Source organism: Magnolia sinica, chromosome 2 (assembly GCF_029962835.1).
Source record: "Magnolia sinica isolate HGM2019 chromosome 2, MsV1, whole genome shotgun sequence".
NCBI classification, from domain to species: domain Eukaryota; kingdom Viridiplantae; phylum Streptophyta; class Magnoliopsida; order Magnoliales; family Magnoliaceae; genus Magnolia; species Magnolia sinica.
This window is the reverse complement of record NC_080574.1, coordinates 69,406,514-69,478,602: the sequence shown is the minus strand read 5'-3', so window position 1 is coordinate 69,478,602 and position 72,089 is coordinate 69,406,514. Positions and strand designations below refer to the sequence as shown.

Sequence of the window (72,089 nt, the reverse complement as noted above, 5' to 3'; positions counted from 1 at the left end):
ATTATGTTTTTACATCGTATAGCTGGATAAGGCTGATGGTATTTATGAACTTGCCAGCATGTTTTCGCATTAGTGTGATATTGTAAGATTTATGGATTGCCAGTATTTCCACTTGCTCTGATAATTATATGCTTGGCACGTGCATCGCACACACTTACACCACCCCCTAAGCTTTTTATAAGCTTATGCACGATAAATGCATGCAGGTGGCGTTAGGTTGCAGCAGTGTTGAGCTTGGACCAAGCAGCTATCTTCTGAAGCTTTGATTATTGATATATGTATTTTCCTTTCAGCACTGTATTCAACTGTTTATATTAGTAGATATGTGATGACGATGTTGCCTTCATGGTTTGGGTAAACTTATGGTTATGCTTCTTACGAGATAAATGTACGTTGGAAAATCCTCCTTGTAGGATCCCAGGATCAGAATCTGGCGTATGTGCGCTAAGAGCCGAGAATAGGGTACTACGGAGGCTGTCGGCACCAAATTCAGCGATAAGGAATTTTGTGAGCTCGGTTTCCGAGTTTGGGGCGTGACATCAAGCGATTAAGATTTTTGTAATCTTTACATATTCTTCATTTATTTCAATTATTTGGCATTTTCCTATTCGCAGCCCCCCCCCCCCCCCCTCTAGAACATCTCTAGCTCTCCATTTCACTTTTCAATTTTCCAAAAACACCAGCATCGATCACGACCGTCAACTTATGATCTGATAGACTAGATTTCAATAAAAACCAACATCAATCATGACCATTGATTTGCGATTTGATGGACTAGATCCTTCTAAAAAATCTCAAAAACACCAGCATCGATCGCGACCGTCAACTCACGATTTGGTGGACTGGATTCCAATAAAAATCTACATTCGCGATCCACCGGGACTGGATCCTTCTAACAAATCTTGAAACCACCAGCATCAATCGCAAATGTCAACTCATAATCCAATGGACTGGATTCAAATAAAAACCATCATCGATCACGATTGTTGATTCGTGATCTAATGAACTAGATCCTTCTTAAAGTCTCCAAAAATAATACACTTCCCCAAAGAGTAAAAAAACAGTTGGATGATAGATCCGATCAATTATAGATCAGAATCTTGACCACAAAATAGTGGACGACAGATCTGATCAATCATGGATTAGAATCTTGACCATAAAATAGTGGGACAACAGATCTAATCAATCATGAATCAGAATCTTGACCACAAACCCGCAGGATGATGGAATCGATCATGGATCGAAATCGTGACCACAGACCCACGGGACGACGGATTTGAATGGTCGCAAATCGAAATCTTGACCGTCGTCCATGGGAAAATATGCATCATTTAAGTCGGAGTTAATCACAATCAACCTTCCAGATCAGCTCAAAAACAATCAAGTCTGATTACCCTATGAGACAATATAACCGATCAACCATTAGATTCTTAATCATGATCACTAATGAGACTTGCATCAAATGAACCATCCCCAGTAGATCTCAGTCCCAATCGCGATAGCTAAAATCCAAACAATAAAATATAACATCTTCAAAATCCATAATCCTAAGCTAAGTCAATCCCCATCACGACTAACATGCACACTAACCCCTCATATATTTTCAATAAAAACCAGCTTACTCGAAGCCCTATAGGCATCCCCTGTGGAGATGACCAATAAACTGGGCATATTTCATCATGTAATAAAAACCATCACAGAGTATCACTCTCTAAAGTGGGGAGACTTTCAAAATCACAAAACATTTTCAAAATAAAGCATCAGACTCCAAGGGCATTAAGAGATCTTCCATATCTCTGGTTAGGAGTCAATGCAAAATTAAATAAGATCCTATATCTCGTAATTTCCCCAGAGATTATTAGATCTGAATGTACATCAAAATATGATCGGACTGAACTCCAGTGTCAGCTCCATTGTATTAAATGTTAATACTCTGAAAAGATGATAGGCCAAGACTGGTTAGAATAAATCATCAAAACGATGAAAAAGACAAATTGTAACCTAAATGTCGAAACCAAAATATTGCCCGAAAAAATGTCATCTGCACATAGCTAGGCGTTAATGCTTGTAGAATTTGATTGAGTCCAAGCCGGCATAGTGAATTCCCCATAAGGTCATAGAAAGCTCAAGGCAATTAATCACTTTGATGATCAAATAAAATAAGTACTCCCAGGTTAATCTAGGAACCAACGGACAATCTAGTACCGGGTCAGTATCCCCGTAAGGCTGCAGAAAGTGCAAGGGCTCTACTGTACCTTTCCAATGTTAGTACTAATCAGGAGTGAAAGGGATGCGATTGATAGCCCACGCAAGGACAATCACAACATTTTTTTCAAACTCTCGTGATATGTGTGAGTTATCTATTTCCAGGCAACCAACTGACACAGACATAAAGGCATGCAACAAATTCATATCGCAATTCATGACTAACTAGCAAAGGCAGGGTGTTCGCTCACTTTGGCATTTGGTTGCACTTAACCTCTTCCAAAGAGGGACGTATATAAACACCCCAGCACAGACTAAAAAGTTGATTGAGTTTGAACTGATGGATGGACAACCGAACCCCAATCCTAAACCCTGAACCCAAGGAACCCAAAACCTCAAAGCCTTAAGTCGGCTCAATGAGCCAACTCACCCAGTCAACTCATTGAGTCAACTCACCCAGTCAACCTACCCAACTATAACAGCCCGAAATTCTGAGGCTTGAGTCTTTGCTCATCCTAGGAATTCTAGGCGTTAATCTCATTCGCACATCATTTTGATTATGTGATTTCAATTGATTTCATGCACTTTGTGCATGCAAGTGCAATTCATAAGGAAATTTACTGCATTTATTATTCCATTTAAAAGGAGAAAAAAGTTCAATGAATCATCAAATGCTCTCTCAATGGGAGCTTTTTACAGTATACTATGTAAGCATCATAAAAATAAATAAAAATCAAACTGTAGTGCCCTTCTCTTTCCCTATTCGTTCGCATCCTCCTCAGAGCGGTTATCATCCCATTTGTCACTCTGTATGTCACCTGCAAGGTCTATGCGGTTGGAGAGGGTCAATGCCCTACTCATAGTGGTGGTTGTCCTTTAAGGTTTACAATAATTTCAGTAATTCATAATAATAACAAAAAGGTATCGATGCATCTCATACTCCACAACTACAAGAGGTATCGATATGGGTAACATTCTATATGAAATGTATGCCTAACAAAATATGTGTAGTCCATCACACTCAACGATCAGGGTCATAATGTGGAATATAGTTTTAAGATATCCAGCTCGCCCTGCATTCTCACACTACAGAGATTCGCCAGCGTGTCCAACGTTAATGTGGATTTATGCAAACATCTTAAGGCGACACAACAGCGTGATTGAGGGATTTACGTGACACAATTGTTCATGAAGCGACTATTTGAGACATCTAATCCCGAGAAGTGATGTAACACGCATGACGGTTTACTTACATCGATTGTACACTACTCACCAACCCACGAGATTATGTGCCGACCAAGAGGGCCGCTACCTGAAACACATTACATCCACGATATTATATTGATCACTAGAAGTGGGATTTCCAGCATAATACTTGTGTGCAAAGTAGTAATAAAGGGAGGGAAAGTACGTTATAAGAGTTCAAAATAAATAACAATAACATGAAGCAGGTAATAATAAGATAAAATTTATCTCATTACAAAATTTAAAGGAAAACCCTCACCTTAATTTGTTTAGATGTTTTATGGTTGAGTGTCTCGAGGTGTATTATAAGACCAACCTGTAAGTGCTATAGTTTATATCCCTGTCTGTTGTCAAATTTGTGGTGCCAAAATCATTGTTATGTTATATATAACTTGCATAAGTGAAGCTCTCTCAAGGATCAACATTCATGAACAAGCTAAGCTCACAAGACAAGACTCAAGCTAAAGAGTACAAGGCAGTTGGTAAAGAACTGAAGACCCTTTCAAGATTGAGCTACATCAAGATTTCAAGATTGATCTACATCAAGACTTCAAGGCTCATACTTCAAGGTCACTAGTTCCGAATGTTTCAATGTCCTTTACTTCCTGGTTGAGGTTTGACTGACCATAGGTTGACCTTAGAAGTAGGCCATTTCGGATACATAAACCGAATGTTTATTTTACATGAGTTTGGCCTATTCTTCGACTAGTCCTAGGCCTTCTTCGACTAGTCCTAGACTTGCTTCGACCAGTCTAAGAAATTCCTCGATCAGTCGTGAGTTTGTTATAAATTCCGGATGAAATCTGTTAGGCTTCGACTAGTCCTGGAATCTGTTCGACCAGTCGTAGGAACAGTGTCGACTGCATCTACGACCGGTCAAAAATCTTCGACTCGAATTCCAGCAATGGTTTATAGTTTCTTCGACTAGTCGAAGGAGACCTACGACCAGTCATAGGTGACCTACGACCAGTCGTAGGAGAGCTTCGACCAGTCGTAGAACGGTCAAAGCATATCCCGCCGGACTTGTCAAATATCTGTTGTTGCTTCGACTAGTCGAAGAGCTCTCTAGACCAGTTGAAGACCCGATCTTCTCACTTATAAATAGTGTACGAATCTCAGAAGAAATCATCGATTTAATTAATTCATTCAAGCCAATCTTCGTCGAACTTCTGAGAGATAATTCTGTGCTCCATCTAAGCTAAGTGTGCTTATTTAATATTCTCTTTCCTTAGCTTTATTTAATTGATTTTGTTTCTGCTATTCCAATCTGATTTGATAAGAGGAATTGTTATTCCCTTTCTTTGGAATCAAAATCAATTAAGGCAAGCCCTATTTGGTTTAATTTAAAATCTATTAGAATTAGAACCATTATAATCGAGTACTGGACATTGAACTTGGACATTCAATCATCTACTTTGATTTAGTTCTACCGGGCTGCTACAACGAAGGAGATAATCAGGTATTTTACATTTAATTGTAAATCCCTTTCTATTTTGGTTTCTTTTAAGATTTGCCAGAAAAATCTTGTTGTATTGGTTTTCTAAGGAGAGCCAGGAAAACTCAGAAGTGGGGTTTTTTTAATTGTGTAAGCCCACAGACAAAGACACAATTGTAAAGGTTTTGGGTGAACCTGGGAAAACCTATTTTTAGTGAACGCTAATATCCCCTGTGTGAGGATATTAGGAGTGGAGTAGCATTTTGTGTGGCTGTTGTTTAACAGTTGGTGAACACACAGGCGAACCACTATAATCCCTTGTGTTGTGGTTGATTGATTTATTCTTCTAATCTTTAATTAATTTTTGTGGGATGTATGTATGGTGGTGAATGTTGTAATCATTTAATTCAAGCATTGTGAGAATGTTGTAATTGTTTAGAATTTATTTTCTGCTATTCCTTTATCGCTTGATATTCTATTTCTTTTGAAAGTTGTTCCAGCAAGGTTGCCCTGCCATTTTTATGGTGTATGGCTGTCCCTAGAACAATACATCTTTGATTACAATTTATTTCAATTCAGTTTATATTTATTTTTGTATTCCTCTTCGATTTGAGATTTGATACAAAGATCTTTCTAAAAATAAGGTTGTCCTACCATAAACTCTGGTTTTTGGTGTAAGGTTGTCCTTAGAACAACGTTTGTATCAACCTCTCAAGATCTGAATTTGAGGTTATTTTAATTTACTGCATTGTGATTTACTTTGGCTATCATATTCTTTTTAATTCTGCTGTTCTAAGTTTTATTTGGCATTGTCCTATTCACCCCCCCTCTAGGACATATAGCTTGGCCTTTTCACAACCTTTATTCTAATCTTCTTGGTTCGAGTTTTGTTGGGATAAAGATTAAATTTTTATGAGTATAAGAGATTGATTTATATGGTGTACCACCTAAATTCTAATTTAGAAGGTTTAGATATATCCCTCCATTTAGTCAACCTAGTTTGAAAGGTGGGATTCTCCACCACCTTCATTGGAAGGGATTTGGAAAGAAAAAGAAAAGAGCATGAGGGTAAGAACGAGAGTCGGTCTGGTTATGCTCAGCAGCAACTTTGTGAGTTGTCACCAGCATCAACCTTTCCTACCTCTTTCTTCCCGATCGGTGGTGCACTGGGTTCCTTCCTATTTGGTCTAAGTTGTTGCTACCGGTGGTGGACTTCCACACCGAGGTTTCCTTCTTCTCCTTCTTTCTTTCACTCTTTCTCCCTCCCTGTTTCTTTCTTGTTTGCTTGCATCCTTCGAATAGGTGGTGGGAGGCTTTTATAATGCGTCTAGGCTTCTGGAGCCTTCGTGTGCATCTCTTACATAGCGTGGTGTGCAGAATGAATGGCGTAACTCGTTCAGCGTGAAGTACGGAGCGAGCAACGCATCTGTTTTCGGTCTTCGATTTCTCGAGGTTTTTTTTTGTTCTTCTTAATTGTCTTGATTTTCTTTCTTTCTATCGTAGTCTTTACATGGGCCATCGGACAGTGGTTTTGATCGTTAGGACCAGTGCCTACCATCCAGTATTCACTCGGGCAGGTGGGCTTAATGGTAAATTTCTCTGTCCAATCGGTTCCCCTGGATGGCCTGGATTTGTTGTCCAACGATCTCCAGCCCTTGGAATCGATGGTCTGGATGGGTTTTATTGGAAGGTTTTTGAGAAGCGTCTTTCCGCATGGCGAAATTGTGTTGGAGTGAAAGACGGCAACATGCCTCTTCTTCCTTTTTCGGCCCGACTTTTCTCTTGTTAGCGAGGATTGAAATTGCCATCTTTAGAGGTTTGACGGTCCAAATCATCTCTAATTAGCAGCGTGCGACGGTTGGAAGTCCCCACCTTTGCCACTCTATTTGGTGTGAAGCTCCGTTCGTTCGAAGTGGTGGGAACATCCCTAATTCTCTTTGGGTGTGGTTTATTGGGTTTTGTTCAGAGGTGGGAGATGTTTCTGATGGACGGTTCAGATTCAGTCACTTCCTCTTGGTGGTGGGTCCCATCTACATCTATGGCTGATGTTGCTTTGAATTCCCTAAGGTAAGAGCGAGAAAGGATGATGAGGACCTTTCTCTTCGGGAGCAGTGAGTTTGACCGGGCTTTAGTTCGAGTGGTTTGCGACTGCAACTAACAGATGCACCTTCTATTGCGGGTCCTTCAGTCATGTACTTGATGGATCCCCTTTGTCTGTCTGATGTGTAAGGCCCTCGAGTTCGTGGGGCTGGTCTGAGTTTCAAGTGGTTATGCTTTATCACGTTTGGGCTTTAATTGTGGACTTTCTTGTTAATCTGTCAGTCGGATTCTTCTGAATATGGCTGTCAGCATGCTTAAATGGTTTGTAATTCATTTTAAAGTAATATTGACGGCCGCTTGTATCCTTTGATGGTTAGGAAAACCAATCTATGGTTGAGGGTTGCCTTGAACGGCTAGATGCATGAGAGAATTAAATTGTGTGTTTGTGCTTCCTTAGGTCTTTATGAAGGTGTTCAGGTATTGATTGAAAATATTTCAAGGTGTTACACCAGCCCCACAACCTAATCAACTCACCTAATTAAGCCCAAACCCAAGCCCAAAAGGAAGCTTAATTGGAGAAATGGTCGAAACCTCAAAGCAACAACCTTCACAACAGAGCCTTCACATGCTTGGAGGATGTTGTCTGCCAAAGCATGGAGTCCAAGTGGGGATCAACAACGGTCAAGCTGCCACCGGCCATGTGGCACTCCCTTACTTTGGGGTAGCGTCCCTCAAGCATGTGGAACTATCCTTTCAAACCTTAAGTGTGTAGTTGAATTGTATTTACTTTGATGTCCATCTCCTTACCCAAAATTACCCTTTTTACCATCTCATCCAATTCATGAGATGATACCATATGGCAATCTCCAATCCCAGCCTTTTAACCACTTTTTACCTGTATGATCATCAAGAATTACCAGAAAACTAGGTTAGAGGCTATAAGTAGCCCCCTCCCCTTCTCATTTTAAGCATCTATTCTCATTTGGATCCACTACCATTTTCGACGATCCCTTCTCACCCTTAGCCGTCTAGTCATCCGTCCACCAAGGAGAGTGAGAGTGTGTGTGTGTGTGTGTGTGTGAGAGAGAGAGAGAGAACCTAGCCCGGGTCTACATAATCTAGCCAGAGTCCAAGCCTCCTGAGCCACCTGTTTACAACCCTAAGTGTAGGTTCGCGATGTAGTAATAACTCGATAAGACCGAGGTCGAATCCACAGGGACTAAACTTGTACGTATTTTAAAAATAACTAAAACTGGAACTAGAAAATTATCTAAATTGAAATCTGAATGATTGAGAGTAATTGTGAATAATGTTGATTAAAACTTATAAATTTAAAGGTGGGAACTAGCCAACCATAGACATGATTGAAATCAAATCTCTTAAACAAGCATGAAAAATAAACTAAGGAAGAAGAAAAACTCTTTGACGGCTGCTCCACCCTTATGCTATACTCCTTGAGATTTTTTTCAAACCCTATAAGATGCTTTAAAGCATCTTATGGGAGTCCTATTTATAGTTGTGGAACTCCAACTTTCGCATCGAGTTGGAAAAATCTAGAAACCGCCTCAAATTTATGCACTCTACGTAGTTTCCCAAAATAGACTTCTATAACTTTCATTTTTTAGACTCGGAGTTTCAGAATATGTTTTTTAATGAAATTTTCAATAATATAATTTTAAGGATAAATTTCAAGATTCTTTTTCATTTTCTTCACTTCAAATCTTCGATTCTCTTCATTTCACTTGGTGTCCTTAGATCTTTGGCATGTGAATTCTTCATTAATGACTTTTAATTCTCTAAATTTTCATTTAGTAATCTTTTGAGCATAAATCTTCCTTTTGGCATCAATTTCACCTTATGCTCTCGAAATCACCTCGTACATGAAAACATGCTTAATTAGATCGATTAAGCATTATCATGTTTATAAAATCAAGGTATAAATAAAAGAAAATATGTAATATTTCACACTCAACACACACCCCCAACAAGCATTTTGCTAGTCCCGAGCAAAACATGCGTGAAGTAATCATCAATCTTCAATGTTCAAATCACTTTCAGAAAACAATCTTTTGTGTAATCAAGTATGAATGAGTATAGTATAAAGAAGCAAGAATGCAATTTTAAAAACCTAAAGCTGAATCACATGAGCAATCAATCAAAAAGTTTCTTTATCAATCATTTAAGAGCATAAGTTCATATATCAAAAATTTCCAATGTGTCTTGTGAATTATATTTACTTTCTATAACATATTACTATTTCATAATGTTAGCCATACTCATTAACTCAACTTTTATTGAATAATCAAGTATTGATTCCGAACTTATCATATTTTCCTTCTTTTTTAAGTTTTTGATTTTATATCGACAGACCCTTTTATTTATTCATTCTTTCAGACTTTTCATTCCTTTTCAGTCTTTTTATCATACATGATCTTTTAGTCGATCTCTCTGTTTTTTAACTGGTTCTTTTCAATCTTTTTAAGGTAGATAAAATTCTTCAGACTTAATTCTCAATATTTATTAATGATACACATACTAACAATGAGAAATTCTAGTGCAATTCACAGAAAGCAATTTGAATGTGGCTTGTGACTTAGATTAATATGATATTCAAACTTCCTCTTAATCGATTAAATAAAAGAACTTAAGCGATAGTCTTACTCAGTTGATCAAATCCAACAATTTTAAATTCAATCTCTTATCTTATCATCATACTCAAAGCATTCTTAATTCCACAAATTTTCATTTTCCAAACATGTTTTTAGCTTGAAAATTTAAAAAATTTCACAATTTTCGCTCAAAACTAAAAAAACACTAATTAGTTTACCTAATCCACCAACTTAAAACCTACATTGTTCTCAATGTAAAAGATATGAGCATGTAATGCATATGAGACAATGAAAAGAAATGGAAAGCGATGGGAGGATAATACCTGAAGAAGGAGAATTGAAGCTTTTCCAAAGTTCTTAGCATGTAAATGGGTTAGCACGAAGAGTAAACAAACTGAAATCAAATTATCTTAATCTTAAATCCTATGAAAGCAATAAACCTAACTACACCTCCGTTAGAATGGGAGGTCAATCCTGATACACCAGATCAGTTAGAGGCATGGACATGTCCTCTGAATCAAAATTCTCAACAAATGGCTTAAGATGATGTCCATTCACCTTAAAAACATTGTCATTCATCGAATTCTTCATCTTGACGGCCCCATGAGGATGGACATTAGTAACAATAAAGGAACCAGTCCAGCATGATCGAAGTTTACCCAAAAAAATATGTAACCGAGAATTGTACAAAAGGACCTTTTGATTGGTTAGGAATGATTTTTGAAGGAAATTGCTGTCATGGAATACCTTCTCATGTCCTTGTAAATTATCGAGTTCTCATAAGCGTTGTTTCGGATTTCTTCGAATTCATTCAATTGAAGTTTGCGCAACGAGCCAGCATTGTCCAAATTAAAGTTCATATTTTTGATAGCGCAGTAGGCTCTATGCTCTAGCTCCGCAGGTAGGTGGCAAGCTTTACCATAGACGAGTTTAAATGGAGACATTCCAATGGGGGTCTCAAAAGCTGTATGGTAAGCCCATAAGGCATCAGTCAAGGAAATTGACCAGTCCTTACAGTCAGGGTTAACCGTTTTTTTCAGAATTTGTTTAATTTTTCTGTTGAAAATCTCGGCTTGCTCGCTTGTCTGCGGGTAGTATGGAGTGCTCACTTTATGAAAGATGTTATAGTTCTTTATTAAGTTCTCAAATGGCCTATTACAAAAGTGTGAACCTCTATCACTAATGATGGCCCGAGGCGTTCCGAACCGGGAAATGATATTTTCTTATAAGAATCTAATCATCATTTTATGATCATTGTTTCGGCTTGGATCGCTTCGACTCGTTTACTAACATAGTCTACTGCCAACAATATGTAAATATTTCTAAAGGATTGGGAGAATGGCCCCATGAAATCAATGCCCCAACATTCAAATGCCTTGATGATAAGAATTAGGTTTAGTGGCATCATATTTCGACGGGACAATCCTCCCAATTTCTGACAATGCACACGAGCTTTGCAAAACTCATGAGTGTCCTTGAACAAAGTGGGCCAGTAAAAACCACACTGCATAATTTTAGTTGCGGTCTTTTTAGCAGAAAAGTGACCACCACAAGCCTGCGAGTGACAAAAGGAAATTACATTTTGATGTTCATTGTCTAGCACACATTTCCTTAGAATTTGGTCCGGACAATATTTAAACAGATAAGGATCATCTAAGAAAAACTTACGTACCTTGGCGAAGAATTTTTTCTTATCTTGCGTAGTCCAATGTGTCGGCGTGAAACCTGTGGCAAGATAATTCACAATATCAACAAACCAAGGTAGTTGGGAGAGTTTAAACAATTGTTTGTCAGGGAACATATCGTTTATCACTGTCTTCCCAAGGGAATATGTGCATATTTTAATATGCACATATTAAAATATGTGCATATTTTAATATCAAATTTTCTACTACATTTTCTACTCCTTTTTTGTTGCATATTTTAATATCAAATTCTTAGAGTAAGAAGATCCATCTTATCAAGCGAGGCTTGGCATCCGTCTTAGAAAGAAGATACTTTAGCGCCACATGGTCCGTGTAGATGATGATTTTGGATCCGATCAGGTAGGAACTAAATTTGTCAAAAGTCACACTATGGCTAAGAGTTCCTTCTCCATAATAGGTACTTCACTTGGGCAGAATTTAGAGTTCCACTTGCATAGTGAATGATATAGGGCTTCTTTTCTTTTCTCTGGCTTAATACCGCCCCAATAGCATAGTCAGATGCATCACACATAATCTCAAAAGAGATGCTCCAATCGGGTGGCTACATGATAAGTGCGGTAGTTAACATGCCCTTGAACTTAGTGAAAGCTTCTTGACATTGTTCAGTCCACTCGTATGGTACATCCTTTTGAAGTAGATTACATAAAAGATGAGAGAGATGACTAAAGTCTTTTATGAATCGTCTATAGAATCAGGCCTGTCCTAAGAATGATTGCACATCACGTACGCTCTTGGGTGGAGGTAGGTTAGAGAAAAGATCAATTTTTGCCTTGTCTACCTCAATTCCTTTGGATGAAATTATGTATCCATGCACAATTCTCTTGGGAACCATGAAACGACATTTCTCCCAATTCAGAACCAAATTCTTTTTCCCGCATCGCTTCAGTACACATTTAATATTTTCCAAACACTCGCTGAATGATGGACCAAAGACAGAATCATCCATGAAGACCCATAAATATTCCCTCCCCCCCCCCCCCCCTCATGTAAGAAAAAATACTCAACATGCACGCTGAAAAGTGGCGGGGGCATTACACAGTCCGAATGGCATCCTTCAGTAAGCAAAGGTGTCATAGGGCCATATGAACGTTGTCTTCTCTTGATCTTCAAGGGTTATCTCAATCTAGTTGTAGCCCAAATGACCGTCAAGGAAGCAATAGTAAGAGTGACTAGCTAGCATTTTTAAAATTTGATCAATAAATGGCAAAGGAAAGTGGTCATTCCTTGTGACGGTATTCAATTTTCTGTAATTAATGCACATTCTCCAATCAATAGTAACTCTAGTTGATACGAGTTCATTGTCGGCATTGGCTACGATGGTGATTCCAGACTTCTTAGGAACCACCTAAGTTGGACTCACTCATTGACTGTCAGATATAAGGTATATTATACCCACATCCCACACTTAAGTACATCAGCCTTAACTACTTCTTTCATATTTGGATTGAGTCGACATTGTGGTTGTCAGGAGGTTTTCGCATTCTCCTCAAGATGAATACGGTGAGTACAGATCAAAGGATCAATTCCCTCGAAGTCCGTAATTGACCATATAAGGGCTCATTTATGCTCAATGAGAGTAGAAATAAGCATACTCTCTTGTTCTTTCTCTAGGTGGGAAGAAATCACCACCAGATATGTCTCATCTTGACCTAAGTATACATATTTAAGATCAGCGGGCAAAGGTTTTAGGTCAAGCTTCGGTGCTTTGAGACCAGACAGTAGAGGCACTACATCGGTTTGGGGCAATTTCTCGAATTGTGGCCTCCACCGATTAACTTTAAGTACCGGCGTAGCATCATGTAAGGCATCCATCTCTCTAATCATGTCATCATCTAAATCAGAGAAGTGGGACAAGCATGTCTCTGGAGTGTCAGATTATAGAGTCAAAAGTGCTCTATCTTTCATGAAAGAATTGATCATGTTAATGTCGTGGGTATCGTCATCATCCTCTGACTGTTTGTTCATATTGAAAAAGATGTTGACTTCCAATGTCATATTTTCGAAAGATAAATTCATAATTTCATTCCTACAATTAATGATAACATTTGATGTAGCGAGAAATAGGCGACCAAGAATAACGGGTATTTGAGTGCTCATATCTATGATGGATTGAGTATCCAGGACAATAAAATATACTGGATAATAGAATTTATCAACTTGGACCAACACATTCTCAATCATCCCTCTCGGTACACGAACTGAGCAATCGGTAAGTTGTAATCTGGTCTAGGTGAGTTTCAATTCTCCTTGACCCAATTGTTCGTAAACCAAGTAAAGGATCAAGTTAACACTTGCCCCCAAGTTAAGAAGTGCGTGCTCAATCCAGTGGTTCACAATTACATAAGTGATGGTTGGGCTACCGAGATCTTTGTATTTTTGTGGCACATCTTGCCTGAGGATGTCACTCACTTTTTCTGTTAGAAAGATTTTCTTTTATATGTTTTGTCATCTTGTGGTAGTGCATAGATCATTTAGAAATTTGGCATATGAAGGTATTTGTTTAATGGCATCCAGTTGAGGAATATTGACATTCACTTGCTTAAGCACCTATAGAATATCTTGAGAGTTAAGAGAGGTTTTGGTGCAATTAACCATTAAGGGAATAGTACAATCAGCTTACTTTGAGATTCCAGTTTTGTTGAGGGTCAAATATTGCATATTAGACCCCAGTTATCACATAGTTTTACGAATATGATAATGTTTAACGTCTTATTTTAATCATGTTTTTTGTTATAAAGTGAATTTAGGAGCTTAAACTTAAAAGAGTATTAAAAGCCTAGATTTAACACTAAGAAATCACCAAAGCGAGGGATAGACCCTAGCGGACCGAGATCAAAGAATTTACACGCTAGAGATATGAGAAAATCAAATAATTGAAGTTCAAATGGCCTGAAAGTCGTCCTGAATGCAAGATCACAGGGTTCTCGCCATCCGTTCGGCTCGAAACTTTATATCTGGCCTGAGGACCCTAAATTAACGGTACATGTCGAAATTCAGCCCTTAGATCCCTTTGGAAGTGGCCCAACGGACAGATCAGCCCATAAATCATCGATTTGGGGCCCACCTGATCTCTGGATATGCCTAAATTTCGATCTCAACCCCTTAAATTAGATGAGGAAGTGGATGAACGATGTGGATTTAACCAAACATCACTATGGACCCCACCCTGAGTGGTGCGCGTGTGCACAGCACATGTGCACTCGCGGTGCACCAAACACACTAAGTCGGTCAGCGTGCGCTGACCCGACTATTTTCAAAAATCTGAAATCCCCGCCAGCGTAACAGCGAGCATGGACTTGCAATTGGGTGCAGGTGAGCAGATATGTCCCAAAAGAATGAAGACAACACTCTCTAATCTCAACCTCACCCTCCTAAGACGCATCATCAACACCATGGTGACCCTACTAATCTTCGGACCCCGGATCAGAAATAATTGTAAATAGAATACTATGCAACCTCACAATTTTAACAGTAGGGGGCTATATTAGAAAATCTCTACGTTATTCGAACTCGAGGATCTATCCATTCTAGGTTCTCAACAATCATAGGTGTAGGGTAGCTATCAGTAGATATGTAATGTTATCTTCAGGTATTCCCAAGTTATGCTCTGATACCAACTTCTGTCATTCCCCAAACCCAGAAATTAGATTCACATAAATCCCGATCACCGAATCCAGTGCCGACAGCATCTGTAGTACCCCATTCTCGGCTCTCAGCTCTCATATGCCAGGTTTCGATCCTGGGATCCTACCTACAAGGTGGATTTTTCAACGTATATTCATCTCGTCAGAAGCATAACCACAAGTTTATCCCAATCACAAACGCAACATCATCATCACATATCCACTAATATAAACATTTGAATACAATGCTGAAAGGAAAATACATATGTCAAAATCAAGCTCCAGAAGCCAGCTACATGCTCCAAGGTCTACGCTGCTGCAACCTAACATCACATACACACATCTATCATGCATAAGCTTATAAAAAGCTTAGAGGGTGGTGTAAGTGTGTGCATAAGGCAAGTGTCAAGTATACAATGTCATAATCATACGATTTCGAAAATACTGGTAAGATCACGAATCATATGACATCAGAGGAAACGGAAATACTGACAAGTTCATGAGTAAAACAATATCAGAGTATGCAATACAGATTAGTTATGGAAATGTGGAGTCATAAAGAGCCAAATATCAGATGCTGATGATGCAATGTAATATACAATTCCTTATGAGTTCACGAATACTGTCAGCCATATCTAGACTATATAAATGCAGAAACACAGTAACCCAAAATGTCATATGTTGCGAATGTAATGCAATATACGATGCGAATGGAATGGCCATGCTGGAGTGTGAAGTCGGGATGATAGTACGTAATATCGCAGGCTATGGGGTCCATCACAAGGGACTTCTATCCAAACCAGTCTCATACCTAAATTTGGATAGTCAGACTCAATGTGGTAAACTCCTGATCTCAGGTTTGTCACACGCCCCAACCGAAATCCTAGTCATTGCGAAGGTACACATAACAAATAATTGTGCACCACCAACCCGAGTGGATAGTGAATGAGTGAATGAGTATGCAACTCTTGCTCAACAAGTCCACATATCAGTACGATTCCTCTCTGGGATCATCACCGGGGTCTAGTAGACTTTACACCAGCTTGTCGCCCCATCAAGTGCACAACTGGGTAATTGGAAGAGACCTCACTATCCGTATGGCTAGTAGTCAGCCAATATCTACCCGACACGTCAATAGCGGACCCATTCATAAGTTGATTAAACTCAGCCTAGCTATACCTACTCCCTCAGGCGGGTAAGGCCACACCCCCTCCCAACCGACCACGACACAGTGGAAGACGCGGCCTGCAGGTATACGGCCCTCATGCGCTCATATATACCCACTCGGTCTCGATGTTGGGGCGTCCTCTGATACCAAGAGAGTTTAGGGATTTTCACTCAGGGCCATCTATGGCAGCCTAATGCTCGAACCGAACATTTCGGTGTCCCATCTGGCCATCCACGATATGCCTGTGGAGGCTACATCCCTGATGTCGTTAGGGTGTACAGTAATCACAACACACAATATAAGATGCATGAGTCATACAATCCAGTCATGCATCAATCCTGAGTATACCGTGCACTTATGTGAGATAACCTCCGCCTAGCAGGGAGTCTCATAACAACCTACCCAATGATATATGTAATGGTCAACCACATCTCATAACATGCATGCAGATGATACGTATGGGCATGTATCATGATGTTATGTTGTCACATACTCATAATCGGTATCAATAACTGGCAGCGATAATTATCATCGACAATCGACCTCAACAATGTGGACATTTAACCAACATTGCCCCCAAGGAGTGGCCTACATAGAGCCTAACATATAGTGGACCCATAACCTCATACAAAGGCCTAATATATAACACCATAGGCCTCACTCAAGAACTTAATACACATCATGATGGGCCTCTCACATGGGCCTAATAAACATCACAATGGGCTCCATCGCCTGGCCCTCAAATGCATCACAATGGGCCTTATCACATAGACCTCATGTTCATCACATTAGGCCTTAAACATGGGCTGAATACACATCACAATGGGCCTCAACTACGGGCCGCATATACATCATATTGAGCCTCAAACATGGGCCACATATACATCATATTGGGCCTCAAACACAGGCCAAATACACATCATAATGGGCCTCAACTACGGGTCGTATATACATCATATGGGTTTCGACAATCGGCCTCGGCAATCAGAATCGGCCTCGACAATCAGAATCGGCTTCGATAATCAGAATCAGCCTCGACAATCAGAATCGGAATCGACCTCAACAATCGGCTTCGACAATCGAAATCGGCCTCGTCAATCGGAATCGGCTTCAACAATCAGAATCGACCTAGACAATCGAAATCAGCCTTAACAATTGGCCTCGACAATCGGAATCGGCCTCAATAATCTGACTCGACCTCAATAATCTAACTCAGCCTCAATAATCAGAATCGACCTCGACAATCGGCCTAGACAATCAAAATGGGAATCGGCCTCGATAATCAAAATCGGCCTCAACAATTAGAATTGGCCTCGATAATTGGAATCAGCCTCGACAATCGAAATCGCCTCGATAATTGACCGAACAAGGCCTAAGGGAAGGTCACAATGTAGACATTCAACCATCATTGCCCAACAATATGACCATTAAACCATCATTGCTCCCAAGGCATGGCCCGCCCTAATTATCATTAATACATCATGGAGTAATCACACATCGCAATGGACCTCATATATATTGAGTCGACCATATCACATGGGCCGCACCAGTGGGCCTCATATACATCAAGTGGGCCGCACAAATGGGCCATAAATACGTAATAGGTAGGCCCCGCTCATGAGCCTCAAATACCAAACAGGTGGGCTCTGCACCTGAGCCTCAAATACATCACATGGGTCTTATCACACGGGGCTCGAATACACATCAGGTGGGCTCTGCACCTGGGCCTCAAATATAAATCATGATGGGCTCATGGATGGGCCTCAGATATATCACAGTGGGCCTTACTCATGGGCTTCATGTACATCAAAGTGGGCCGCGTGACATGGACAGCTCGGATCAAACACGTACATCACGTGGGGGCCACATGAATGGACGGTGTGAATATATAACATATAAATCACGGTGGGTCCTACGTCCTGATGGACTGTGGGAGATTGGATTACATCTAAGATCATTTCAATAGTGGCAGGTGCAACATGTGTATCACTGTACACGATCATAGGGGTACATGGCCCACTAATGATGATCAGCACTGTCCAACATTGGACGAGCAAATCAGCACCGTCCAAACATTATCCACATAAACCAGCACCATCCAAACATTAGCTATGTAAATCAGTACCGTCCAAACCTAGTCTAACACCGTCCAGCACAATCTAGATGGTATGGATGAAATAAATACATCATGATGGGTCCCACAGAACCTGCTGACGTCAATACCCAGCTACTACTGTGCAGCCCCAGAAATGGATGAACGGTAAGGATACAATACAAGCATTAGTGGCCCACAGAAGTGTTGACGTTATCACATCAGTTATATTGCTGGTGTGGGGTCCACATGCTGTCAAGCAGCATGGATAGACGGTTCAGGTGTAACACATACATCGGTGTGTAGGTACCACTGTCCAGCTATCTGGACGGTGTAGCTAAAACCCATACATCAAGGTGGTCCTCATGAAAATGGATGGACGGAGGAGATATGGGGACCACAGCATTATATATATATATATATATATATATATATATATTATCATAGCAGGTGGGTTTGGATGAATCAAATGCATCATGTGGGTCCCACGTACGTGAGCCATACACATAGTATTATTAATATAATATAATATTTTATATTATACAATGGCAAAAGGCTGCACAAACTCACCGTCCAGATTCATCTAGATGGTGTAAATAATATATATATTAAAGGTGGGTCCCACGTAGGAGTGGCCCACCATTTCATTGTGTAATATGAATATTATATTATAAAATAATATATCATATAAGTGTATATACAATGTGTGTGGGAGGGTGTAAGTGTCAGCGTCCAGGACAGCCTGTTGAATGGACGGTTTGGATGAAACATCACAGTGGCTACTCAAAGCTCCTGCCCATCCCAGCTCTATCTGGTTGGACGGTTGATATGTAACACAAACATCAAGGTGGGGTCCACAAGCATGGCCAGCACATCACAAGTTATGGATGGTTTAGATATGGCACGTGCCACATGTGCGGCTCATAGAAGTGATGCATCCATGCTGCTAGTGATCAAACCCCAGGATGGCATCGTCAATACAGCAGCACTATAGTTGCTGTATAAACCTCAGCCATTGGTTTTCCAAAGTGGTGGGTCCTATGTGGGGCCCACCAAATAAACAATAATATATATATATATATATATATATATATATATATTATACATATATATATATATATATATATCTATACATATATATTATATTAATATATTTCATATATTTTATAATAATATAATATATTATTTCATATATTTTATTCATCCCCTCCAGCGTCCAGATGGATGGCCTAGACGAAGGATACATTACACATGATTCAAAGGGGCCCACCGTCTAGAGCTCTGGATGGTGTGGATAACATAAACGTCACGGTGGGGTTCACTTAAATGTGACCCATTAGAGGATTAAGCTAATATTTTTGTTTTCCCATCCTTTGGGACTACCCAAAGCCATCCAACTGATGGACAGCAAGGTGGCTACCACTGATGGATGGTGTGGATCTACTCAGTTCATCAAGTTGGGCCACACATAAAAAAAAGGGAAAGAGAGAGAGAGAGACAGTGGTGGAGGGACCCCGCCACTATGGGCCCCTCATGGTTACATCACATACATCAAAATGGGTCCCACCTATAAGTGGGCCCTAAAAATAAGGATCAACGGTGGATCACCCACATGTGGCCTCCTTCTAGCTTCTTGGACTCCTATGCTCCTTGCCTTCAACTTTGATGGAGGTCGATGGAGATTGGAAGGTTGAGATGGGAGATGAGAGGGTGGGAAAGTGGGCCACACTTGTTGTTTTGGGAGAGCTTGGGGAGGCTTGGACGTGTGATATTTTGTTGCTTGGGAATGAAGAGAGAAAATGAGAGGGAGAGAGAAGTGATGGGTGAAAAGGGATGGGATGATGGGTGATGGGTGATAGGTGATGGGTGTTGTAAGAAAGGGATGGGTGACGAGAGAGAGATTTGACTTTAGGAATGGGAAGGGATATGTTGCTTGTACTTGGGGTATGGAGTGTACTTGACTTGTACTTGACATTGATTGATTGATTGATGGGATAGGTTGTAGAGATTCTCTCGGAATTCGCAACGCACGGCGTTTCTTCGGAATGAACGCGGGCCCACATCACCTGGCCTGGGTATCGGATCTATGTGTGAGTTGCGGCATTGAAACCACAGCGACGGCGCGGTCGCAGGGGTACAGGTTTCAAGTCGAGTTGACTCTTATATATGGGACACGACTCAGGCTCGCGCGCAAACGCCGATAACAGATCGCGGGTCGCCAGAATTCGACCGTGAGGACCGCGAGAATCTACGGAACGGTACGGGCCTCACAGGTGTGAACACGTTATATCCCATGTGGAGCATTGGTAAGTTTATCATTCTCAATTTCTTCCGAGTCCTTGAGTTTTTTAGCCCTCGCCGGAGCGGTTTTGTCAATAATTTTCTCTCCTAAGAGTGGTGATCAACTTAGCTTGCACCATCTTATTTGAAAAGCTTGGGTCACTTATTTCATATTGCGGTTTTAGATTGGGAGTGGTTGAGCTAGAAGCATCCCTTTCTCCCCATTCGTTAAGTGTGACTTAATCTTTTGAATTGATGATGCAAACATTCTCATTGTTGTTTTGAGATCATGGAATGCTTGCACCATATTTTGGTTAATAACTCTTGGTTTTGCATGAACTTTAAAACCGTATGCTTTTGAGACTTCTTTTGATTTAAGAATTGCATAAGGGCCTCTCGTGAGTTAATCGTTTGTCCATTCCTCCAACTGAATTTTGGATGGTTCCTCCAGTTGGAGTTGTATGTATTTGAGGTGGGTCCTCTAAAAGGTTTTTGGTAGTTATTTTCGACATTTGATTGCTCATTCAATATCTCTCGAAAAACATGAATTGTTGAATAATTCTCAGTTGTATGTATATTACAAGCACAAATACCACAAATAACTTCCACAGCCTTTTCGGGTTCTACCTTCTTAAGTTCCATAGTCTCGACTTTTCTTGTGAGTTTGGTCATTCATGCATTTATATCATCTTCCTCTTTTAAAACATAAATCCCCCTCATTTCCTTTGATTGAGTAGGCTTAGAAGTGATAGTTTTTGAGGAGGTATCCCATGATTATGCTTATCAAAGTAAGTTTATCAAAATAATCGCACACATCATCAATTACTTGTTCATGAATTCCCCATTACACATCATCTTCACAAATTGGCGCATGGGTGAGGTCAATCCCTTATAGAAAAAGCTTGTTATATACCATGTTTCGTAGCTATGTCGTGGACATGAATTTATGAGATCTTTAAATCGCTCCCAACATTGGAAGAGGGTCTCATCATCTTTTTGCACAAAATTCATGATTGTTTTCCTTAAGGTATTTGTTTTATGATAGAGGAAGAGCTTTTTAAGGAGCTCACTTGTCATCTCAACCTATGTGCCAATGGACCTTAGTCTTAAGGAATGTGACCATGACTTAGCCTTTTCTTTTAAAGAGAAATGAAGCAATTTTAGTCTAACTATGTCCTCAGACATGTTTGAGAAGTGTAATGTTGATATTATCTCATCGAACTCTTTCATATGTAAGTATGGACTTTCAGATTCTAGTTCATGAAACTTAGGGAGGAGTTGAATTACCTTTAGTTTAATATCCACAGTTCTTGCATTCAATTGAAATATCATACAGGAAGGTGTACTCACTCTCGCCAGTTGTAAATAATCTCGTAGAGTACGAGGTGGGGGTGCATTATACACCTCGTTTTCATCTTGAACTTCCTCAACTAGTGGTTAAGGTTGATTTGCAACCATTACTTTAATTAACTGAGAGGATCTCAAGTGGTGTCTAATCCTGCGATAGATAGGCAACTCTTCGACTAATCCTCCTTCACTCAAAAGACAGGATGTTGTCACGAACCCACCTGAGCATGAAACACTCTCAGCCCTCAAGTAACTAAATAATTAAACCTTAAAAAAAAACTAGAAAAACTAAAATAAATAAGAGATCTAAAAAAAAAGATAAGAGAAGGGTTGGAACAAAATTATCGAATAAGAGTTGCTATGTTAGGATCCTACAAAATAGAAAACAATGTTAGTTTCTAAAAATAATTTCAGAAAAAATTCGAATCTAAAAACATAGCAGAAAAATAAATCTTAATCTTGACCTAATTATAATACCAATTAATTCCAGAAAAAATGTAACCGTACTCCCTGGCAATGACGTCAAAAACTTGTTCACAACCCCAAGTGTAGGGTTGTGATGTAGTAATAACTCGGTAAGACCGAGGTCAAATCCACAAGGACTAAACTTGTACGTATTCTGAAAATAACTAGAACTAAAACTAGAAAAAGATGTAAGTTGAAATCTAAATAATTGAGAGTAATTGTAAATAATGTTGATTAAAACTTATGAATTTAAAGGTGGAAACTAGGGTGTCAAGGATCCACTTGTAGCTATCGAGGTGCAACCTTACTTGATTCAAGGAACACAATTGGAATTGGAGTCATATCTTATCCAATTGGAAGATAAAGTAATTTAAATCAAATTTGAACTTTTCATTAACCTAATTCTCAATGGAGGAGAATTGTGATGATCGGAAGGGATTCCATCACCTTACCATTCCCATGAGATGATGGTGAATAATAGGATTTACCAATCTTACAATATCAAAACAAGAAAAGAATATATCCAAAGCTATCACAATATCTATTGTAATTTGAGTCACAATAAATTATAGAAAATTGAAAATATTTCTTTAATATCAAACTAGAAATCAATGAAGTTCAATAAGAATAAGAATCAAAACAAGATAATCATCCAAACATGCTACAAGCTTTACCTCTTAGCCTTATCTAAGATGTTTACCCTAGCATAAACATGATTGAAACCAAATCTCTTAAACAATGCATGAAAAATAAACTAGGGAAGAAGAAGAGCTCTTTGGCGGCTGCTCCACCCTTGTGCTATGCTCCTTAAGACCTTTACAAACCTTATAAAATGTTTTGGAGCATCCTAGGGAGTCTTATTTATATTTGTGGAACCATAACTTTTGCACTGAGTTGGAAAAAATCTAGAAACCGCCTCAAATTTACACACTTTGCGCAGTTTTTCAAAATAAACTTTTAAAATTTTTTTTTTTTAGACTCGGAGTTTCATAATATGTTTTTAAGGACAATTTTTAGGAATATGTTTTTTTAGGACAATTTTCAGGATTCATTTTCATTTTCTTTACTTCAAATCTTCGATTCTCTTCATTCCTCGATTGGTTTCCTTAAATCTTTGGCATGTAAATTCTTCATTAATGACTTTCAAATCTCCAAATCTTCATTTCGTAATCTTTTGAGCATAAATCTTCTTTTTGGCATCAGTTTTACTATAAGCTCTCAAAATCACCTCGCACATGAAAACATGCATAATTAGATCGATTAAGCACTATCATGTTTATAAAACCAAGGTATAAATAGGGAAAATATGCAATATTTCACACTCAACACCACCTAAGTTCAAATTTGAGTCACTCAATCTAACTTTGCGACACTATCGTTCAAGCTTCTATCAATTTCATCAAACTTGTATTAGCATCGTGCAACATTTATTCCATTTTCAAACCCTTTGCTCCTAGTATACATCAGCTTTACAGTGCATTCCATCATTTTCTCGCATCTAATTGGCAAGTTTATGCTCCGAGGCTTGCCGATATAATCGAATCCTGCCGACCAGAAACCTTAGCCAGTTAGACGTTGTCTAAGCATATACATTGCATTCCATTATTTTCTCATATATAAGCTGGCGGACGTATGCTCCGAGGCTTGCCGATACAATCAGAGCAGATCCCCCATGTATACATACATTGCACCCTGCACTCGATCGTTTTGAACGTCTACTCTGTGGCTTATCGATATAGTCATATCCTTCCCATAAGAAATTCTAATCGGTCAACCATCGCTACCATTGCATCATATTATATTTTCTGCATGTGAGAACTAACTTTATTTCTCATTAATTAGTCATATCTTGTGAAGTAAAGACCATGTGTCTGTACGATCAGAGTGGGTGCCTAACACTTTCCCTCTCTATAACCACGGTTCCTTTCTTGAAATTTCTGGAACATAAATTCACAAGCCATCTTGGGGTTAAGGATCTTCGGGTCCTCAATCGTAAGTGTTTCTACGGAGTTTAACCGACTGTAGAATTGTAATAATTGGTTAGTAGCAACTTTGGTCAAATATTACACCCTCTTACCCCTTTTATGAAAGCTCTCGAGTGAGGCAACTAGCGGAAGAAGTGACAATCAATCTCCCATCCCCTTAGGAAATCCGCCCTCCAGCTTTCACAAGCGACGACTTGAAGACGATTTCATTGGTGAATTTTTAGGAAAGACCTTCTAATGCATGTATTAGGTTATTTTGCTAGAAGGTTGGAGAGACAAAGGATGAGGAAGCACCCATTGCTGGTATGAAAGATAGTTAGGGTTTCAGAGCCAAGAAATAAGGAAGAAAGCTTAGGAAATGGGAAAACGTGTTGAAATGATGTATATATCGGTCATAATCAGGTGCATTAATTAAGCTGTAATCACGATCTCGTATGATATGAAGCTTATGCATGCGTCGCCATGGGAATAACTCTGTCTTTAAAAAAAAGCATGACCATTATTCGGAATTGTCTCAATCATGTGTGGTAAATGAGGTGTTGCCATGTGTCCTACAGAATAACCGCATTTATGAGGTGTCACAAGTCGTTTTCACCTTTTACTAAAGGCAAAGCGACGTGGGGGGCAATATTGTACCCTATTTCTGTCTGTTCCTACGAGAGCCAATTAAAAAGAGACACATGTAATTTTGCAAGTGTTACGTAATGTATTTAAAATCTGTGGAGATACTTGAAGAGGATTGTGTGGGTATACAACTGGCGTCTATCAAGTGATGTCACGTCATCCATAAAAAGTAATAGTGGTTGAGTGGAACGTGGCTGATCAGTAAGGAAACTTAGAACGGTTATCTGTACAAGTGGCAAGGTAAGAAGGAAATGCTCCAGGAGGTCAGTAGTGCTGAAACTGTTATAACAACCGTCAGAATATGGGAAGTATCCAAATGTTCAAATCAAGGTTATAAATAGCAAATGAATTCAGCGTAAGAAGTCATCTCATACCAAACCAAATATATTTTTCAATTATCTGTCATTTACATTCCTTATTGTAATATTTTATCGTTATCTGTCATTTACATTCCTTAGTGTAATCCACAATAGTAATCAAATAGTTGTTAACTTTAGCTATAATTTGAGTCTACACTCATATACTGGATTCAGTTCAAGCATTAAGCAAAGTTCTCCATCTAGAGAGGCGTTTTCCAATTGTTCTCCGCAGGCGACGGTAAGAATTTCTTTTTTGTTTCATCTGTACTAAAGAGAAAAAGTCCCCTCATATGGAAGGCAGATGTATGACCCATTTTCAGAAGATGAACCCCACCCTTTGATAATAGCCTGATTATCTTAAGCAACGTTGTGCAAGTGGTTGAATATGTGACTGATCTTATTAGTTGCCGGTCATATATAGTCGATTTCCGATGTATCTGCCTCTTTTGGCACTTAGGCTCGTAGTTGTTCAGTTTAAACTGAGCTGCACATTCAATTCTGGCATACCCACACTAATCACGTGACCGATATTAAAATAATGACATTTATGACTTCTTTTCCTAAACAACTGTCCAAGGTCAAATAAGATTATATAAACAACCTGCTCTTGCTACCTTGACTTACCTACAGTGGCTTCAACAATTTATTTGGTTTAACCTGAGTTAATTCTACATGTCCACCAAGCCTTAGGGAGCGTTCGACATCTCCACGAATAACAACTTGTTAGCTTATTTCTAAAAAAAAGAAGCTTTTAAATTGTTTGGTAAAAGTCTAATTATGGGGCTTGTTTTGTGTTAGAAAGTGGTAAATAATCTTCGATTTTATAAGTTGGGGAATTGTTACTCTTTGAAAAAGAGCTTATTCGGCTTAAGTGGGTAGACATTTTTTGCTAATTTTTTGACAAGTTCATTATCAAAATTTTCAAGTAATTCCTATATTACCCTCTTATTTTCTCCTTACAATCTCTTCAAGGTAGGTGTACATGATGAACGGCTCATATTGAAAGTGGGGCTCCACATGATGAATGGTCCACATTAAAAGTGGGCCCACATAATGCACAATCACATCAAAAGTGAGCGACACATGATGGATGACCCAGATCAAAGTATGGCCCTACACGATGACGATCCACATCAAAGGTGGGGTCCACATGATTGGTGGTGAACATTGAATGTGGGACCACATGATGGGAGGTTGGCATTAAAGGTGGGCCCACATGATGAATAACCTATATTGAAGGTTGGGCCCCACATGATGGATGATCCACAGCAAAGGTGAGACTTACATGATGGATGGTGGACATTAAGGTGGGTCCCACATGATGGATGACTCGGATCAAAATGTAGCCCGGATGATGGACTATCCACATTAAGTGGGCCCCACATGATAGATGATCTACAACCAATGTGGGACCCATACGATGGATGGTGGACATCAAAGGTGTGGCCCTCATGATGAACGGCCTTACATGATGTATGGTTCACATCAAGGTGGGCCCACATAATGAGCGATCCATATCAAAGGTGGGCCCCACGAGATGGATGACTTGCATCAAAGTGTGGCCCAACATGGCAGAATATTTACATCAACTGGGCCCCATTTGATGGTGGTCCATATCAAAAGTGGGACCCACACGATGGATGATGGCCATTGAAGGTGGCCCAAATGATGGTTAGTTGACATCAAATGTGAGCCCACATGATGAACAACCCATATTGTAGGTGGGCCCCCAAACAATTAAACGTCCACATTAAGGTGTTCCTGCATAATGGATGGAGTGAGCTTCACATGGTAGATGACTCACATCAAAGTGTGGCCCTGCGTAATGGATGGTGCACATTGAGTAGGCCTCGCCTAATTGATGGTCTAAATTCAATGTTTCGCATGATGGATAACCCACATCTAAAGTGGGCCACACAATGGATGATCCACATAAAAGGTGCGCCCCACACAATGAATGGTGGATATCAAAAGTTGGCCTCACATGATAGAAAATCCACTTCGAAGGTAAGGCCCACACTACAGACACATCAAATGTGGGCTTCACATGATAGGTGATGGGTACTTCGGTAGTGGAAAGGACAATAAACATTGACAGTGGGCCCTAATGATGAATGGTCCACATTCAAAATGGGTCTTTTATGATGGACGGTCCACTTTGAAGGTTTAGCTTACATGATTCGCGGTCCGCGCTCCATATGATGTATGGTCCACATCCAATATTCAACACAATAGATGATCCAAATATCTTAAAACATAAAGATTGTATGTAACTATTCAATTTTTTACCATTCCGTGTGGTCCATCTGAGGTGATATCCACGGAAACAACCATATGGATTTCAGAGCTTCCATAATATTTAAAAATAAGATCCACTACTCCTATATATATATAAAAAATTTCATATTTAAATGTTTTGCTAAACAAGCTTATTTCATATAGTAATTTTTTATTTTATTATTATTATTTTTTATTTTAATATAAAAACAAGTGTCAGAATATTAAAAAGGAAAAATAAAGAGCTTATTAATAGTTCTTACTGCAAAACTCATTACGACTCCCTTTTAGATTTCTGGTCTCAAATTCAACGAGCTGAATCTCAACTTGCGGTCCCCCAGCCAATAACTTCTAACCTTTCTTGTACGCCTTAAATCCAATCCATCCAATAGGATGGTCCCTGGATGAGAATTTCCTTAGGTAAAAATCAGTCAAATCTACTCGATGAATGGACCACGCTTGTACTTTTACTATCTATCAATGTCTAGAAATTATTCTCTATGATGTGTCACATACGAAGAGTGAATGGGGCTGAATTTTATACCAGGCGATCCTCATGGTCTGTCTAACCTATTGAGGGGTTGGATTTCACATTCACTCGATAACTTCGAAGCTTGTGATACAACCGGTTGGACTTGGCACCATCTCTCTAGATAAAATACGGTCTAGCATTTATTCAGTAAGACGCAATCCCAGCTGTTTTAAGGTTAGGGTTTCTGCTACTCGCGTCCTTGAGGAGCCCGACACAGAACGTCACTGGACAGAAGAAGACTCCCAGAAGAACCGAAGTCGAGAAGAGACTTTGGAAAGATCAGGCCTTACAATTTCTTCTCTCTTCCGAAAGAAAAACGCTTTGATTAGATTCGCGAACTAGGTAACTATGAAAGCCTCAGTTCTTCTCGAAAAAACCCCAATTCCATAATGAGAAATTTCTAGGGTTTTCTTTCTCTTCCATTGAATTTCCTCTATCTAGGTTTCTTTTATTTCATCAGACGCTCTTTCTTTTTTCCTTTCATGTTTTTGCAAATTTTTAGATTTTGATTTTCGAGAGTTTTTATTTCGTGCAGTTTATCACACCGTCTCGATTCGGTAATATCTTTCAAGGTCTTTTACGACCTTGTTGGGGATGGATTTCGACGAGTACGATTACCTAGAGAAGACTGTGGAAAATCCAGAGCCTCCGAAAGAGAAGGAATCTGCAAATGGCGATGCAGTGAAGTCAGAGGAGAGGGACCGGAGCCGCGGTTCGAAGCACAGGAACGAGGACGCTGACCGCGATGCGGACCACCACCGCAGCTCGAAGCGGCCAAGATCGGAGGATGAGCCCAGAGACCGCGATCGCGACCGGCATCGGGAACGGGAGTCGAGGTCGGATCGGAGCGAGAAGGACCGGCATAGGAGCAGCAGGGAACTGAGGGATAAGGATTGGGAGGAGAGGAATGGAAAGGAGAAGGACCGGGAGAGGGATAGGGAGCGGGAACGGGATCGCGACCGGGACCGGGATAGAGAACGAGAGAAGGAGAGAGAGCGGGAGCGGTCCCGTCGAAGCAGGAGCCGCTCTGAGAGGCACCGCAGTGAGCGTGATAAGGATGTGGAGCCTGTGAGGGAACGCGAGAAGAGCAGAGATAGGGAGTTTAGAGAAAAAGAAAGAGAAAGAGAGAGGGAGATACGAGATCGAGACCGGGATTCAAGGTATTTTCTTTTCTCCTCTGCACAGCAGACTATCATGTTTAGATAATGCCTCTTGTTTTATCATGCAATGCAGTTTATTTCAAATGATAAGTTGTTGGTAATGTGGAAATCTCTATATAAGTAATGTATAGATACACCAAAAAAAAGTAGTGCATAGTATTCTTTTGGTGAACAATTCACTGAACAAGGAATTAACTGAACAAGGAATTATTATCATGTATGGATCAAAGACCTGAGAGAATAGAATAGTATTCTTTCACTAATTATTTGATTTATATGGATACACATTTATGGATAGACACCAATCACTCATGTTGTATCCCATGTGCTTTCAGAATGTGTTCAAGAGTGTTTAGTCATTAGGCTACGAAAATGGCATTTTCTTTCCATTCCTTTAGCAATGCGAAAAGAAAATGCAGATTTCATTGAAGTGCTTGTTTCACGTTCAGGATGAGTAGCCAATATGGTTGTGGCATCTTGCGTTTGTGTTTTTATGAAAGATAAAACAATATTAAGAAAAAGGCAGGTGGAAATTACATCCACACTAAATAGCAATGAACAATGAGCTTCTTCTTTTCTCATTTTTCTATGTGTTGTCAGATTCGATGTACTTGAGTGACGATCTGGGCTGGTGATTCCCATTCTGGAGATCCAAAGTTTTTAGACTTGGGCTGCTCAAGGTTGATGCCTAACCATCTAGTGTGCGGAGTTGCCTGTCAGGTGGCCTTTTGCCCCTCCCATGAACACTTTCTTGGTAGAGAAGGATCTTTGGTGGATTCTTGACTCTCATATGATATTGGGTGAGAGATGGTTCCATGGTATTGGCTTGACACATCCATTCATGAAGTTGACTCCATTCGTTGTATTTGACCGAGCCCATTGGACCAACTTGGTGTCACACTACAAGGGATGTCGAGCCGTGCTTGGTGTGGTTGGGGTCTAAAATAATTACAAAGGTTAGAGGGGCTGAAGGTCAGGAGAGGCTGGGGCAGCACAGTTGCAGAGGGATAGTTGGTCCATCACAATGTCACAAGCATGGTCCTACGAAGAACGTTAATGAGCTAAAGTGTCAATTCCATTGTGGTTGTCAAACTCATTTGTGAGGATAGCCCAGGAGATTAAGGAGACTGAGCTACCCAAAGGCTCAATGTCACCCCCCCCCCCCCCCCCAATTGATGGGTTTTCACACTCCTATGAGGCAAAGTTGACCTTTCTCCGTTTCCTTAACTCTTTTCAGTATTGGTTCCACATACAAGGTGTGCAGCATCTTTGAAGCACACCCATCTTTTGGGGTGAAGGGGCCACTACCATTTATTCAAGTGCACAACCTTGCTTCATATTAAGCTTCTTGTGAAGATTTTTTTTTTTTTTTTGCGATTTCCCACCAACACTAACCTCTTTAGTTCTGTTGATGTCTATGTTGGCTTTATAATGCAAGTTAGGACAACCACAAGAAGCGTGTGATGAAGATTTGGGTTCCAAAGGTCTAACCTATGGGTCCTGTGGTTATCTGTAGCTTCCATGTGTGGTACATGTGTTTCTGTTTATAAAAGACATTTTTTTTCTATGAATTGAGTTTTTAAAAGTGTTTTAGGATTTTTAATTTTTTTTATTAACAATCGGTGTTCTTAGTATCGGTAACATTGCATGTTTTGCAACCTTGGGATATGAAAATATATGGTATCTCTCCCTCTCTCTCGGTCTTGAACGGGAAAAGAATGGAAGGGGATTGGCTGGTGTACCACACACTAGCTATATTGCTGATGTAGGTACGTGTTGTGCGAAGACAAGCACTGATGCTCCTCGAGCTCCGAGTTGTACGAACGGTTTAAAGGAAATAAAAGTTACATGGCCCCCACAGTGATGTATTTATAATATCTACACCGTTCATCTATTTTTAGAGTTCATTTTAGAACATTAACCAAAAAATGAATCATATCCAAATATCATCTGGACCATACCATAAATAGTTGCGGAGATAATGATTTTCACCATTAAACAATTTGTAGGGCCCACCATAGCGTTTATTTTACATCCAATCTGTTCATAAGGTCAAAAATACCTAATTAAAAGGGAATTTTTTTTCATATTGATCCAAAACTTCTATGACCCCAAAAAGGGTTTCAATGGTAGACGTTCAATCCCCCACTGCTTTTTGCAATGTGGTCCACTTGATAATTAGATCTGTATTATTTTTCGTGTCAAGCCTTAAGACGAGCTCGTCAAATGAATGGACGGTTTAGATATAACACATACCTCATGATCAGACCCACAAGACTTGTTGACATCAAGCGAATGGACTGCGTACGCGGCACGCTTTTATCGGACGGGTTAATGTACACGCGCCACATGGGCCCCACCATGATGTATGTATTTTATCCATGCCGTCCATTCATTTTGCCACATCATTTTAGGTCACTATCCAAAAAATTAGTAAGATCCAAATCTCAGGTGGACCACAGCATAGGAAACAGTGGTTATAGAATGCTCACCATTAAAAAATTCTTAGGTTCCACTGTAATGTTTATTTTCCATCTAACCTGTTAATTGGGTCACACTGACGTGGATGAAGGGAAAACACACATGTCAGCTTGATCTAAAACTTTTGTAGCCCCCAATTTTTTTTTAATGGTGGACATTTAATTATTGTTGTTTCTTATGGTGCAGTCCACCTGAGCTTTCGCTCTACCTCATTTTTGGGCTCATGCCCTAAAATTATTTGGCAAAATGGATGGACGGTGTGGATATAACAAATTCATCATGGGTGGGGCCCAAAAAACTTTGACACTCGTGTGCTACACTTCACAATCCAAGTCCCGCCTAATTCGAGCCCTTAAAAAATTGTACTCGAGACATGTATTAACTTAAAATTTACCAATTAAATTATGGACTATAATTGCTAACTCACAATGCCAAAATCAAATTGTTTGAATAGTTTTAATTGTTAATTTGTGGATGCTTATTTTTTAAAATAGGGCCTTTTGATTTTTTTTCATGATTCACTATCCAATAAATGTCCACCAATTCATAAGTGGGATAATGCCAATAAATTGCATGAATTTGAGGTTGATTTGGGGCATGTATTGGTCCTCCAAGTCAGCCCCAAATTGGCAATGACATCTACATAAATTTAATTTCATTTTTTTAAAAAACTATTGGGAGAAATGATATCAAATTGTTGAGTATATAAATTAGATATTTAGAAAATTAAATATATGAATTTTGTAGCCAAATTCAGGTTGTCTGGTTCATAAATTCATCAGATGGTTCGATACAACTTCTCACCAAAGAGTGGACCGTTGCACCACCATAAACATGTTCCAATTTATAAATGAATGCATAATTGGAATGCTTAGAATATTTCGGATTTAGTCCATATTTTTTTCGCAAAAAAAAAAATTGAACCGTTACGGGCCGTTACGCTTCCGTATCGCCGTTACGCTTCCGTATCGCCGTTACACCCCCTTATCTGTATCGGTATCGGAGGGCACTGTTATGTCAACCGATACCGATACGGGATACCTTGAATAAAAGAGAAGAAAGTGGCGTAAATATAAATGAAACCCACTCTGATACCACATAGAGTTTTGTAAAAGTAAAAGGAAATAGAAAAGAGGAAGAAAAGAGATGGGAAAAAGAGAATGGAGAGAGCACACTAATGTTGTGCGTACCTACTCTCTCCCCTGTTAGATTAAGTAAAACAGAAAAAGAAAAATAAAAATGCCAAAGGTATCATCCCTTACTAACAATATGATGTGCATATTAAGTGCACCAAATAAACTAAATAAAGAGCACATGGACAAACTAAAAACTAGGTGGGTTGTACAACCGTAAGACCCCTTATTGTAGTCATCCAGGTGGGCCATACTAACAGCCCACGTCCGCAGTCATTAACAATAGCATTGGAAGGGGTATTGATAGGGTAATCATCATGGTATTAAAAAACAGTTATGTAATGGCTGGGCCCAGGTCAGCTGTACAAATGGCCCACATCCACAGTCATTAACAATAGCATTGGAAGGGGCATTGATAAGGGCAATCATCATGCTATTAAAAAACGGTTATGTAATGGTTGGAATGATAGTTGCATAACAGTAACGGTGGGATCTGTTATGCGATACGGGGCTGTAATGGCTGTTCTGAAAAAATATCCAGCAACAGGCTGATACGGGGTTGTAATAGACCAAGACAGAGCTGATATAGGTTCTTCCTTCATTTTTTTAAAAAATTTATTTTTTATTATTACAAGGACGTAAAGGCCATTACAGCCCATATCGTAACGGCCATATGGTTGGCTGGTGGTTACAGCCATTATTACCATTATTGAATTCCTTGGTAATTATAAGATACATAGGAAGATAGGTAAGAATTGGGTCGATATGAGGGACAATTGGGATCATCATGATAACATCTTTTGAAAGGCATGTTGATTAGGAGAACTTGGATAGAGTCTGGCGATGGATATGGAAGGTCATAATGGGCATATGAATTCCTCTTGAAGACATCTCTAAGATAAAACATAAGTTGGATTTTAGGTTTGGGTTCAAGATCTAAACATTTTCGGTTGGTATGGTCTAGATGTAATGGTTTTGGGGGACTAGGAATAGTTAGGGATTTGTTGGATTTGGAGAGTGGAACCATTGGAGTTTTGATGGGTATGGGAAGAAAAAAGGGGAAAATGTATTGATGGCTCCATGATGGGTTTGGGAAGAAAAAAGGGGAAAAGGTTTTGATGGGTTTGGAGAGGAAAAGGGAAAGAAACGGAAAAAGGACCTTATTTTTCAAGTTCCCTGGGACAAGACTTGCTATGATGCCAAAGGATGCGAATGGGTCAACTAGTGAACTGCCAGTGATCATAGTCCGCTATGTCTTTTCCTATCAAATGGAACTAAAAGAAACTAAAGAATATGGGAAGAACCTAACAATCAACTAGCCCATTGCTGGTGATCACAACCCTTTCTCTCTTCTTCTACCAAATGAAACCAAAAGAAAAACCCCTAACTGTAAAATTTTGAAGGATCATTGTCGGCTGTTATAGGAAATGATGTCTTTTATATTGACTTCGACAACTTCGTCACGCCCCAAACTTAGAAACCGGGTTCACAAAATTCCCGATCGCCGAATCCGACGCTGACAACCTCCGTAGAGTCCCATTCTCGGCTCCCGGCACCCACATATCAGATCCGATTCTGGGATCCTATAAGGAGGATTTTCAACATGAATTGTTTTTTTTTTTTTTTTGTAAGAAGAAGCATAACCCATAAACAATAACCACAACATCACCACATATCCACTATATCAAAAACTTTGAGTACAATACATGAAGGGAAAATACAAGATAGATATAGAAACTCCAGAAGCTCAGTTGCACGCTTCTGCCTCAGCTCGACTGCGTCCTAGCGTCACCTACACACATCTATCGTGCATAAGCTTACAGAAAGCTCAGAGGGTGGTGTAAATGTGTGCGCAAGGTAAGTGCCAAGTATGTAATATTAGAGTAATGCGGAAACATGCTAGTAAATCCATGAATGTTGCAGTGAGTTACACAAATGATCATATTACACAAATGCAAGGTGCATGAGTTACACTATCCAATCATGCATCGATCCTGCGCGTGCCGCGCGCTCATGTGGGGGCAACTCTGTCTCTTAGGGAGTCCCATAACAATCCGCCAAATGGCATGTGCTATGATCAATCACTCCTCATATTAAGCATACATATGACGCGCATGGGCATGTATCATGAATTTATACTAAGCATGCTATACGGAGATGATATACTCTCCTCATATCAAGGATGGGCCTAGATGGCCTACCCATATCAAGAATGGGCCTAAGAACAAGGAATGAGCTTCCTCACCTGCTCCATCACATAGTAAACCGGGCTTCCTATGGGGCCTAATAAGCACAAGGTGGGCTCTATGACTAAGGCATGGAGGAAGCATAATCAATAGTGGGGGCCCAACGGTTTGGGTTAGCCCACTAAGGCTAGATAGGTAACACTATGGGGGCCCAAATCGATGAGAATGGGCCTAACAATGGGCCTAACAATGGGCCCTAGGGAGGTTCACAACATGGACATTTAACCACCGTTGTCCCCTAGAATGTGACCCATCATGAAATCTAATTTATAACGGGGCAGTACTACTTGGGAAACCAATGGGCAGCACTCATAACATCTCACACAACATGGTGGGCGTCAAGAAACGGCCTAAAGTCTACATATATCAAAATGGGCTATTTGGGACAGCCCATAGCCCAAAAATATACCATGGCCAAAGGAAACACAATACATACATTATGGTGGACTCACACATCACAATTGGGCCTCACATATACAATGCAATGGGCCATACATCACAATGGGCCTCACACAAGGGCCTCCTTTACATCACAATGGGCCTCATATTCATCACAATGGCCTCATCACAAGGGCCTCGTGTACATCACAATGGGCCTCATGAAACGGCCCATGGCCCTCACCATAGTTAGAAAGTAATTGGACAACATTCATATTATCTCATACATCATGTTGGGCTTCTTGGGTCAGCCCATGGTCTACATACATCAAGGTGGGCTACGTGGGGCAACCCTTAGCCCAGGAAAATGGTTGAGCAGCACATCCATCATGGTGGGCCCCCTTTAGGCAGCCCATAGGCTCCAAAAATTAGTGTACAACATGTACATCATAGTGACTTACAAAATAGCCCACACAGTCCAAATAATAGATGGGCAGCTCATACATTAAACCGGGCTCTTAGGATGGACATCTAGCCCATCTGGGCCTGCTGGACGTCTAGAAATCTGGACAGTCTGGCCCCATAAACATAAATGGAAGGTGGGCCTTTGCACAACATAAATGGGCAGCATGGGTATAAAATATACGACAAGTGGGCCCTGCACATACCCAGCAGGTGGGCTAGCTGGATATCCCATTGACGAACGACCTGGATTAAACACACCATGGTGGACCTGCTGCCACTGGACGACATGGATGAAACACATCCCGGTCGGCCCGCTATTGCTGGCAGCGTGGGTAAAACATATCACGGTGGGCCCGCTACTGCTAGGCAGCGGATACAACACATACGTCGTGGTAGGCCCCATCATCCCAATTGGACGGTGGAGATGAAGCACATACATCATGTAGGCCCCACAGCCGCTGGACGGCGTGGGTGCAACACACACATCACGACAGGTCCCACCGTCCAGGGTCTAGACAGTCTGGATGTGATACATAAATCATGGTGGGGTCCATGTCCCAGCCCTGGACGGCGTGGACAAAACACTTGCATCAGGTGGGGTCCAGTCCACGTCCAGGGACCGGACGGTATGGGTAAAACACTTACATCCGGTGGGTCCACGTGGTTGCCCACCAGCATTTGGATCAGGCCGATATTTGTGTTTTCTCTCCCGTCCAGGCCTGTCTGGGTCTACCGTTGGACTTCAGCAAGGTGGGCCCCCACAAGTGGACGGCGTGGATATACTACATAAATCATGGTGGGGCCCACGGATCAAGCTGATATTGGATGTTTTCCCCTCAACCAAGCCTGCACGGTCTGTCCATCCATGCAGGCCCAATCTGGGCAACAAGATGGGCCCTATTGCTGGATGGTGGGTGTCCCACTATTTGGACAACTACGGTAAGATACATACATCATCAGGTCGGCCACACATTAATATGGAAAGAGAGAGAGAGGAAGATTGGCCAAGGGGAGGGGTCTCCGCCACTATGAGCCTCTCCAAACAAATCCAAACCATACATCGTGGGCTCCATGCATGCATGGGCCCTACATCTAAAAATCTGAGGTGGGGATGCCATCCCCACCATGAAATTAGGGTCTAGATGATCCATCAAAGTCATGGATTAAATGAAACATCATGATGGGGTCCATGGAGAATGGTCCCATCATGGCTCATGCATGCAACAAGGGTGGGCCATTGGCCACACTTAAGGGGTCAAGCAGGATCTCCACCATTGATTGGTGGGTCTTACATGCCCCAATGCAAGAAAAATCAAGAAATAAGGAAGAAAATAAAAGATCTACTCCTAGACATGGCACCCACCTCAAATCTCCTCCTTCCACCCTTAGTTCTATTGCTCCAAAAGAAAGGTTTTAATGGATGTGATGGGCTTGGGATGGTTGGATTGAGAGATCTTGGGCTGCAATGAGGTTGGAAAAATGGAGGTTGGTTGGGATGTCCAAGCTCTCTGGCAAGGGAAGAATGAAAAGAAAAAGAGGGAGGGAGAGAGATAAGAGAGAGAGAAGAGGTAGATAGGCTAGGCAATGATTGCTCTTGGGAAGGGGTTGGCATGCTTGCATCATTACAAGGCATGCTTGTTAGCATGGTTGGAGGCTACTAGAATAGGGTGATGTCATCCCTAGGCTAGTAGCCTAGGATGACATCATCCTAATGGTTGTCTAGGGATATGCACTAATTGGAATGGCCCTGCAATGTGCGGTCCACGACCATAATGATGCGCAGGCCATAACTCTCAATCTAAGCGTCGCATTAGCGCACGAGACGCGGTGTTGGAACCACGGCAACGGCGCGGTCGCAATGGTATAGGTCTTGGGTTGAGTCGACTCGGGTTTATAGGATGCGACTTAGGGTCGCTCACAGATGCTATCTATAGGTTGTGGGTCACCAGAATTTGACGGGGTGGATCGCGGGATCCTAAGGAATGGAATGGTACCAGAACACAGGCCTGATAAAAGAAAATGCTAATATAATGAGAAATGACCAAAATGCACTTGAATTTTGTCACAACCATATGGTTCGTATGAAATAGGCCTTTTTTCATCATTTTGACATTCTTTGATGCCCAAAAGGCGGTCCGCAACAAAGTGATGAAAATACAAAAGGGAAACTTATTAAATCATGACTGCATCTAACCCTAAGAGTAATTAAAATGAATAAATACTATGAAAGTGATGACCAATTGATTCCATAGGCCCTACTGTGTAAGATGACTTTTGGTCTTATCAAATTTATCATTAGACCATGGATTTGGTCCATATCCTACATTAAGACAATCCGATGGTTGGATTAGCTAGACCTTCGATTGATCAACTTGTTTGGCCTTCTAGTTATATCGAAGCGTATGATGGAGTGGATCCTAAAGGTCCCATTCATGGTCCTATATCTAGTCCGAGCTGCTTGTTGCTACATGCATTTGAGTTTGTAAGAGGGTAACTTTTTCAATTAGTTAGGGTTTTTAAACAATTATCAAATAGTTTTTTAGCCAATTGAAGGTTTTAGAAGTGTTTTTTTGAGAGGCAATGCAATTATATTAAGAAACAAGGTGGGAACATCGCCATGCAGAACTGCAAGACTGAGGACCAAAAGGACTAAAAAGGCTCCAGAGGGTAACAAGTGAAGGGCTTGAACACCAAGGCCAAAGCCACCACATCCAGCTTGGCCTTCCTAAATGCCTCATCTGGGCTACAAAAGCCTTCTATTAAAGCACCTATTTTTATGTTCTTTCCAAATTGACCGTAAACCTGACAAAAGAGACAATCACCAAAGAGCCTTCCATTTTTTCGGAACACCGACCCATGCCAAGTGGTGAAAAACAGACTAGTCGAAGAGAGCATCACCCAAAGAGCTTGAGTTTTTTTAAGATCATGGAATGTCGGCCGAGAACTGTGGGCCCCACCGTGATGTGTGACGAACATCCAACCCATCAATTAGATGCACCCTTCCATGGTGGGCCATGGGCCTAAAAATCAGGCCAATCCATGACTTAGGTGGGCCACACCATAGACAACAATTGGGAGTGGATATCCACCCATTGAAATCTTCATGATTGATTATAGGGCCCACTAAGATGTGGTTTAGAAATCTAGACCATCCATTGTGTGTGTCCCACTTGGATGAGGGGTCACGCCAAGTTTCAGCCGTATCCAAAAATTAGGTGGCCCCAACAAGTGTTTTTAGACGTTTTATGCATGATTTTACACTGTTTCAGATGGTGTGGCCTGGTTGAGTTCCAGATACAACTGGTTTTTGGGATATCCCATAACCTAGAGAGGACCCACCAAATGCACGGTGTGGATGTCCATCACACATCACAATGGGCCCCACGGATTTCGACCTCATTGGAAGCTTCCATGAGGTCGACCTCATAGTACCATTTCCCTCTGTGTGTGTGTGTGTGTGTGTGTGTGTGTGTACCTTCCCATGAGGTCGACCTCATAGTACCATTTCCCTGTATGTATATATGTATATGTGCACGCACACACTTTATAAAGATGGGATATATGGATGAATAGACAAATAGATGCATGGCATATGGGTTTGGATTATTGGATAAAAATAGGAAGTGTGATCTTAGGAAAAATGTTGCCTTGTAGATAGGGGTGTACACCAAGTCGAGTTGGCCTCAGCTCGACTCGGCTCGGCTCGGTCCTTGAGCTTGACTGGCCAGCTCGGCTCGGTCAACAGCTTGGGCCAGTTCGAGCCGAGTGCGCATGTGCAACATTTTCACAAACACATGGACTGCACTTTCAAAATCTCACTGTATGTAAAACAACAGCAATGGTTTTACATGTATTTTATCAAACACCTTCTAAGTAACATAAAAATCAAGAAAAAAGGGTATTTGTTTCATATACATTCCTTCCTTGCTACCAGTCACACTTCGTTGAGTCATTTCATCAAACACTTAGGTGAGGAACATCAATATCAAAGCAACTGAGTCACCAAACTAGTTCGATTCGAGTTGGGTTCGATCTGAGTCGAGTCGAGCTGGGGCCAGCTCGAACTCGGCTCGAACTCATTTTTGAGCTCAAAAAATCAGCTCGACTCGGCCCAAACTTAGCTTCGAACCGAGTTGAATAGAGCTTTTTCGAGTTGAGTCAAGTCGAGCGAGCTAACCGAGCTAGCTCGGTTTGTGTACACCCCTACCTGTAGAGGGAAAAACCTAAAAATCAATCTTTTCCATGGAAGCTTGTGATTGTTTTGTGGTCCATTCTCATTTTCTTTTTCTCCTTCTAATAAAATCCTATCCCACCCTACATCACTTGGGCATGTTGATTAGTTAGTCCTTAGGCATAATGTTGGTATTTGGTAATTGATAAGTTGTAGAAAATTACTTAGTACTACCTTGTCATCATTTCTAATTTATGGACTCCAAATGGTCCTTATAATATAAAATGTGCTTCTCGAACTTGTATACACAAAGTTGTTTCTTTTTCTTATCTCCTGCCCCCCATCATCCACATCCTTAATTTTCCTATCATTTCGTGCTTGCACCTTTTCTTCCAATTTCACATTGAAAAACATGTTAACATTTTAACTTGCAAGTACTGGTTGCAGGTCAACTCACTCTTTGTCAAATATTTATGTTGAATGGGTGAATCCCAGGTCTGGTTAAATAATCTCAAATAGTGTAGTTGGTGTCTTGGTACTCTTTTCTTTTTCTTTCCTTGTCATTCTCTTCTGAGTTTTGGGTTTGATTGCATTTATTAATGGTTTCCTAGGCTCATCCCTTGTTATTGGGTCTTTGGAAATGAGATGGATCAACAGAAAACTTGGCCTACAAAGATCTCTACAATATGAGATGACTGTCACGTGCATAGTTCTATGCGATATGATCTCCCCCTTTTATAGTCAAATGACTACATATTTTATTTCATGGTCCTAGTTTTCTACTAGTGGTAAGTCTAGATAATAGGCAATGATGTTGAAATTTGGGGAGCATTTGTTGGGTTGAGCCGGCAGGCGCACTCACTCCAACGGCGTACCTTGCACATGATGGGTCTGCGAGGAAATGGGAACAACGGCTTAAAGCCATTAGGTGTAGGCACTTTCAAGAGGTGGAATGTTCTAGTAAGCAAATTCTTCGAGCCCCTCTTTCATCAGCGTCGTGGTTCCCTCTATCCGATCAATAGTGAGAGTCAATACCTCCATGTGCCTCTACTGTTTGTCCTGGAGCAACACTGAAGAACTTCATCCCGACACATCAACCGATCATTAAATGACGGAGACTTGGCTAGGGAAGACAGGGGATGGTTGCTTGAGGTAGCAATTCTTGCTTTGCTGTTGTATCCGACATAGGCCCAGATATAATGCACCTACCTACCCTTTGTCGCCGTGATGGTGAATAGATGAACCTATGACCTACCCAATAGTACCCACTAATATCATTAAGGGAGGAAAAAGGCACAGACCTCCCCCAACTGGACACTATACCTCGTAGGTCGAGGCCATGACCTGCAACTTCAGCACTAAAGCTAGACAAGTCAATCCCCTACCTATTTCATGCCTTAGTGTGATTGACGAAGGCTAGGCTGGTGAATTGGAAGTGATGTGGGTGAACATAACAAGGAAACAAGTGGAGCAGATGAGGGGCACCTGGACGCTGCTATAGTGATGGATGAGCTGGATGGTCACCTCGTGCACATTGTGGCATTGAACATGGTGGAATGGATTCAAACGTTGAGTTCCTCCCAGGCGTTGATCTCACGATGGCCCTCTAGCATGTCCACATGTTGCGTCTGCCACCACAGCTTCGCATCCCCTGAGAGAGACATTGTTGCCATTGTCACTTGGTTGTCCTCAGGGCCACTGAACCATGCTCCTAATTAGTGTAACATAGTTAAGTTAGTTGCTTGATCAACCAAGCAAGCACCGTCATTTCAATTGCTTTCGTGTGCAATGTTGAATGGTGAATTATGCCATTTTGATCTTCATCTATGAATCTGACCATCCTTACTAAACCTAAAACTCTCTGTTCATCCAAATCCCCCTGCTGAGAGAGACTTCATCCAAATCCTAAGACGAATTTGCCACTCATAAAGTGAGTCTGATGTAGGACAATTAACCACTTGCTCTAAAAGCTCGAACTAATAGAGCATGGCGAATTAATCCCTTTATCTCATAGTACAAGTCCGAAATCCATGGGTTAGGTCCTCGGCCGAACCTTCCTCGTGGGCCCCAAATCCTGTGGTTCTCCCTCACATGAGCCACCCGCCTCACACGGGCCATAAATCCATGGGTTCAGCGGGCCGCCCACCCCGAGTGTCCCCCCTGCATCCCACATGCCACCCCACTTGAGCCCGGTGTGAAAATGCCCCCGCATTAAACACCCTCGGTGAGGAATCTCGAACATGAGACCTCCCGCTCCGATACCAATTTAATGTATGCCAATTAACTACTTGCTTTAAAAGCTCGAATTGGCGAACTAATCCCTTTATGTCATAGTTCAGGCCCCAAATCTATGGGTCAGGTCCTCTGCCGAACCCTCCTCGTGGGCCCCAAATCCATGGGTTATACCTCACACGAGCCACCTGCCTCACATGGGCCCCAAATCCATAGGTTCCGCGGGCTGCTCACCCCAAGTGTGCCCCTGCATCTCACAGGCCACCCCACTCGAGCCCGGCGTGAAAACCCCCACATTAGAGTCCCCACCAGCACATAATAGGCTGTCAATCATACCACAGAGTTACTAAGAGCACTGTCACTCTTGCTAATAGTGGCCTGACTATGAGCAGTTGCTAACACCGACCACGCAGTTAGCAGCTGTGTCTTACTGCTGTCAGTTTCAAAATTTCCATTTTTGCTCTGATTCGCTCTGATTTTCGGCACTATTTCCACCCAGAAATTTTGACAAAGGCTTTAGACTCAGGATTTGCATTTTCAGGATCCTCCAGAGCCTACCCAAAGGTTCAGGCGGGATTGTAAGAAGTGGGTGATACATTTTTGTTTATCTATGAGAAGCTCTACGGTACCCACGTTTCCCAGTAGTGAGTCGTATCGTGCGTAACAAATTCTTATCAGGTTATAATAATTTAAGGGGGCCAGCTTACGGGCCAGGCGTCTCTCTGACCTTGATTTGGATTGTCAAAGTATGTGATGCTTACACTTGCATGCCTGGTGTCTAATAGCCGATGAAAACTGGCTACCTTTGGTACTGTGGCATCTAGAGCTGGTGGAGACTGATGCTCATTTTTTTCTGTTAATGTTGATTAATAGCATTAGATGTCTTGTTGTGTTCGGGATGTATTCTTTTCTCGCTTTGGTGCAGTCTTCTAATAAATTTGCTGTTCTCTCTCTCTCTCTCAAAAAAAAAGAAAGGAAAGATGTCTTCCTCCTAAATTCTCTGGGACAAAATTTAGACTTCTTTTGGTTGTTGGTGGATCGATTTTCTTCATTATCTGTAGATACTACCATCAGGTTTTGATGGTTGCCTTTGTTGGGTCAAATATCCCTTGTTTGAGAAGATCTTTACATACTTTCGCTTTAGCTGTGTTAGTCGTAATAGTCTAATATGTAGCACATGCAGCTTTTATATGGTTAGTCTATGCATATGCTGCTGTTGCTGCATTACTTTTTGCACTTGTTGGTCGAGGAAGATGTCTTGCTAGAGGAAAATATAAATTTTATTTTGCATTTCTTTAACCTTAGCTGAGGTGCTTCTGGGACTTGACATTTTCTTATATTCCAATTTTCCTGCCCTTTCATTTTCCTGCAAATGCAAGCTTGCTTCTCACAGTTTTTTATTTTAGCCAATCATTTGGGACTGTTACATTATTTCTGACACCACTAGCTAAAGTTTCATGTAATTTCTTCTATTTATCAAGATTGAAATTTCTGAATATTGAACATTAGATTCTGGGAACTCGCAGATATGCTAGAGCAATCTTCAGATGGTCATTCTGGCAACTGAGCCAGGCTCAGGAACTCAGGTCATGGGTCTTAAAAATTCATTCTCCCTAGAATTTCTGAAATCTATTTAGAAGCTTGCATTGCAAGATTGGGTTGGTGATGTCAGAGGTCTTGAAGAGGAGTGGGTGATGTCATGTTATAATTTTGGTTATCCTCCAGCTCAGAACACAATGGCTTAATTGTATTTATTCTGTTGCAGAAATGCTGGTGAGGAGAGTCATGGGCTTTGCTTCTCAGAAGCACTTCATCTTCTGATGACTGTGAGGAAAATGGGTATCCAGATGACAACCAGGAAAAAACCATAAATTCTTTTGCAGGATCAGATGTACCATTATCACTTTCTGTGGTTGATGATGTCCATTGTGAAGAACTAGGTCTTTTGGGCGTTAATAGCATGTTCCATTAATGGTCTTTTGGGAGGTCAAGTTTTACAAAATCATAGGGTCTGTGCTACATTTGAGTCCAAGTCTTCTGACTTTTATGCAACTGATGATAGTGGTTTATCTCACCACCTCTTGGGAATTAATAGCATGTCCCATCTATGGTCTTCTGAGAGGTCAAGTTTTACAACATCATGGGGTCTCTGCTACATTCGAGCCGAAGTTCTCTGAATTTTATGCAACTGATGCTAGCTGTTTACCTCATCACCTCTGAAAGGATCTTTTGCTCCTTTAGGTTCCAGAATTTCCCTGCCTTCAAATTTATTTATTTTTGGGCTGTCGTACGTCCAACTTGCATTTCCTCGACTAGTTTTCCCCATGAAGCGTTTGCATGCATTGCTGTTCCATCACCTTCCTATTTTATTCACTGCTCTATACAAAACTGCTGGACAAAATTGGCCTCCCCCCTCCCAATTTTATTTGCTACTGCATAGGTTTGTGTCCAGCTCTGCATTAACAACAAATGTGATGCTTACTTAATAGATATCCAACATAGGATCTGGCTGCTTAAGATTTGCAGGTTGATCTTACATGGTGATAATCTACTTCCACATTTGGTTTTGGTACCCCGAGTAGCTTGGTAAGCTATCGAATTTTGGTGGCTTGATTGCTCAGTACATATCTGACACTATACGTACATATACATGCGTGCGTGTTTGTACTCAACTACTAAGCGCTAAGTACAGGAATCACCGGTTGTTAGGTTTCAAATTTCAATTGATGATGCTCTTCAAAAAATAAAAATAAATTCAATTGATGACAGGTGTGCTAGATGGAGGTGCTTTTCTTGGAGGGGTTGGCACAACTGCATGATATTACTTACCTTCGTCCTTCTTCATCCATTGCATAACATGTTTGGCTACTTTAGATTTTAGGTTGCTTCATACAATATAGTGGCATCCTCTAGTCTCCTTGTTTATCCTTTTGTGAAATGCAAATATGGAATTTACAAAACAATTAGGAATTTTTTTCATTTATAGTTATTGCCTAAATTTGAATCATGTTGACCTCTTGTAGTTCCCTGCAGGAATATATTAGGTGGATCAGTACTTTGTACACGTGTTGGAGAAAGAATTTGCTGTCATTTCTGGATTTATTTATTTGTAAATATCTTGGCATTCTGATCACATTCATACACTGTTTCAGTTCAAGGAGCGATCAAATCCTTTTTAGTTATGCAACCTAGAGCTAATTAGAGTTATGGCTGGTGATCGTGTGGCACAAGGTTGGTTTGCTATTACTTTTTTCTGCTGGCATGAACTTTAAGGCTTTTATTTTCATGCAGACGATATAAAGAGAAGAAAGAAGAAGTTGCAGAGCCAGAGGCCGACCCTGAACGGGACCAAAGGACCGTATTTGCATATCAGGTCTTCATTTATATTTTTATGATTTATCTTTCTTAAAAGTATTTTCCTACTCGTACCGTTTTATTTTTTTGAGGGTTACGAAGTGATGTCTCTGCTCTCAATTTTGACAGATTTGCTTGAAGGCGGATGAAAGAGACGTGTATGAATTTTTTTCAAGGGCTGGAAAGGTTAGTATTGAGATTGATCTTTGTTCTTATTTCTGGAGGGGTACTATTTGCTACGTATCTCTCATGTACTTCTTAATATGATTACATTCATTATTTTAGTTTGTGTTTATCTTGTCATCTCTCTAAGGCAAGGGAAATGGTCTAAACAGGCATGAATAACTTGATGCATGGTTATAAGCAAAAAAGCATATAAGAAACCTACAGAAGACTGTCAAGTTACTCCATGGTGATGATGATTTCAGGCTCCTATGAGTTAGATCACCATGTTTTCTTGGGAAACTGGTGAACTCATGATTGTTTCTAATCAGTGCTTGCCATCTTGTATATTCTCTGATAATACCTATATATTTGACAAATGAGAGGCGCTGAGGCGGCTCAAAAAAGTTATTTATGCAAGATTGATATAAATTGGTTCTTATTACATGAAACTCTGCCTTTTGTTTAGTGTAATTGTTTTTGCATTCTAATATTCTCGTATTTGGTGAGTTTAATGGTGCACTTAAAACGTGACAGGCAATCATATAGGCTGCCTCTCATGGTGCAATAATATAAACTATAATATGACAGGGGAACATCGTTTGTAAGTTGAAGCTTTTGAGGATGTTGTTATACTTCTCCACCCATCGTCCTGCTAATGTCTTCATATTTTCTGCAGGTGCGGGATGTTCGTCTCATTATGGACCGTAATTCAAGACGTTCTAAGGGAGTTGGGTATGTTTCTTTCTTCCCCTTTTGACTTCATTTACAATTTCTTCATTTACAATTTCAAAATGATGTTCTGGCCATTGCACGCGTTCACAGCTGGCACGTGCAATGCACTTGTTGAGAGCATGAAGCAGTTTGCTAGACATGGTAAAGAAGGGTAGAGAAGTGATCAGAAAAGAAAGGGGGTTATTTGATGCTCTGGTACAGAGAATGACACTTCTGTTTTCAGAACCTGGACACATTGCATATACCACTCAATTTAACCGTCAACGTTGGAAAACACAATGTGAATGGGTCATCATCCAAAAATCAGATTGTCTAAGCAATCCTAACCTTTGATTAGTGGACAAATGTTTGGTTAATTCAAACCACAGGATATTTCTCATTGAACTGTCCTCAAAAGTCCATTCGGCTGTCTAGATAATCAAATCAGTAAAATATTTTGGTTTATGGTCCATCAATTTGTGTGTAAAAGTTTGAGTGGTCTGATTTAAGTTAATTGTATGCCAAGTGTACAATTTCTCCATGCATGTGTATCAACTGTTGTGCCCAACTAGAGATAAAAAATATCCTCTATCTTAAGCACAAATGTGCTCGGTGCAAAGCACTTTGTTGGCCTCTAAATTACCTAAATGCCCGTACATTTAATTGAAAACCTTTCTCATGCCCTTGAATAATGTATAGTTTTAGCGACATGTAAAATGAATTGCTCCAAGACTTTTCACCCTCGTGACTCTGTGACTTCTACCTAAATCACTTAAATGTCCCCTTGTTATTGAAGACCATGGCATCAACATTTCTGCGTAATTTATCTAATGGAGCTTACTAGAAACAATTCTGTGTATACAAGTAGTCATAAGACCTCTTCAAGATTGAAATGCAATTTTGTTCTACAGGTATATTGAATTTTATGATGCGATGTCAGTTCCAATGGCTATAGCACTCTCCGGTCAACCTCTTCTTGGTCAACCAGTGATGGTTAAACCATCAGAGGCTGAAAAGAATCTGGTTCAATCAAATACAGCTGTTGGGGGTGCAGGTGGTCTTATTGGACCTTATTCTGGGGGAGCTAGAAGGCTATATGTTGGCAATCTGCATTTCAATATCACAGAAGATCAACTTCGACAGGTATGGATTTAACTTTTGAACTTTGGACTGTTGAGAGCAATGACTGCTAAGTGTTTACTTTTGTGTTCCTTTCTAAAAACTTGTTACTACTTGATGGATGTAACATGATTAGTTTCTCTTAATAGTTGCACAAAAATTCTCCAATTAAGAATAAAGGTGGCTTCTGTGTCTATTTATGTCCCAAAATAGTCTTATTTTGTTTTTTCCTACTCTTGTCGGTGTCTCTTGCTGCCTCTATTAGCACTCTCTGGCATATGTTGATTGTGGGATTCCTGGTCTTTTTTGGGTTGAGCTAACATGGTTTCTAGGAGGTTTATAATTTCTTTAATCAACTTGTTCTGTGTCATTATGGGGGCATTTAGTAAGTTACTTAAGATAAGTTACTTATGCCATAAGTAGCTCATCTTGGTTTCTACTTATTAAGTAGATAAGTACGCTTGGTAATAACATACTTACCAGCCAAAAAGTAGAAAAGCATGTTTGGCTTCCAACATCGCAAGTAATTATCCCTCAAGTTTGTTTGGTCCCCCTTACAACCATTGATGCAGGGACATATAATGATCTAACCTTAGATGCATGTATAATTAGGTTAAAGAATATGCAAATAAATACACTAATTAACTAACCGTTTCCAATCAAAGGGATTAGGTAAATCTCAACACAAAGATGAGGTTATTTCGTCAGGATCATGCCCCTTATCATAAGATTACGTAAACAGTAAAAATGGAGGACCTAAGGATATGAGGATATCCCAGATCTAGTATAAGTCAGTCCATGGTCAAGTTTGGATCTAATTCTACTGACTAACCATCTCTCTTTTCTGTTCAAAATAGAAAGGGGGTATCCAGAGAGGAATGAAAGGGGTTAAGAACAAAGGGTTCGAGATGAAGAAAGTACGGGTCCTTTCATCGTTAAAAGAAAAGAAGGAATATGATTCTTACTTTTTCCTGCACCTCGAAGATCTAGAAAGAAGGAAACCTGAAATCGGGGTGGATTCCTAAATACCCAAGGGCTAATCCTGAAACCCTAATCTCTTGAATAAAGTGGTAGAAAAGAGATGAATTTTTATTCATTCAATAATAATGAAAATAGGGTTTCTTACAACGTATATATAAGCTATGGAAAGAGTAAAAGTGCACTAAAGCCCCTGAAAACAAGAAAAATAACAAAAAAAGATGAAAAGTAAAGAAAGTGCGATAAAGCCCCTGAAATAAGAAAAAGAGCAAAACAAAAAAAAAAAAAAAAAGCCTAAAACTAAAACATTCGTGTGGTAGGGTGTGAAATCCGACCCATGGATCTAGGGTCAGGGTGTGATCATGCCACTCCTGCACTTGTAGCGTGTCAAAAAATGGGTCCAATAGACCCAACGTCCATCCACATCAACTCCTCCACTCCGGTACTCCGTCGGCGACGCCTCCTCCTCTGGTACACTCTAAATGGTGCACCACTGATGTCCACATCAACGATTCAACCACCATTCATCATTTGGGGCCAACCTTTGATGTGGTCCGTTCATCATGTGCGCCCCACCTTTGATGTGGGCCATCCATCATGCGGGGCCCACCCTGGATGTGGGCCATTCATCACTAGGGACCGACCTTTTAATGTGCACCGTTCATAATGTAGGGGCCCATCTTTGATGTCGGTCATCCATCATGTGGGGCCCACCATCAATGTTATTGTCCATCATGTGGGGGCCACCTTCAATATCCACCGCCCATCATGTGGAGCCCACCTTTGATGTGGACTATCCATCATGTGGGCCCCACCTTTGATGTGGGCTGTCTATCATGCAAAACCCGCCTTGGATATGGGCCACTCATCATTAGTGCCAACCTTGATGTGGACCGTCCGTCATGTGGGGCCCACGTTGATGTGAATCATCCATCATGTAAGGCCCGCCATTATTAATTGCCCATCATGTGGAGCCCAACTTTGACGTGGTCTATCCATCATGTGTGCCCAACCTTCAGTGTGGGTTGCCCATCATGCAGAGCTCGCCTTGGATGTGGGTCATTCATCACTAGGGGCTGACCTTTGATGTGGATTGTCCATCCAATGGGGCCACCTCAGTATGGGCCATCCATCATGTGGGGTCCAGCTTCAATGTCTAGTGCCCATCATGTAGAGCCCACCTTTGATGTTGATTGTCCATAACGTAGGCCCCACCTTTGAAGTGGGTCGTCCATCATTTCAGCTAGCTTTGGATGTTGGCTTTTTATCATTATGGGCCAACCTTTGACGCGGACCATCCATATGTGGGCCCACCTTTTATGTGGACCGTCCACCGTGTGAGCCCCACCTAATGTAGACAGTCCACCATGTGAGGCCTCCCTTGATATGGACCGTAAGAGAGAAGTTGAAAAGCTAAAAAATGACTAATTAAGATAGGTAGCTTTTAGCTAATAAGTTACTTTTACAATGATACTTATCAAACTAACTTAAGTGAAAAAAGTAACTTAATTACGTAAGTTAAAAAGTAACTTATTTGGTAGTATCCAAAGAAGCCCTATATATCCATGCTGCTGGTTGTTAGATGAGTTTTCAAAAGGGTCTTATGTTCCCATTGGACTTTGTTATATTTTATTGGCACAACCTGAAAAAAAAAGAAAAATAAAAAAAGGAGGAAGGTCCCAACAGTAAAAGATATGAATGAGCATTGGGCATTATGCTGTTGCATAATATGTATGCAATGGCATAATGGCATACTCAACCACATACAAACCGTGTACAAAAAGTATGCCATTGCATACTCTCAAAATTGCATATGCCATCATGGGCCATTTATGTGATTGCATATGACTTTTTTTTAGTGATGATAAATTTATTAATGAAGGGCCAAAGCCAAAAATTACAAGAACCGAAAACCAAAGAAAAGAAAATTGCAACTGAAGCCAACTGATCGGGAATTGGGAGACAACTTTCGACACAATTGCCCAATCCATTACACGTGATTTTCTCCTTTTAAAATCCTCTAGTACATCCCCCTTCTGATTCCTAAGGCATCGATCATTCCTTTTAAACCATATTAACCAAATTCGCACTACTAAAATGCCACACTTTTTGTTTCCAATCTTCCCTTTACCTCCACCATGCCACATATATGATAACACTGGGCAAAACACAAATTTTCTATGAAAAAAGGGGTAATTAGATTAATTCAAGCTAATATTGTAGAGGGACGCAGATGGGGTGGCTGATTTTCTTGTGTGAAAGGGAGTGATGAGAGGGTCCCTTGTTATTGGCTCCTCAATTCCACTCACCTAAGGAATCATCTTCTTTGTTTTGAATAAAATTAGTTGTCATTCAAAAAAGCAAACTTGAAAACTTAGATCTGGGCTGATGTAAGGGTATTGGATATAAAATGTCAAGAGCCAAATGAAACCATGATTGTCAAACTGGGAAAAGAGGTGTACATCATCTTCAAATCCCATAGGGACCTAAGAACTTCTAGGAGGCATTAATTTGGCATCTCGATGTTCATTTTGACATCATTGGCCTGTTTCCAAGGTTATTTTGAGGTCTACGATGACTATTCTGCATGCTGTTTTGTGAGATTTTGTCATTTCAGGCCTTGCAATATAGCCGCAAGATTAGTAGTTAAATTATGACAGGTTTGAGTATTTAATGTTTTCAAGGGAACTCTGTATTTTGAATAGTTAGGTTACAATTAAAAGTTCGTAGGTTTGATAGAATTAATGGTTAAAAGTGTTTTAAGTAACTTACACGATGTTAATGTAATGGGATTTCTTTCTCCATGTGCTTTATTCTGCGTGGGTGTTGCTGAGGTCGATCACGGATTTCTTTTGGGCACAACAAGGAGTTGGGGTGGGCAAAGAAAGGAAAGCTGTTTGGCATCTTTTGTTTCTAGCGGTGCTTTGGTCCATCTGGGGTGAGCGTAATAGAAGATGTTTTAGGAATTGAAGATCTTCAATCGAGGAGGTTATTGAAGAAATTAAATGTAATGTTGTTGTGGGTTGGGCTTCTCTTGTAAGGCATTTAATCCTGCCATTCTCTCCTATGTTTTTGAGTAGTATAGTTGGGCTGTATTCTTTGCGCTTTTGGCGCTTCTCTAATGAAGTTTTGTTCTCTCTCTCTCTCTCTCAAGAAAATGATAATAATAATAATTAATAAATAAAATAAAAAAAGTAATGTAGGTTATGCTATATGCCGTAGCTTAACCTTAATGCTATGTAGCTCATGATAATAGCTTGAGTTGTGTGTTGCCTATGCTACATGCTCATTTTTTTATGCTACGCCCTACATAAGCTACGTTGATGCTAATTTGCATAAGCTACATGCTACATAACCTAAGCTACATGCTACTTAGATGACACTAAAAGTTAATTTTCAATAAAATATTAAAATCAATTAATGTTGTCAACGATTTCTCACATTTTTATATTTTAATTAAAAATTTGTTGATCTTTTCAATTTTAGTTAAAAAGAAAAGGTACAAGTAACAATGTCAAATCAGTTCCATTGCCCTTTATCTTTGTACTCAATCTTTGACCTATTTTCCTATTGTTGTAGGTTCTGTTTGGTTGCTCCCAACATCATGAAATTTCATTATTAATTGATAATTTGGTGCAAAATATCATGAAATTTCATTATTAGTCAGTAATTGGTGCAGAATATCATGAAATATCATAATATTTGGTGCAATAAACCACAAACTTAATTAAATATCTAGAAGTAGCATGTAGCATCAGCTACATGCTTATGTAGCTTATGCCTCACGCTTCTGAGCAGCGAATGCTATCCTACATGCTATTCACTATTTAAAACACCGGTTAATACTAGATGTTGGGCTTTTCTTACAAAAAGATGTAAGGGGGTTAAAGGAGAATTGTGTTATTGTTGAATGATAATGTATTCTTCTAGTGATTGAGATATTTCCATTGTTAAGGTGTGCGTGTTTGTGCTGTTATTGCAGAAGGTTTACCTGGATTACCCTTCAAGGGACCTAGGCATTGACGAGGATTGCTGTTTTTATCCCTCATTAATTAAACCCATTGATTTTGTTGCATAGGCAAGAGATTTGCTTCTTAAAAAACCAAGCAAAGATGTAATGGCAGGTCACTAATGGTATCCTGATATCAGTATGCTGATATCCGTACTCTCCTGGATGTGGAGAATGGGGATCCATGCCTCAGCTTCATGCACCTGCGTATGTTTATTTGGATCTCAGAGGATGGCTGCTTGAGGAGGGAATCAAACAAACATGAGCAGTAGAAATAACTTTTCTAATTGAAATTAGAATGGTTAGTCACTGGCGACTAGATTGGTAGTTTTTGGTTTCCCAAGATGGAACCCCTATTTTAGAACACAGACATTGGTGTTTGCATTTCAAATATTCACAAGCAAAGGCGGATGTGAGGTGCATCCAAATGGTACCTAGAACTCTAAAAATAAAGTAAATAGGAGGGCTTGAGTTGTGAGAGGAAATGTGTTCCCAAATTTTAGTTGCAATACCGGAAATGCCCCTATTTCCATTTTAACTTGACGAATACAAGGACAAACTGAATTTCCATTTTAAACCATTGACACACAAAAAAAAAAGAAAAAAAAGAAAAAAAAGAGAAAAAGAAAAAGAAAAGAAAAGAAAACTGAACTTGCTTTGCATTCAAATGGTACATAAACCTCTAATGATGAAGAAAATAGGGTCACTGAAAAAGTCTAAAGTCAGCATTGGAGACTGGGCAAACACAGAACACAAATGCATTCATGCAAACATATTGAAAACAGAACAAATATAAAAACTGGTATTTTCCATTTTTTTCCCTGTTTTGTATCACATTTTTTAGACTCCTTTTTCTTTTTGGTTTGTTTGTTTCAATGAAGTATTCAGACTGATTTGGCTGACATGTGCATCAATTCATGTTGGTTTTTTAGCCAACCTATACAAAAATACTGTTACTTTGACTGCAAATTCTAGATGCACCAACCACTTTTTTTTTTTTTTCCTGGCACTTGAAGTTCAAGGTGTCTTCTTTTATTGATGATGGACCTGATTTTTTATTATGTGTGAGTCCAGGTGTTTGAACCATTTGGTCCTGTGGAGCTGGTGCAATTGCCTCTTGATCCAGAGACTGGGCAGTGCAAAGGTTTTGGTTTTGTTCAGGTGTGTGTGAATCTTAAGATATGTGTTTCTTGTTATTCAGGATAGCTGATTAACTGTTTCTTTTGGGCTTCTGCAGTTTGCCCGTCTCGAAGATGCTAGGGCTGCTCAAAGTTTGAACGGGCAACTCGACATTGCTGGCAGGATAATAAAGGTCAGTTTCTGCCATGATGCAACCATCATATACCTTAATCTACGCTTTTGCATTACATACACCTTTCAATGCCTCCAGGTGTCAGCTGTTTCTGATCAAGTCGGAATGCAAGATGTTGGGGCAAATGCTGGTGATTTTGATGACGACGATGGTGGAGGCTTGGTTAGTGATTTCTTCTTCCTCTATTCATTTTCTGTAGACACGGTTGTAGTAGCATGGCTTTGTACTTGTCTTCGTAATATTTGTCATTGGTTCTATTGGTTATCACATATTAGGTGCTCTGTGATGGTATATCGATCTTTTTAACCATCTGCTTCAGTGTGTTATCTCCTGCTCTAGGACTTCTTTTTAGCTCTTATAAATTCAATTCAACTGCTGAAAAGAATCAGTTACTTGAAAAAAGGTCTATTTCTTCAAACTCATGCAAGGAGGGAACTGCATTATTGTTAGTTATGCCAATCTGGAAGCTGGTCATTGTTGCAGTCCCACTTTCCATCTTGCATGCACTTGTGAGCGTCATATGGACTTTTGCACGTTAAGTTCTCCATATATACTTGTTTGGATTGCTATCTACCCGTATGCATGTAAATGCTTGTGTTTGTCCATCGACCAGGAAAACACCAAATATGAGTTCGTATGAAGTTGTATCAATGTTCTTATCTTACTGCTCATGTGTTTGAGCTGTTTGTTTTTTTAGTTGCATTTATTCATGCATTCTTGCAGACCTACAAACATGTCTATTCATGCATGGGTGCTTTTAGCATTATGAATCTGTGCTTGGAAATTCTAATTATTCATTGGAGGTCAAATTAATTTACGAAAGGGCGTACTACCAAGGCGTGCTGAAGCCGTTAATGGTATTAGCGGACCTTAAAATGCGTTACGGGGTTGTAATGATGTGACCCTGGAAAAGTGAAATGTAACTGCTGTTATGGGTGTAATGGCCAATGGTGTCCGTGACGTCGAAAAGTGGCCTTTAAAAAATAATAATTTAAAAGCCCTTCGCAATCTTCTTTTTTCTACCTTTCTTTCCATTTCTCCTCCTTCAATATTGACCACCCTATGCACAAAAACAAGATTAAAAGCTTCTCATTTAAGGGTTTTGAACATAATCAATGGATCAAAGCTCTGGGGGGCCATTTGGGAAAAAAATTTCAAAAATAAAAGTGATTATTTTTCTTTTAAAAGAAAACAAATTCTTGCTGGAAACTGTTTGTATGACGGTTAGAAGACTAAATCAACTACATTTTGCTATATTTGTGATTGATTTAGTACTTTGCTAGCCCTGTTTATTTCATTTTAATTTATTGCTGTTTTTATACTGATGGCTCAGTGGTAGAAACTGTGTTTCTACCTTGAGGTCAGGGGTTCAAGAACCCATGTGGTGTGTGTGGGGGTGTATGAGTGTGTACTCACCTTTCAAAAAATATAAAAAAACAACAAATATATATATATATATATATATATATATATATATATATATATATATTTGTCTAATATTCATTTTGGAAAATGATGTGGGATGATTAGGCCTGCAACACCATGCCTTAGTATTGATGTGCTCTTTTTGTATTTATTTTTTTAAATTTTCCAATGGGAAAAAGACAACAAAAAAAATTTATGTTTATGTTCAAAATCTAACGTTGATGCTTGGAAGAGATGTGCCATGATTAGATGTACAAACATGCCTTAAATTAGGGGTGATATGGTAATTTAGTATTTTTAAATTTTAATTTTTTTTCAACTTTCTGGCTATTTTCGTGTGAACAGTAACTATGAGCAAAAATCCCCCCAAAAATTTAATTTGTCCAATATTCATTTTGGAATAATCTTAACATGTGTATGATGATTAGGTGTAGAAAATCATGCCTTTGATTATTCTTGATATGCTAATTTACTCTTTTTTTTGGATGAACAGTAATTATGTGTGATCCCCTCATCTAACATTCATTATGGAACACTTCAACATATGTAGGATGATTAGGTGTACAAAACCATGCCTAAGATTATTCTTGATAACCTCATTTCGTATTTTTCTTCATTTTTTTTTTTTGTTTAATTTTCTGCTGAATAATTGATTAGTGAGTGAGAGTAAACATGTGGAATCCGGAGTTGTTCTTCTGTGCAAGGTAATACACTGGAAAAAGGTATTTATTAGTCATTATTGGCATTACATTCATGCTAGTATCTTTATCATTGATATTGCATATTTGACAAATCATGTATGGGAAAATCAGAAAACAGTGCGAGACAGCATTCCCACTGAAGAGTGAACTGTTACTACACATGGTGAAATTTTAAAAAGAATACATATTTGGAATCTTCATGTGTTTTCGGATTTTTGGGATATTTATTTGGAATATATATATATATATATATATATATATATATTGTTACAAAAAAAAGAGCAAGAGCCATCTTATGCCCTGTATAGGCCGCATCAGCCAATACAAGCAACAGTATCTGTTGGCACTGTTTTGCTCACTGATACCATTTCACCATACATTGGGTACTAAGACCGAAATGATTCTAGCCATCCTACTTTAGGTCTTCGTGTTGATGTATATTCTTAGTCACTGCACAAACGATATTTTCAATCAAAATGGTTCTAATAGTCTATGCTATCATGTCAACAAGTTTCCCTTAAAGTGTGGTATGTGATTCAGCACTTCAGGCAGGAAAGAATTTCATAAGTGCTGGGATTCCTAACCTTAGTTACAAGATCCTTCTAACTAGGTGCTGTTCTTGCTTTCAAATCACACTTCAGACTCGCACTCCCACTCCCTACCTTTTATACTTGATAACATTTTGAAAAGGACGCTTCCTCGCTCCCACACATTAATCTCTTGCTGCTTCCCTTCATGCTTCATGCAACTATGTTCCTAACCCCTAAAGGATTTATTGAGATCCTTCCTGGTCAGGTGGCAACCTGGGATTGGATCTCATGTCCTTTCTGGAAGGGCGTTTTGAGCCCTTGGCTGGGAATGATGGTAGAAATGGCTCTTGACTGTTAGCTTGAAGGCCGTTTAGGGTCTAAAAACATCTGGTCTGGCAACCCAGCATACCAGGAAACACAACAGCAAAATTGAGTGCTTGCTTACCTGCCATCTTGTGGTTTTCTGCTCAAGATACTCTCTTTATCATTGCCAGTTTCATTCACGACAGTGCCCACTCTAGCGAATCCAGTCTCTCTTTTAACTGTGATGTGCCTGTGACATATGTAAATGGTGTCGGACTAACCTATGATTGTGATCCAGTTGATTAAATATTAAGGTTTGGTAGCAAAATTCTTCTTAAAGATTTAGCAGTACATACTTGTTAATAGGTCACTTGTGCACGTATGCGTGTATCTTGTCATTGATCCCATGTTATCTTGGAGTTTTTGCTCATTATGGGAGTGGACTAGTAGTAAAACCCCACTTAATGGTCAAACTTGAATTGATCTTCATATGACAATGAGGAACCTCACTTTTTACTAAAGCTACTAGTGGGAATATTGGAGGCTGAAGAGGGGCTCCTAAGTCCTAGCATGGTTTAGATCAAAGATCATACTCTCATTTTCAGCCCAATCCCCCACTGCCCCCCAGTGCAAACTGAAGCCAAAGCAGTCAGTGAGACCTGCATATAATTGGTGCAGCTCACAATGTCCAGTTTATTGTTGAGGGATATTCAGTTATCATCGGGCAGTGGATCTCGTCAAGGACTGAGGGGGCTGTGTTTTGTTTTCAGGGGCATTAGGTCCCATGCTGCTAGATTAAACATTTCATTCACTCACGTGAGAAAAGAGTCTAATGTTGCTGCTCAGCATCTAGTGAGGGTATGATGCAAGACAATTAACCACTTGCTCTAAAAGCTCGAACTGTTAGAGTATGGCGAATTAATCTCTTTAATCACATGGGCCGCCCACCCCAAGTGTGTCTCCGCATCCCATGGGGTACCCCACTCGAGTCCGGTGTGAAATGCGCATTAATCACCCCCGGTGAGGAGTCTCGAACACGAGACCTCCTCCGTAGGCCGCACCCACCCCGAGTATGCCCCTGCATCCCACAAGCGACCCCACTCGAGCCCGGTGTGAAAATGCCCCTACATTAGGGCACAACTTGTTCCGCTCTTTGTATCGTGGGATCCGTTCTGTCTCTTTGATTTTAATATATTTTCAGTTGCCTTAAAATGTAAGTTTTCTTTTGAAACCAACAGCTGATTTGATTTGTCTGTTTTGCCTAGTGTTGTCATATGCGATCACGTAAGTTATTATGTGATCATTATGTGGTTTTTGGACCATTGGGCCTTATGCGGTTGCACAGAGAAGTAATACCTCCCTCCCTCTACCCCCTCACATTTCTTCCCAAAATAAAATTTTCTTCTCTCTCTCTCTCTCTCTCTCTCTCTCTCTCTCTATCCCCCTTCTCCAAAACTCATTCTCTAAATGTCTCTTAACTCACTTTCTTACTCTCTCACACTAATACTCTCAACCTCTCCTTTATCTATCATTCTATCCGACACTACTAGTCCACGAGGCAAGTAGAAGGCTCTCACTCTTTAAAGTGTCAAGAATTTGGGCTCACACTCCAAAAACAATTTCCTACACTTCAAGCATTTTGACACATTTTTTTTTTTTTTTTCAGATTTCTTTTAAAAAAAAGTTTCAGGGGCTGTGTGATCGCATATGCGCACAGTCCTCCTGGATCTCACAGGATCGCCTATGCCATTTGACAACCTTGGTCTTGTCAATAAGGTGCTAAATAGGTGAAAATTTACATCCAGTATGGATGGCACGTTCTGCATAACAGCCGATACACATGGGTGGAGATGACTTATATGCAGTTGGACACTGGGATGTTAAACCATGATGTCAAGTGGTTTCCTAATCCTACTAAGATATAAAAACTAATGATACTGCGTTAGTTCTAGAAATGTAGTATCATGTGCATGACTAGCTTCCAGAACCGCACTAATGGTTAGTTTTTGGGAGAGCCTTGTCTTTAATTTTATTGGAATTAGTGCCACGGTCCGAATGATGGTTGTTGACAAACTATGGATGTGCCCTGTCCAGACAAGGCTATCTGAATGGAACTTTTTCAGTAACCAAATGGTCCAGTTTATATTACTCTGCATTCTCATGTGGTTGTATTTTAGGCTTTGGCTTGCAATTTGCAAATGATTTTACATCAGTTAGAAGACTCAGCTATTTGCTTTAAAATTAGATGTACTCCTGATGTCATGTTGATGCTCATTTTTTAGGCTGGCATGTTTATGCCCAGTATCTTTTTATGCTGTACTGCATGTCTGGTAGTGCAAACGCATTGCATGGTTACCAATTTGTCATGACCTTGTTCGGGCCTTTAGGCATTTGAAGCTTGGATCTGTTTTTTTAATACTTTCAATCTATATATTTTCTTTAGATGAATTATATGATCCTAGACCTCAGCTAGTGTACTCCAATGATACAGACAGTATGCTTGGGTTTCCAGTTTGAACAAATGGGGTCCATGGTCCAGGGATTGAATCCATTGATATGTTGGGTCCCACCATGGATGAACCATGCACCTAATATCTCATCATTGGGTAATAACAGTCCACATTCAAATGATCAAAGGCCTAAGATTTGTAGCCAGGTCCCCAGGATCTTTCAGTCTGGAATATTGGATCATGGTCCATCCGCTATGGGACCCAGCGGATCCTTTGATCGAAGGTATAAGTGATAGGTTCATCTTGCTCGCCCACAAAGATTGTCATAGGTTTAATTGCTAGCCAACACCATCAGAGATGATTTGGGAGAGGGAGTTGCAAATGCTAATCAGCCTGAATTCCTCTACCTTAGTAGTGCAATGTCATGGGCTGCTGAACCACGAGGCCCGTCCTGCAAACTGAAGTATACTGTCGGGTTTAAAAACTGAAAATCTGAGTATACTGTTGGGTTTACAAACTGAAAATCTGAGTATACTGTTGGGTTTACAAACTGAAAATCTGTCTACTGTTGGGTCGAGGATCATATAACTTCTCTCCTTCAATTATATATGTCATGCCTGAATTGTATGATTTTCTTCCATTAAAGCTTTCACTCCTTTCAATTAGTGTTGTTTCAAACTTCTATTGCAGGTATTCTTAGGTACCATTTCTCTCTGTTCATCTTGCCGGCAAACATTTTCAACTGATGCAAATTTCTGATAGTCATATGATGTGGGGCATTTCTGATTGTTTTTTTTTTTTCAGGCTCTGAATGCTCGTTCTAGAGCTATTCTCATGCAGAAATTGGATCGGAGCGGCGCCACAAGGTTAGTTTTGACTGAGCTTGAGCAATGCCTGCCACCTGTTATTACCAACAATGGTTTTATTGACTCCATCCCATCTCACATACAGTATAACTGGATCACTTGGCACTGCTGCCGTCAATGGTCCTCCTCTCACTGTACCGACGGCACCACTCCTTGGCATTGCTCCAGCTGTTACTCCCCTTTTACCCGCACTTGGTGGACAGGCAGCTGTGCTTTCGGCTTTGTCAAATCCAAGCCTTCCAATTCTTCCTTTGCCTACTGCTCCAGTCGATACCATTGGGGTCCCCAGTGAATGTCTGCTACTGAAGAATATGTTTGATCCCGAGAATGAGGTTTGTTTGCCTACTACACAGTTGGATTTTACCCCATCTTCCTTTCATTTTCACTTTGGTGTACTTAATTCATGTTGTAATGTTCTGCTGCAGACTGAACCAGATTTTGATTTAGATATCAAAGAAGATGTTCAGGATGAATGCTCAAAATTTGGCAGCGTGAAACATATCTTTGTGGACAAGTGAGTAGCCAAAAGCAGTCAAATATTCCTATTTTTCTTTACTGTTATGTCATATGTGAAAAAATAATGAATTTCTACTTATGTTTCCCATTTAAATTGGTATTGATTCCAACCGCATTTTGGGGTGGACACGAGTTCACCCTGATTGATTCAGTGATGTGAGAAGGTGAAATTGCATGAAGCGGGCTTCTAATTTACTGTGTTGTCTACCTAAATTTGCGCCTGGTTTATCTGCTTCCTCCACCCTAATTCGATAGTCCCTGAGTGTCCTCTAGATGTGCCCTGAACATTCTCTAGACATCCAAAACATATCTTCTTCTTCATGTTCTTTCTTTCTTTCTCTCTTTTTTCTTTTTGTCTTTCTTCTTCTTCTTCTTCCTCTTCTTTGTGTGTGTGTGTGTGTGGCAGAAGTCGATCTTCAAGTATGCATTATCCAGACACCAAAACATACCCCTAATGATTTTGCACCTCATTTATGATTTATTATCAATGAATCATGATTCATCATAAGGTTTCTTCATTGGTCTCATTGTTGGATGTGGGTTGTACAGGAATAGTGCTGGCTTCGTGTATTTACGATTTGAAAATGTAACAAGTGCCATGAGTGCACAACGTGCCCTCCACGGGCGGTGGTTTGCTGGGAAGATGATCACGGCCACATACATGGTTTGTTCTCTTCTTGCAGTCCTCTCTTGTAATATGATTTTTTTTTTTATCAGTGTCTTATGTTTTGTTTTCCTGTGTTTGCAGCTACCTCAGAATTATGAGGCAAAGTTTCCAGAGAGCAAATAAGCAGAGATGCAAACGAAGTAATGAGAAAGAGTAGATAATATAGTCAACACTGTTAGCAGTACTTTGGAATCTGGTTCCTTGTGGTTGTTTTAATCCATCTGTGTTTTAATCAATCAATTGTTACGAATTATGTTGAATTTGTTGAAAGTGGTGAAAAAGAAGGGTAAAATTGTTTGTGTAGCTCAGCTTTATTGTCTTTTGACATCTTGAAGTTTTGTGGTGTTATTTTTCCTGGAGAGCTACCCAAATGCAACCGGACTGGCTACCTAAGCTGGCTGATCAAATGAGCTGACTCAGTCTAATCGTTCAGATTTGTCCTGATTGATAATCTGGACTAGATCCCTAAATCTGGTGAGATGAACAGTTAAATGTGGGGCCACCACGATGGATGAGATAAATTATGTTGGATTTGTTTTAATTAGTCTATAAGGTTAGATTGAGTTCCCTTTTTTTTTAATTTATTTTTTATCTCCTTGGTGGGCCATGTTTTGGGCATGGAACGATATTGTTAGAATGACGTGTGAAATGTCATCTTGTTTGATAACCTATCGAGTTGATCATGAATGCATGCAATGCAAATCATACACCCAGAGCTGTCCCGTCTGAAAATTAGTCCAGTTGATGACTTTTGACTAGGCTTTCGAACGAGCCTGAGATAATGCAATTTGGGCTCTGTTTTAAGTGAGTGAAGGCTGATTTACATTTAAGGGCCATGTATGGTTGTAACAAATTCAAGACATTTTGCTCATTCTGGATCAACAGATTAGATCATAATGTGGTGTGATGCTGTAATGATTATAGTGTCAGGGTGTATTAGGTGGAAGTAGGTTGTTATAGCAGGTGACAAAAAATCGGATAGACCAACAACTGGTGCTCCACAATAGACAATTGGTCAAAGCCACGTGAAAAGCTAAGAGAGTGAGGGGACTGATTCCCATGATTCCCTGCTAGCAAGTACATATGCTGGGTGGATCTGTGGAGCCACTGCGATGGATTGTAAGGGTGGTGAAATGCATTAGATAAAAAGGAAAAAAAAATAAAATGAAAATGAGGTGGGTCCAAACGTCAAGTGGGCCAAAAGAGTGGATGAAGTAGAGATTAACGCCCATCATTGATATACAATTGTTTTATATCAGGCTATGTTTCTTGTTGTTTCAGTACATCCCACTGGAACCGACTCTATAAAACGGATTGGGTGGCATTTAAACATGCAGGTGGACTCGTATCTAATGTTTCATTGGTAGGCATTTCTTTCCCCGCAAATCCTCTCCAAGTCTGGTGAAAATTTGTCTCATGTCCTACAATGAACACATATACTTGGACGGACGGGGTTGGATTTACCACAAACAAACAAGATTGTGGGCCTTCACCTACAACCCAGCGCAGGAACATCATTCATATGTGTAAAACAAACCCTTCCGACGGAAACACAATCATGAATAATTTGCACAGCCATATCTTGTAGTGTGGTCCCTTCACCCTGTACACATGTTGATTTATAAAAAGTTAGATGTGGAAAACCATGTAAAATGTAATCCACAACACAAATACCATCACCATCAGATAGACAAATTGCTCGCTCAATTTCTCCTGACAAAGGGGTATCATCACCCCCTCTACGAGTGTGATGGGCTATTTCACCCAGGTTCTCCAACATCTCAACCTCTGCTCCCATCTGCTCATCCTTGGGGTTGTTACTTCAGATTTGGAGGTGGTACCCATCAGTTGAACAATTTCTGATAACGGTATGTTATCCATCCGCCTCACATTATCGACTTGGATATTATGTTAATCTCCAAATTGCAGCTGCCGTGCAGCATGTGAGGTGTATGATTGGTAGTTCGTTACTCGGATACCTGATCACTAGTCATTGCCTGTTTTCCTGCCCACAAATACAACATAGAACTTGTCCATTGTAATACTTGTGCAGAGAACATTTAATGTTGTTAGTACATATGAATAAATGGCTTGGTAAGTAGAAAGTTTACATTAAATTCAAACAATGTATATATTCACAAATAATAGGGAGACCCCCGAGTAGAGATAGCAGATGCCATTAACAAATAATGTAATAATCATTTCTTATACTATCCAGCAGACGAAATAACTGAAATGTACCTATTTCAAGCAGCATCAATTTTATACCAGACACATTGTAATAAGCAATCCACATTCAATTAACATGAATGTTAAAATAATGCAAATATACCTGGATCTAACAAAAAAAGCAGAAAAAAAAAAAAAAAAAAAACGTGACTCATCTGAACTTCCAATCCCAAGAGAAGTTGCAACAGTACATACACATATTTATCTTCTCCACCTCCACGGATTAGTTTAGAGAGTGTCAGGCCCTCCTATTTATATTCCACGGACGGTATGTGCGTAAAATTCCAATCATGTCCAAAATGATCAATAGTAATAGTTACATTCTCACAAGATTTATCAAAATAAAATGCAACATAATATCATCTGTCACGTGTGTGTCCAAAAAGGAGAATGTTCACATGAGTTAGTTTATCAAATAGCAGACGTGATGTATGACTACACCAGGCAGTGAATCCACGTGAGTCACTTATATGGCTCCATATTAAGGAAATGTGTTGTCGAAGAGTTATCGCTCGACAATACGGTTCCCACAGTCATCACTTCTTCTTTTGCTATGCCTAGCATTTCATCCAGTAATACATTAACCTTCCTCATTATGTGTTAGTTCATTGTCATCCGCCACTGTTGATGTCAAATGATTCACAATGATTGTCATTCCTTTATTGACGATCCTAGAATATTCGAAGCAAGCCCAACCTTTGCTTTCTTCCTTGATGTTACCGTTAATTGCATATTCACAGATGTGGGTGTCTTGCATGCGACCATCCTAGAATTCTCCATTCCAGGAGTCCCAATATTATATGCGACTTGAATCTCTAATCGGTTGTTGCATTCGTCATCCGTATTTAAACGCATAGTTTTCTCAAATTTCCTTTTCAAATTGTAGAAATCTCTAACTCATCTCTCTTACTTCAGATTCAAAGAAATGTAGAGTAACCAATAACTAACTGCTAACCAGTGGCTTGGTCAACACCGTAATGATATCTAGATCATAGAATATGGGCATCTATTTTTTTTAAAAATTTCACAACATACCTATGGGGCTACATGTGGGTCGACATGTGTGTCACTATTATACACATTTTCACATTAAATTCTACAATTGCTTAATAAGTATCAAGAGTAGAAATGTTACCTTTATTTGCTCGTCCTATACATCATTTGATGTGACAACGACGATATTAAGGTTTGGATCCCGCACAAACCCATATGCATGTAGCATGTCTTTCACAGTATTGTAGTGTTTTTTTAACACACACATGTGATTTCGAACACAAATGTGTGTGTTCAAAATGTCAATACTTTTTTCCATCTCAATCATCACTGCGTTGTATACATCAGTAGGAAAACTATTATTTGCTTTCCTTCCTAAGCCAACTTGCTCTAATAGAGTGTCTATCAAAACGTTGTCCATTGCGGTGGTGTGATATATCTTGCTTTTAGATGTATCGCATTTAGATGTTGACTTCGTGTTAAACTTATGAGGGGGCCGTCGGGTAAGTTCGGGCAAGTATTTGAATTTATTAATGGTTGGAGCCGACTACGCCTTTTTGTGGGCGTATTCATTTTCATATGTGGAAAATATCCACGGAGTATATTTTTAACTCACATACAATAAAGCATAGTAGCTAAGCAAATTGATAAGTATACAAATATAGTTGTTACTAAGGAGTTTGAATGAAGTACAGGGAGGTTTACAAAAATCTTAATGCAATAAATGGTAGAAGAATATATTACGGCTCTTCAACATATCATAGTAGAATGAAGTATAGAGAGGTTTACAAAAACCTTAACGCAATAAATAGTAGAAGAACATATTACGGCTCTTCAAAATATTATAGTAGAATGAAGTATAGAGAGGTTTACAAAAACAGTAACCACATCCACTCCGCAATATCATTGCACTTCCATGCCCATGCCTCTCACTCCACGTTCATCATGTTAATTAGAAAAATCTCTTTATCGGCTACATTAATTTCAACCAGAGACGGGTTTACCTCAACCATCCTAGAACTGTTAGCATTCATCTTCTCAAAACCTCTCTCTCTCTCTCTCTCTCTCTCTCTCTCTCTCTCTCTCTTTCTGTCTCACCAGCTGATTAATGAAATTATGCATGACAATGCATGCGAGAACAATTTTTGCTTGTCTCAAACTTAAATTGTGGAGTTGTCCTCAATATTGAGAATATGCCCATTCGATATCAAGGAGACGTTCAATTGCATTACGTACTTGGGCATGCTTGTAATTGAAAAACTCATTGTTTGAAGGATTTCCAGTATGAAATTCTTGCAAATGATATTTAACACATTTGTATGGTGTTATAAAATTGGGGCTTTGGGCATATTCGATGTCCACAATATAGTATTTTTCTACAATTGTCTATATATGGAGTTTAATGAAGAAAAAATATATATTTATGGTAAAGTAAATGGATTGCTTATATGGAAAACTGTGAGTGCTATAATATATAAAGCACACTCTTATTTGTCAAATTTCAATGAGACAAAACAGCTTATAATATGGTTCATACAATGTGAATCAAGATGGAAAGTTCACCTTCAAGAGATTCAAAATGGAAAGTTCACCTTCAAGAGAATTAAGAAGATGGAAAGTTCACCTTCAAGAGAATTAAGAAGATGGAAAGTTCACCTTCAAGAGAATCAAGATAGATGAAGAAAATTCAAGTTCTACTAAAAACTATTAGAAGTTCAAACTCTTACTTCAAGCTCTATTAAAGATTCAAGAACAAGTTCTGAGAAGTTCAAGCTACTTTAATGTTCAATCTTTTCAGGTATAATAGACCCTAGAAAGACCTTAGGCTTAGGTCCTTTCAAAACATAATCAAATATGGGTTTTATACTTTAGATACGCTTAACTTCGAGTAGTATAGGCTTAGGTTCGACTAGTCTAAGCTGTGGCTTAACCAGTCTAAGAAATTTTCGACTAGTCTAAGTTGAAAATGTAAAAAATGAATTTTTTCGTTGCTTCCTCGACCAGTTGAGCAGACTGCTCGACCAGTCGAAGAGGGACCTTCGACCAATCGTGGGTTGTTTGACTCGAAGTGCAGCAACTATATTTTGGCACTCTCGACCAGTCGAACAAGGCCTTCGACTGTCGAAGAATAGTTTTATCCGATCGCGCCCAAAATTTGAAATTTTATTGGATCTTAGACGAGTCAAACCAACAACATTTTTAACTATAAATAAAGGTCTTCTCTCATTCTAAAATTATTCATTCAAGCTAAGAAAAGCCTTCACCAAGAGAGAGAGAAGTCCCCACTATCTTCAAGCTATTGCATAATATTTTAATATTTTATTTAAATAGCCTTTTGTTTTAATTCCTTAATCTCTTTTCATGAATCTTATTTTCTAAAGAGAGGAATTTCTCTTCTTTGAAATCTTGAGGAATTCAAACAAATAGCCTTTGGTTTGAATTAATTTAAAATCAATTTAGAACCTAAAACTCTTATTTATGTGATTGGACATTGAACATTCTACTTCAAGCAAAGCAGTTATATATGCTACATCAAGAACATCTTCAATGAGAAGATAAGTACATTTCTATTCTTTATATTTTGGTTTCTTTGAGATAGCCAGAAAATCTCATGTGTTAGTTTTGACTGAGATAGGCAAAAAATCTAAGTGTAGGCATTTTGTTTGTGATAAGCCCTTAAAAATCACAACTATGTAAGGTTTTAAGGTGAACCTATGAAAACCTTATTTTAAGTGAACGCCAATATCACGTGGGTTGTGATTATTGGGGTGAAGTAGTGTGGCTGTTTGATAATAGTTGGTGTACACACCGAACCACTATAACTCCTGGTGTTGTGGTAAATATTTAAATTAGTGGATATGTGGTGATGATGTATTTTTCTTTCAGCATTGTATTCAAATGTTTATATTAGTGGATATGTGGTGATAATGTTGCCTTTATGATTTGGGTATAGTTATGGTTATGCTTCTTATGAGACAAATCTACGTTGGAAAATCCTCCTTGTAGGATCTCAGGATCGGAATCTGGCATATGAGTGCCAGAATTCGAGAATGGGGCACTACGGAGGCTGTCGGTGCCGGATTCGGCGATCGAAAATTTTGTGAGCTCGGTTTTCGAGTTTGGAGCGTGACAATACACATTGTGACACAAAACTGGAAAAATTATCATCATCATCCAAAAAATGTGGTGATAAATCAGGTCAGGGTTATATCAAAGATAACTTTCAGAAAAAGAATACTTTATCTCCTATATTTGTAAAAGGAGAATCCTCAAACTCTAAAAGTAAAAACTTGAGAAATTTTGGTCGAAATGATTTTAAAAATCTAAAACCTTTTCAAGTTTCTAAGATTAATTCTAATACTATCAGCTATAGAAATCAAATATTTAATAAACCTCATTTAGCTGAAAAAATAGTGGACCTACTCAAAGAGCTTCTTAAATCTAACTCAAATGGAATCGGAGTTAATAGACAGTGGAGTAATTCCAACTCCTAAAAATGGAGAAAATCTAATGAAATTCCTAAACCTAGAATCATATTGAAATGGGTTCCAAAGGTTACATGTCTTGTTGCCCACACAGCCTTCAAAGCCAATAGTCATTCAAAATAGTACCTAGACAGTGGATGTTCAAGACATATGACAGGTGACAAAGAAATATTCACCAACTTCAGAGAAGTAAATGACGGCTCAGTTACTTTCGATGATGAAAGCAACTGCAGAATTATAGACCCACGTACTGCTCAACTCTCTAATCTCCCTCCCTCTGAGAATGTACTATATGTTGAAGGTCTAAAGCATAACCTCCTAAGTATATCTCAAATCTGCGATAACAAATATAACGTGAAATTTACAAATCATGGATGTGAGATATAAAATGAGAAGGGAAGTGTGATATTAAATGGTCGTAAGACTTCTGAGAATTGTTATATTATTAATGACTCATGCTTTTCTAATTTTTCATGTTACATGGTCCAAACATACAAAATAGAATTATGGCATAAATGTCTTGGACATGTCAACTTTAGAGATCTTTATAGCTTGAGCAAGAGAGATCAAATTCGTGGGTTACCCAAATTAAAAAAGGTAGAAAAGATTTGTGGTGCATGTCAGATTGGCAAGAAAATCAGGAGTAGTCATAAGAAAGTGAACTCCTTAGGCACATCCAAACCTCTTGAACTACTCCATATGGATTTGGTAGGACTAACGAGAATGGAGAGTAGAGCTGGAAGGAAGTATTTTCTGAATATTGTAGATGATTTTACCAGATATACTTAGGTAGCCTTCTTGAGAGAAAAATATGAAACTCTTGATGAAGTTAAAAGAATTCTAAATCGTATTCAGATTGAAAAAGAAGTACATGTGATCAAAATAAGAAGTGATCATGGTATTGAGTTTGAAAATAACAGTTTTAAGAAGTATTGTACAGATCATGGTATATCACAAGAGTTCTCAGGTCCTAAAACACCTTAACAGAATAAGGTTGTTGAAAGAAAGAACAAAGTATTACAGGAAATGGCCAATGTAATGCTAAATAGCATGAATTTACCGAAAAACTTATGGGCTGAAGCTGTTAATACTACTTGCTACATTATAAATCGTGTATATGTTAGAAAAGTAAAAGATAAAACAGCTTATGAGCTATGGTTTAATAAGAAGTCAATTGTTAAATACTTTCAAACTTTTGAAAGTAAATGTTACAATTTACGTGACTAGAAAATTTTGAGAAAGTTCGAAGCAAAGAGTGATGAGGGAATATTCTTGGGTTATGCTCTAAATAGTCGAGCATATCGTGTTCTTAATAAAAGAACAGGAGTGATTTAGGAATCTATTAACGTTGTAATTGACGATCATCTGATCATACCCATACCAAGTCAAGATGACGATGAAGTCAACATTATTAACAAACCTGACTCTTCATCTAAATCAAATAATTCTGAATTAAGATTAGTCAAACACCATCCGATTGATTAAATATTAGGTAACCCTAGTACTGGTATTCTGACAAGAAAACAATTAGAAAACATTTGTAATTACGTCTGCTTCACTTCCAAAATTGAACCGACAAATGTAAATGAAGCACTTGCCGATGAAAGTTGAATTTTGGCTATGTAAGAAGAGTTAAATCAATTCATTAGAAATGATGTTTAGTATTTGGTTCCCAGACCTTCTGATAAACATATAATCAAAACTAAATAGATTTTTAACAACAAATCTGATGAAATGACAAATATTATTAGAAACAAGGCTCGACTGGTTATACAAGGCTACACTCAGATAGAAGGAATTGACTATGATGAAACCTTTGGACCAGTTGTACACCTCGAATCCATTAGATTATTTATTTTAATTGCTTGCTATAAAAAATTCAAGATATATCAAATGAATGTTAAAAGTGTGTTTCTAAACGATGATTTATATGAAGAGGTATATGTTGAACAACCTAAGGGTTTTGAGGACCCAAAACTCTCAAATCATGTATATCATCTTAAAAAGATACTTTATGAATTAAAATAAGCTCCCATGGCATGGTACGAAAAGTTGACAAAATTTTTGCTAAGTCACAACTTTATCATGGGAAGCATTGATAAAACTTTATTTGTCAAAAGATATAATAAACATATATTGATTGTACAGTTCTATGTTGATGATATAATTTACGACTCTACATACTCTTACTTATCTGTCGAGTTTACAGAACTGATGAAATCCAAGTTTGAAATGAGCATGGTTGGAGAATTAAATTACTTTCTTGGATTATAAGTAAAACAACAGGAAGATGGAATATTCATCTCTCAAACCAAATATGCTTTGAGTTTAGTAAAGAAATTTGGTTTTGAGAATGAAAAAAAATTTGATACTCCTATGAGTATAACTCTCAAACTTTTTAAGGATGAAACAGGTAAAAGTATAGACTCTCGTTTATATCAAAGTATGATTGGTAGTCTTTTATACTTAACTGCTAATAGATCTGATATTGCTTTTAGCATTGGAATATGTGCTAGATATCAGTCTGACCTTAAGGAATCTCGTCTAATTGCTGTTAAACGAATAATTCGATATGTCGCAAGTACAACTAATTTCTGTTTATGGTATCCGCATGATACAAATGTACAACTTGCTAGATATACCGATGCTGACTGGGCAGAAAACATCGATGATAGAGAATCTACCAGTGGTGGATGTTTCTACATAGAGAATTGTCTAGTTTCTTGGCTCAACAAAAAACAAAATTCTGTATCCCTCTCAACTGGTGAAGTTGAATATATTGCAGCTGGCAATGCTAGTACCCAATTGATTTGGATGAAAAGGATGTTAGCTGATTATGAGATTGCACAAGATACAATGATACTATATTGTAATAACTCAAGTGCTAGTAATATTTCAAAAATTCTTATTCAACATTCTCGTACGAAATATATCAACATTCGATATCATTATATTCGAGAATTAGTTGAGGACAAGAGCATTTCATTAAAATACATTCAGACGGAAAAGCAGCTTACGTACATTATGACCAAACTGCTTGACAGGAATAGATTTTCTAAATTAAAACATGATATTGGTCTGTGCACTTTTAATTAAATCATGTTGTTTATGCATTTTTATTATTTGTATGTTTATATAAAAAAATTAAATACAAAATATATAAATTTGAAAAACTTTTTAAATTATATTTGAAATTTTCTTACTAAACGATTAGTCGAGCACGTCCTCGACCAGTCAAGCTTCGACGGGTCAAGGACCATACTCGACCGGTCGAAGTGCATGGGTGGCTGTAATGCCCCGTACTTTCAGTACTCTGGTGTTGCCATGAAGACGTAAATTAGTATAAACACCAATTAAGCCGTCCATTTTCAAGATAGATTATCGAGTCATCAGAGAAGCCTAATTTAGGATTCTAATAACCTTGCTAGACAATTGAATTTCACGGTAGTTATCGAAGGCCTTAGACCACACGATCCACTAATTGTTCGACTTACGCCATGATCATTAATAATCCAACCATACGATTGTAAGAGCTATCATAGGTTTAGATTATACACATGTTCAACCAAAAGATCGACCATCCAATTATTCATTGTGGATCATGGAACGTCTTGATCAGCCCACTAGCGCTAGGGTCCTCTTAGATGGGATTAAGGGTTCAAATCATTATGATCACCATTGATTTCCATATGAGCAATCTCCAAGGTCACTTGATTACTAAATTTTCCAATGATTTTCACCAAAACTAGGCCGAGAACCCCAGGAATCATCACTGATCATATTTGGTAATGATCTGATCGTCAAATCTTCATAGATCGTAAAATAAACTATGTATTTAGAAAGCATGGCTCAGTTACAAATTTAAATCTTTCTTCTCAAGCCCTATAAATGGCATTGATCAAGATGCAAGTCACGATAAACAACTTAGGAAATAAGTATAATAATAATAATAATAATAATAATAATAATAATAATAATAAGGATAGTAATAAAGGAAAATAAATAATGATATATAGTA

The 72,089-nt window shown here is 39.4% G+C and overlaps 1 protein-coding gene and 1 non-coding gene across 2 annotated transcripts; both read left to right on the top strand.

Annotated features, from left to right (window-relative positions):
- The first annotated feature begins 21,325 nt into the window (after positions 1-21,325).
- On the top strand, positions 21,326-21,433 carry LOC131238259 (small nucleolar RNA R71). Its single transcript, XR_009167665.1, has one exon. It is a non-coding gene; the product is annotated as a small nucleolar RNA R71 (small nucleolar RNA).
- Positions 21,434-28,156: 6,723 nt separating this feature from the next.
- Positions 28,157-61,666, top strand: LOC131237182 (uncharacterized). The gene is made up of 14 exons (XM_058234852.1): positions 28,157-28,334; positions 28,528-29,152; positions 45,550-45,631; positions 45,742-45,798; positions 46,454-46,509; positions 47,400-47,631; positions 53,669-53,755; positions 53,832-53,906; positions 53,985-54,068; positions 60,120-60,181; positions 60,267-60,513; positions 60,607-60,695; positions 61,247-61,361; positions 61,446-61,666. The coding sequence occupies exons 2-14, from the start codon at positions 28,587-28,589 to the stop codon at positions 61,485-61,487; spliced, it is 1,794 nt and encodes a 597-aa protein (XP_058090835.1). The 5' UTR covers positions 28,157-28,334; positions 28,528-28,586; the 3' UTR covers positions 61,488-61,666.
- The last annotated feature ends 10,423 nt before the right edge of the window (positions 61,667-72,089 follow it).

What these genes read in the sequence shown, in the direction of transcription:
- LOC131237182 (XM_058234852.1), top strand. Translation starts at nt 28,587, where the DNA reads ATGGATTTCGACGAGTACGATTACCTAGAGAAGACTGTGGAAAATCCA. An exon ending in GATCGAGACCGGGATTCAAG is followed by an intron (nt 29,153 to 45,549) that starts GTATTTTCTTTT and finishes ATTTTCATGCAG; the next exon opens with ACGATATAAAGAGAAGAAAG. An exon ending in TGATCACGGCCACATACATG is followed by an intron (nt 61,362 to 61,445) that starts GTTTGTTCTCTT and finishes CTGTGTTTGCAG; the next exon opens with CTACCTCAGAATTATGAGGC.